The following is a 72,089-nucleotide window of genomic DNA, read 5'->3' as shown; positions in this document are numbered from 1 at the left end:
CCTTCTTACTGCGAACCCGTGACGTAATCCTAACCCTCGGACATTATTTTCAAAATTAAAAACCATTTGCTAAATTAAAAAATACACTTTTAAGGGTTTAAACTTTGACAATACAAATTTATTGCTTTTATGGGGGCTAAAAAATATTTTATTTTACGGCGACGGTTATGGAGGATATTTTTAGAAGCTATTGGTAAAAGTGAGCGATTGAGTAGATCATTGGAGAGGAAATTTGATTTTTTACAAGTTTGGGTTATGGTTGAAATTTGAAAAGTTTCTTTTTGGAAAAGTTACGGCCTTTTGGAGACATTTTATTTTTTTGGACTTCTGAGGGCTGTAGCTGGTAAACTATCGACTTTAGGAGGTTTTTTAAAGAATACAAAAAGATAGGAAATTTAATTTCCTACAAGTTTTGTCCTTGTAAAAAATACCGTAGGATCAATTGTTGAAAAGTTACAGCAGTTTTAAGAATTAGAAAATTTTTTTCACAAAAATGGATAGTTTCAGACTTTGATAGCCGTTATCTTGGAAACTATTGATTCTATGAAATTTTTTAAAGAATACAAAATTATAGAAAATTTAATTTCCTACAACTTTGATATCTGTAAAAATTACCATAATATCAACCGTTTCAAAGTTACAGAGCTTTAAAGACTTGAAAATTTTTTGTGATTAAAATAAATTCCATTTTTTAAATTTTTGACCAAAAAAAAATTTTCTTTATTTCCCAATATTTTAGTTTTCCAAATAGGCCGTAAAATCAAACAAACCAAACATACAATCAATAAAAAAAAGTATATAATAACAGTAATATAAAAGTGGTTTCAGATAAATCTAAAAAAAAAATAAAAAAAACCGTATCTCAGAAAATGCAAATGCTCGGGGCATCTGGCAACAATGGCCGTAGTGGTCTTGCCCCTATTTTAAGGGTCTAGTTGGTTCTCGGTCGGTTTTCGGGGGTGGTCGGTGGCGGACGATCCTCACCCTTGCCCTCAGCCACTAGACCGGAGACGTAGCACAGAAAACGAGTAGAGTAGACGATAGACGATGTAGCGGCTAAGGCGATGCGAGGGGCATAGAGAGCCACCAGTGTAGTGCCGGCAGAGTGACGTGGTTTGCATGGAAAGGTCGCGGGCAGGGGGTGAGCGGGACGGGAGTCGAGTTTGGCCGGCCATGCAAAGTAGGGAGCGAAAACCCAGCCGGGGGATTCAAACCCCTGATAAGGGTGGACAGCCACGATCGATTAGAGGGCTACTACCTACTTCTATCCTTCGCCCCTTCCCTTCCCCCTCCCCCTCCTCCTTCCGTCTTATTCCACCTACCACTACCTTACCCCCACCCTCCTCTTTATTGTCCCCCTTTCTCATCCCACCCTAATTTCAACCCCCTTTTATATATTTTATCTCACTCCGTCTCTTAAACCGCCTGCCCAAACCCAAAACTATAGGCCATCTTTCATTCGGCCGCATGCCTTAAGATCCTATCCATATTTCTGGCTATTTTAGTGTCGGCCTCTTGGCCTCGCGCTCTGCATCCCATTACCCACAGGCTCATAAACATTTTACGTCTTTTATCATTCATATGATATATACTCCCAGACCACAAGAGATTTTATTTCATTAAATTTATCACCAATTTTATTTTTTTAAAATCATTTCTTCACTAATTGCAAACATTTCTGTCAAAATTATAACCCTTTTTTGGAGTCGAGATATCTTTGTAATTACTTGAGGCGGATGGACGTTTAGGGTGGTCATTGAAAAGGAAATTTAATTTCCTACAACCTTGGTGTCTTTAGAAAAGTCGCTGGAATCGATATTTTAGAAGATATGGCCATTGGAAGGCTTAGAAAGAAAAAATGGTATTTTTCAAATTTAAGAAATTTCCAAATTTTTCAAATGGCCGTAATTTCTGAACGATTGACTTTACGGTATTTTTCAAAGAGACTTAAATTTTAGGAAATTGAATTTACTACAACTTTTGTTTCTTTAAAAAAATCTCTAGGATCGATATTTTAAAAGTTACAGCCAAGTTGGTCAGTATCTTTGATTTTGATCGCATGAAAATTTGAATTTGAATTTGAAAATTTAAATTTCTATTCCCGGGTAAAAATAAATAAAAAGTAGTCGTGATAAAACATAAAAATAAAAATATAAATGAGAGTATTTCAGAGTCTAGTGGTAAATTAGTCGATCTTTTTATCTGGGCAAACACTTACCGGCTCCATCTGTATTTGAACTTAGCCTACGATGTTTATATACGAAACGCGCGAAATCTATATTTACGCAAGCAACCACAGATACAGAATCTTCTCAGACACAGATATACTAGAGGAGCCTCCACTCTCTGAGTAGAGGAGCAAAGAGACTATTTTATCTTGTAGAGTATGCCCTTTAGGCGGTTATTCGATCTAAGAACTTTTGCACACACCCACCCACACACCCACACTCACATACACACACACGCACAATATCTAATCTATTTACTCACATGTGTACAGAGGGAATTCAATAGTCGATAAGAGTGTAAAAAATAAACCCGATTAATTTGTAAACTTTTTTTATCGATTCCGCGGAATCCGCGAATTGAGAAGCGCGCTGACGAATTTCTCGCTCGGTGGCACGTCGATTACGTGTTATTTACTAAATGTGTGTGCTTGTAATGCTGTACTTGTGTGTATTACGTTTATGTATTTCCGTCCGGTGGATCGGAGTAACCGAGCGATCGTAATGGCACTTTTTCCACGGCCATAAGGGAGTGATAGATTTCGCGTGCCGGGGAATGCTTAATGGAAAAATCCGGGGTTGTCACGTACAGCTTCGTCGACGATACGTCACTACTTTTTTATATTTTATTTTCATTCCTACCTTTTTTATACGTTTGGAAATTCGGTAAAATTCAACTTCATGGGGTAAAATTGACAGGTCGCGTCAATAGAACTCAGGCTAGTCAAGAAAAAAATTTGTTTTTCATGTTAAAATTCATAACTCGAGATTTAGTGGGCCAAAAAACAATTACTTATGTGCATCTTAAAGATCAGACTTTTGTCGATTCAAAACACACCCACATGATTAAATTTTGATAATTAGCCGCTGAAATAAAAATTTTTAAATCTAGTATTCTCAATTCGCGAAAATCAAAAATTTAAAAAAATGATGCCGCGATCAAAAATTCATATATATTTCAAATCCCACTTGAATTTTATATTTTCAGTACCACAAACTCAAACAAGTCCACTAACGCCATCTAGCCGCCGCCGTCTACTAAACTCCTGAAAATTTTCCCACATCGGTAACGTAGGTCCCACTTTTTATTTAATTTAAAATCCAGCCAGGGGTTTTCATTCCTTCCAAATTCACATTTCGTACCCTCGTACCCCAACTTTCAACCCTCGAGCCTTCCCCTTTTGTCCCTTCCCACAAAAGGCCGTGCCCTCGTACAGTCCCACCAAAAATATTTCACGGCTCTGAAAATATTTCTCACTTCTTTCCCACCAAAGAAATAAGTAAATTAATAAAATAAAATAATAATTATTAAAATGAAATTAAAAGTTCGCAGAACCGCAGACTAAATTCTGGATCGAAAACTCCTTGGGCGGTTCTCGACACGCTGGGACTGATTAATTTAGCAAATTAACTGTTCTTATAGTTTCCGTGTTCGACATATAAAGATGTCGAGTTGCTATATATGTGTGTATGCATATATGTATATATATGTTAGTTGTTCGTTAGTTAAGTTGGATGTCCCGCAAGTTGGTCGCGGAGCTTACGGTTCGCGAGCTGCTGAGACGAAATGATGAGGCGGAGCAGAACAGAGCTGATGCTCTAGAGATGGTTCTATTCGTTGGTTCGTATTCTGGGAATCGAATTATAGGAGTCAGGATATTGCGTAGCAGCCTGCGAGCCTCAATTGTTTTAAGTCGACATCTCCGGGACGAGATGTGCAAGTCCGGACATTGAATTTGAACTAAACTATCGGGTTGGGTATCGAGTTATCGGCAATAACTTTATGTCTATAACTCTCCTGTACTCTATATATATGTATATATGTGTGCATATAGTTTTAGAGGGTTGAGGGTTGAGGATTGAGGGTGAGGTAAGAAACATCATGTGTATTTACACCTTACGGTTGTAAATTGGGACGTCCGATTGGGGCGTTTCTCATTTCGTATCTAGGAAATTATTCTACGCAAATTTAATTATTTATTTATAAATTTTTAAGAAATTTTCCCATTGGAAAATTAATTGAGAAATTATTTTTTAGGAAAATTGATTTCGTGGCTTTTAAAAAAAAAAATTGCAAAAATTTTTTCAATACATATTTATTCAGTACATAGAAAAAAATTATTATTTGGGACAAGAAATTTTTTATCACCTCAAAATTTTGTTTCTTGGCTCAAGAAAATTTACGTTTTAAATTCATAACACAAAAAATTTTTTAGCGCAAGTAAAAATTTTCTTAGGGCGAGTAAAAATTTTTTCCGCCAAGAAATTTTTTTTTTCTGTGTATAAAAAATAAAAATTTTTTTTTTTATCACTCTTTAACTAAAAAAAAAAAATTGGGATTAATTTTTTAAAAACTCGATGGAAATCGATGTCGAAGCTTTTAAAAAAAATTTTTTTAATTTTTTCAACAAATATTTAATTCAGTACACAGAAAAAAAGTATTTTTTGGCGCAAGAAATTTTTTATCGCCTCAAAATTTTGTTTCTTGGCTCTAGAAAATTTTTTTTTCGTTCCAAAAAAATTTACGTTTTTAATTCATGATACAAAAATTTTCTTGGGGGAGTAAAAATTTTTTCCGCCGAGAAATTCTTTTTTTCTGTGTATAAAAAATTAAAAAATTTTTTTTTTATTACTCTTTAACTAAAAAAAAAAAAAATTGGGATTAATTTTTTAAAAACTCGATGGAAATCGATTTCGAGGCTTTTAAAAAAAATTTTTTTAATTTTTTCAACAAATATTTAATTCTGTACACAGAAAAAAATTATTTTTTGGGACAAGAAATTTTTTATCACCTCAAAATTTTGTTTTTGGGCTCAAGAAAATTTTTTTTCGTTCCAAAAAAATTTACGTTTCCAATTCATAATCCAAAAAATTTCTTAGCGCAGGTAAAAATTTTTTCTGCCAAGAAATACTTTTTTTCTGTGTATAAAAAAATAAAAATTTTTTTTTTTTACCTCATTAATTAAAAAAAAAATTGGAATTAATTTTTAAAAATTCTATAGAAATCAATTTCGAGGATTTTTTCAAAAAAATTCCACTTAAACTGTCTAATTCTCAAAACTGTTGCAAAAAGAATTTATTTAAAAAAAAAATAGTAATTAACGTGAATAGTAGAGGCAGAAGTAAAGCCGAAGGTAGACAGTAGCGACCCTCAGCAAAATTAAATCGTGAGTGTCAAAGGGTCGGCTTAATATTATCCACTAACGAGGAAACTTTTTCGTATCCGTTAGCTGGGTGTCCGAAAGATCTTAAACACAGGCAGGACACACTGGGTATCGTAAATTCAAAATGGCGGGGATTGGGGGCGAAAACAAAAGCCTCGTCGGGGTCGGCTGTCGGGAGACTTACACGTCTCTGGTCTCTGTGCCAGCCGAAGGTATGACAGCCCCATCCAAGATAAAGGGAAAAGAGAGAGAGGGAGAGAGACAAAGAGAACGAACATAAAAGCTGCAGAGTTGAAGAGGACAGCGTGGCAACCCTTTAGTAGCGGGCGATATCAAGGGGTAGATGGCGGTCGGCTTTCCGCCGAAAATGGCGGACCCAATTAAGCCAGTCTATACCTCGCTGGCCATCAACTCACGAGCCACTTGAATAAAATAAACTTAAAAAATATAATTAAAAAAAACATTTATTAAAAATACTACGCGGAGTATTCACTAGAGCGTAACCAGTACCGAGCAGAGAGCAGAGAGTAGAGAGCAAAGAGCCGAGTACTTGACTATTCTGACGACAAAACTCCTCGAGTGCCAGAGTCCGCAGAAATATTCGAAATTAAAATGCATCTAAAAAACTTTACTGTTTTGTATTTTATTGCGCCCACTTGTCTGCCATGACATCGTTACTGCTGATACTTAAAAAAATATATATGTTATATATGTATAAGTGGATTAATTTATTATATATGAATGTTTGCTTTCAGGTGGTTCTGAGGTCATCTTGTCTCCTGGTATGGAAACTGGAAATGTCAGATGCGTGACCTAGTCCAGCGCATCAAGTGGTCAGAGGGATGCTGGTACATGGACCTATGAACTGGGAGATTAAAAAACATGTGTGACGGGTTTATGATTTATTTTGTGTCCCCCCATAAAAAAAATTAAAAAAAAAATATATGTTAAATATTGAAAAAATATATTTTTCATATAAAAAAAATATATTAAAAATACATAAAAAATATATAAATATATATGATACTGAAGTTAGCCGACGTCTAATAATTTTTTGATTTTTTTTAAACAGTAAATTTATAAAAAAAAAATATTTGAAAAAATTGCCCTTGTAGTTTTTTAAATTTTCTGCATGTGCATTTTTTTATTTTTCGTTTTTTTGTAATTGATTTGTTGAAAAAAAAATCCAAAAATTGCTAATTGTCTGTTAACTTCAGGATCATAAATATATATATAATATGTATAAAAAATATATTTTAAATAGCTAACTTTTGGCCGATTTTCGTATATATTTTATATATTTTAAATATATCTTAGAATATATAAAAAATACATGTATTAAACTATAAAAAAAATATACTTTTTTTATATTTAAAAATTATATAAAAAATATATTTTTTATATAAACTTTTTATATTTTCATAATTATATTTTTTATAGATTTAAAATTTATTACTAATATATTTTTTTTATATTTTTAAATATAAGAAAAATATATTTTTAATATATTTAAAATATATAAAATATATACGAAAATCGGCCAAAAGTTAACTATTTAAAATATATTTTTTATACATATTTTATATATATTTATATATTTTTTATGTATTTTTAATATATTTTTTTTATATTTTAACTTATATTTTTTTTATAAATTTTTTTAATGGGGGGTTGCAATTCAAAGTTGCTAAATAATTAAAGGGGACTGGGGTAAAATGAGATTTTTTTTTTAAACGTGGATCGACTAGAAGCAAGACTAGGCGGGGTAAATTGGTCAGTGTCATAGAGTAGCCGGTCGACTATTTTTCAATTTAATTTTGAGGGTCTGGTTCATTTTACCCCTTTTCGCAAAATTCGGATATTAATTTTATTCAAGTGACAGTAAAAAAAAAAATTTGATTTTTCTGAGGCACGATATGAATTAAAAAAAATTTAATTCGAAAAAAGTTGACTGATTTTCGTATAGAAAATCAAATTACGCGTAAATTTAAATACAAGTAATTTTTTACTGAAATAAAAAAAAATTAATTTTCCTCAAGCCTTTTGTCAACTCGAAAAAAAAAAAACCAGGATTTAATATTTCTTCGATCGTCGATCCGTGACGACTTATTGTCTCTGTCGTCTCGTCCTCGTGGCCGCGGTCTCGCGCACTGAAGATAAACAAAAGACGCATGTTACGCACCACTCCCGCGGATTGTATCGCGCGTCAAAAAATTCAATTTCACTTTTTTCACCACCTCACCCCTACCCCGCTACCCAGACACCGACTCCCTTAATTTAAAAAATACCAACAAATATTGGACCCGCGACCGGTCAGTCCCCTCGCGCCCTGTCAGAAATAAAAAAAAAAATTGGAAGCTAATAAATTTTTTTTTCGTAATTATTTTAAATGTACATGTAATTTTATGTCTGTACGGGTGATAACGTAGTAAAGAAGACCGAGAGAGGGAATTTTCGAGGGAAAGTGCGAGGGTATAAACATAGTGGAGGACAGGGTTCGAACGGGAGTAGAATATTGCAGCAGCGAGACAGCGATGGAGAGAAATAAGAGAGATAAAATAGCAGAGAGAAGTGTGTTGGCGAGTAATACAGCAGAGTACAGAGTACAGAGATGAGAGAGAAGGAGTTAGGGGTAGTAGTAGCTTGGCGACACTCAACGTCTCCTCGAGCTCTTCTACAAGGGTCCATCTCGTAGCAACGCCCACGGGAACTCGAATCGATAGCGACGCACCGCTCTGGAAACTATGAATTTTAAACCATTTTTTATATTTACATCAATCATACATTATTTTTATTTAAATACCTCCAAGTGCTGCCATTTGGTGGTCGGTTTTTTTTATAAGAAAATAGTGGGAGTAGGGGGTGGTTGGGACTTGGAACCAGGGATGGATTAAAATAAAATTTTGTTGATTGTTGAGTTGTTTAGGCTCTTTTTGGGTAATAACTTTTGTTTTAGTGGTAAATCCGTGCGGTAATAAATTCTCGGCAACTACCCGCAAGTGACGGGTAGAGTCTACCCACCCCACGGTATATATAACTTGACTCAGTTCCCAAAAGACTGTCTTATCTTTTTTATACGTGTTTCACGGTTTAATTTACAGCTGGGATTTAAATTATCAGAGCACATTTTTTTAGTTTTATAAAAAGTTACTTTTCCGTTCAAGGTCTCGGGTTTTTTTAACTTTTAAATTTATTTTTTCGCTGTGACTAATTTTCTTAATCAATTCAATAAATTAATTTTTATTCATAAAGGGGTAGGGGGGGCTGGAAAAAAAGAGTTGAAATTTCTCTGAAATTTTTCGGATGAGTATAAAAAAATTTATTTAAAAGGAATTTTTGACTCGCCAGAAATTTTACATGCGCCTGTAATTTAATCCTGAGGTAAAAATAATTCAAATTTTGAAATTCGATAGCGATATTGCCGCGCAAAAAATAAATTCGTGGCAGCGATGAAAGAGACTGATTGCTGGTGTTGTAAAAATTTGTCTACACGGGGATTGTGGTCACTCAGCAGTCACATACATCAAGCAAATCCAATAACTCGTTTGCACCCGTCGATCCTGTTTCTCCTGCACAACAAAATAAACTGTAACACGCGCTACAATATAATTCAGCATAACATGATATAATATAACACACGACCCATCCGGTTTACTTCAATTTTTTATCCCCGCGTTTCCCAGTTTAGTTTTTAAAGCTGAACTTTGCCCCAGAAACAGCCCCGCGCCTGTCAACACACAAGGCGCGCGCTCGCTGCTCCACATGATTAATGCCTCGTGTCCACAATATTTTTTTCTTTACATCAACAAAATTATATTCACATCACGATAACCATCTACAATTTATTATTTTGTGTCTATAATAATTATAATGACGTAATAAATCTAAATTATTAATAACTGCTATATATTTGTTTCAGATTCAGCCAGAAAAAAAATTTATTCCATAATTTAATCAATTAATCAATTAAATTAATTAATTAGATTGAATTGTAAGGGCAGTCGAGGTATCAGAATTTGTAGATAAATTTTTTCCCATCTAAATAAAATTTGCAGTCGTAATTCAATAATTTTAAAAATTTGGAAATTTGCGGGAAATTCAAAATTCGTTTTATTATTTTTTTTTTGAAATTTTTGAATTTTGATTTTTCTAGTGGATTTTTGATTTCACGGCATAAATTTTGAATTTTGCAATCAATTTTAAAAAATTTGAAATTCGCGGGAAATTTGAAATTTATTTTATTTTGTTGTTATCAAAGTTATTTAATTTCGATTCTTCTAGAGAATTTTTAATTTGAGGACATAAATTTTGAATTTTACAATCAATTTAAAAAAATTTGAAATTCGCGGGAAATTTGAAATTTATTTTATTTTGTTGTTATCAAAATTATTTAAATTCGATTTTTCTAGAGAATTTTTAATTTAAGGACATAAATTTTAAATTTTACAATCACTTCAAAAAAATTTAAAATTCGCGGGAAATTTGAAATTCTTTTTATTTACTTTTTATCAAATTATTTAAATTCGATTCTTTTAGTGAATTTTTAATTTAAGGACATAAATTTTGAATTTTGCAACCAATTTAAAAAAATTTGAAATTCGCGGGAAATTTGAAATTAATTTTATTTTGTTATTATCAAAATTATTTAATTACGATTTTTCTAGTGAATTTTTAATTTGAGGACATAAATTTTAAATTTTACAATCATTTTAAAAAATTTTGAAATACGCGGGAAATTCGAAATTTTTTTTCGTCGCGCTTTTAGTGATTTTTGAATCTTATCAAAAATATGAAGAAAAAAAATGATTCTCGACCACCTCACGAAAATATAACTTATCTAATATCTACTGACATAAATTTATCTAAAAAAAAATTTTAATTCCTTTTGTTTCAGATCCCGTTGCAAATTTTTCCAGAGCAAATTAATTCTTAAATTAATAAATATATAAATATACAATTTAACAAAACAAACCCTTATTCTTCCTCTTAATCCTCTCTCACAAATTCAAATAAAATAAACAAATATATGAAAACGAAAATAAATATAAAATATATCTACATCTATATATTCATATTATTAATTTTAATAACAAATACTAAAATACAAAGACGTGTGTTCCTTTGTTCTTGATTATACTAGATATTCATATTCATTCTACATATATATTCAACTAATATATATATATAAGTATAAAGAGAAAGGAGAGAAAGCGTTTGAAGGTGGACTCTCAAGTTTATACCAGGGAATTCCAGGCCTCGGATTACAATTTGGGTCCAAAAGCATTTGCTAAGGGTTGAGAGAGAGTTAAAATGGCCGCCGGCAAAGGGTAGTTTTGCTGAGTATGCTTTAGTAGTTGCAGTAGTCTCAGTATTTGTTATAAGTACTCGTAGTGGTAGTCACTGCAGCAGTAGTAGTAGTAGTCCTGGTAGTTGTGTATGAGTGTAGAGGGTGGGTTGAAAGTGAAGGGGTTACCAGCGAACTGAGCTATTCCATTCGGACGAGAGAGAAAGAGAGAAAGAGAGAGAGCTCGGTTGGTCGGTCGGTCGGAAGTAAGGGTCGCCGGAAGGGGTTGAAGGCGGTAGACGCTAGCCACAACCCCTTAAGGGTCTCGTAGCCAACCTATTCGCCTTATTCATCCTCTTCTTCCTCACAAACCTATATACATATATATATATATATACCACCTATATATATTTACATTTCAAGTCCAAGACTTGACGACTGCCATCTCACTCGCGCTTTTATCCTCTGGCATAATTTCCACCCTCTTTACTTCCGCTCTCTCTCTGCTCTCGTTTGCTTGCTAGAGCTTTGAAAATTTGTTATTATTTTTATTCTGCTAATTAATTCGGGCTTGATTATATTTCTCTTGAGTTTAAAAAATTTTTTTCGCTGTAGAAATTTTGAATTGTACAATCAATTTTGAATGTTACAATCAATTTTAAAAAATTTGAAATTCGCGGGAAATTTGAAATTTTCTTTATTTTGTTTTTATCAAAATTATTTAAATTCGATTCTTCTAGTGAATTTTTAATTTCACGACATAAATTTTAAATTTTACAATCATTTTAAAAAATTTTGAAATACGCGGGAATTTTGAAATTTATTTTATTTTGTTTTTATCAAAATTATTTAAATTCGATTCTTCTAGTGAATTTTTAATTTCACGACATAAATTTTAAATTTTACAATCATTTTAAAAAATTTTGAAATACGCGGGAAATTTGAAATTCATTTTATTTTGTTTTTATCAAAATTATTTAAATTCGATTCTTCTAGTGAATTTTTAATTTCACGACATAAATTTTGAATTTTGCAATCAATTTAAAAAAATTTGAAATACGCGGGAATGCGTATTTCTTGACGACTGCCATCTCACTCGCGCTTTTATCCTCTGGCATAATTTTCACCCTCTTTACTTCCGCTCTCTCTCTTCTCTCGTTTGCTTGCTAGAGCTTTGAAAATTTGTTATTATTTTTATTCTGCTAATTAATTCAGGCTCGATTATATTTCTCTTGAGTTTAAAAAATTTTTTTCGCTGTAGAAATTTTGAATTTGAGGCGACTGGAGGTCCGCGGGTGCGGGCCGCGGGTCGCGGGTTGGGTCGCGAGTAAGGAGAGTTTTGTTTTAAGAATGTGGAGATAGGGATAGGGGTGGGATGAGAAGGTTGTTTACTCTTATTCTCGACACCGCAAACACGGCGTTGGACTGCGTGGAATTTTTACACCCTGGGGCGCATGAGAATTTCGCTGTTAGTGAGAGCTATTTCTATGGGTGCTGAATAAATAAGAGTGTGGTGTGTGCAAAGGGTAAAGTGCGGGTGAATTTCTCCTAGCTGTGAATTATTTTATTTTATTCTTAAATGTGTATGTCTCGGGTTTATGTTTGCCAAGATTTCGGGTTAAGAATTTCTTAGTTAAGATTTTAGTTTTAAAAAATGATTAAATTTTTTTTATTTATGAATTAAAAATAAATTATTTACTTTATTAATTTAAATAAAATTTAATTATTAATTATAATTAAATAAAAAAATAACTGATTACTTAAAAAAAAATAATTAAATTTTAATTCAAATACTTGACAATTAAAAAATCGATAGTAAATATTTAAGTACTCATTCTTAAATAATTAAATAAAATTGTCTAACAGTTTTATAAATTTAATTTTATTTAAAAATTATTTAAAGTACTTAGGAAAGTTCCTCTTTCAAGGTCTCCATCCAGCCGTCGCTTTAAAGCAGCAAAAAGTTGGCTGTTGCTAAAAAATTCAACTTTTATAAATTTATATCAGAAAAATAAAAATACCCCGATATCCAATCGCTCATCTAAAAATCCGCGTGAACAAATAATTAATTAATTAATTAATTAATTAATTAATTAGAATAATTAATAATTAAAAATACAATTTGAATATTAAGTAGCAGTTTAAATAGCGAGTGTCCGTTGGTAGTTTATATCTCAACACTCGTCGACGGTCGTCTCGGTCAATACCCACCGGACAAGATGGCCGACGCATATAACCCAACACCAACTCAAAGTTACATACATTTATGTACTCAAATGTATAACCCGTACCGCGTTCCCATGCTACATCTCTTACCTACGACTCCATCACTTCCTCTCTACCTCAACTCACCCTCTCACTCCCACCCTCACCCCCGAGCTTCATCTTCGCCGCTCGAAAGCATCCGCAAGCTCTTGCGTCTCTGACTCTCTTCTACCCTCGGCATCCTCAGCCTTCGCTCCCTCACTGAGTTGCCTTTACGTTTGGTATCCTCTGACGTCTCTCCTCTCTTGTACAAAACCCTCACGGTCTTCTTCACTACTCACCCTTAGGACTTTACGGACACCGAACTTGCCCGTTATTATCTACCACTGCTGTGAGTAAAATGCCAAGCTACTACTCTGCTCTACCCTCCGCGTCTCTCCTCTCTTCTTCGAGCCAACACTCGACTTGACTCGACTCGACTCAACTCTGTTGTATATATATGTGTACACAAATGTATGTAAATATGTATTATATGTTAGCATTCTGTATATAGATATATGTATGTATGTATGTATGTATGTATGTATATAGATGGGAGAAGCTAGACGGACGTTACTTTACGCACCTCGTTGTGTAAAGAGATCATTTTGTCAAAGATACAGTATGTAACTGAAAAGATGTATAAAGAGGTTTTAAATTCTTTTTAAAGCTGGCAAGATGTGATCTTATTCATGCTTTTATTTAATCATTTCATTACTTTTTTTTTTTAAGGGTGAGCTGTAATGCAAAAATATGAATTTTTTTCTGTAATTTTTATGGATTTTTCTTTCTTGTTTTGCACGGAAGTTAATTTTCGAAATTAGGCTGGAGTTAAAAATTAGTAATTTTTTTTATTTTACTAGAAAATTCGTTTTTCGAAATTAGGCTGGAGTTAAAAATTAGTAATTTTTTATATTTTGTTAGAAAGTTCATTTTTCGAAATTAGGCTGGAGTTAAAAATTAGTAATTTTTTTTATTTTACTAGAAAATTCGTTTTTCGAAATTAGGCTGGAGTCAAAAATTAGTAATTTTTTTTATTTTGTTAGAAAATTCGTTTTTCAAAATTAGGCTGAAATCAAAAATTAGTAATTTTTTTTATTTTACTAGAAAATTCGTTTTTCGAAATTAGGCTAGAGTCAAAAATTAATAATTTTTTTTATTTTACTAGAAAATTTGTTTTTTGAAATTCGGCTGGAGTCAAAAATTAGTAATTTTTTTTATTTTACTAGAAAATTCATTTTTCGAAATTAGGCTGGAGTAAAAAATTAGTAATTTTTTCTATTTTACTAGAAAGTTCATTTTTCGATATTAGGCTGCGATAAAAAATTAGGACTTTTTTTTGTTTGCTTGAAATTTTTATATTTTGAATAGATTGAGGTAACATGGACAGTAGAAGACTAATTTGAGATTTATTTATGGCTAATTTTGTAAAATACCATTTTTGGGACAAGATGGACAGCATTAAAAATAATGAAATTTTGGACTGAGGTAAAATAGGTTCTATAGAATTAATGAAAAATAATTTTCAACTTCCATTTTACATCTTACTGTCCACTTTACCCCAAACTCCTGTTTTTTATTTTTTTTCGTAATTAATCAACGAAAAATCTCGATGTCTGCAAACAAAAAAAAATTCTAATTTTATAAATTTATCAAAACATGATTACGTCCAAATATTGATTTTAATTTTCTTTCATAATAACGACAGCAACCCTTCTAATTAGTACGTAGCAAGCATAGTATACGTCCGCATAAAGGTTAGTAGTAATGATAAGGTCAGAGTAGAGAGCGTGGATTGGTCAGCAAGTCGGGGTGGACATTCCAGAGCTTCCATTGGTCCGAATCCACCCTTCGTGTGACGAATACTGACCCTTTGGGGGTGGATATACGCTCCCGCAGACTTACATCTTGGTCATCCCTTTCCTACTCCTGTTTAAATCAACACCACACACACACACACATACACACACTCATTCACATCCATGTCACGTTGTACTTAAATTAATTAGCAACATCTGGCTTTAATCAACTTAATTAATACTTGATATTTTTTTTTACCCACCAACTAAAGTAAATACAATATTATTAAAATATTCTTATATATGTATATATATTTTATTTTATTATTTCATTGATATAATATTTGAAAACAAGCCAATTGTTTTCATTAATGTCTTATGGTTATCTGGCTTAACAGTCGACTAATTTCTTGTTCTAACAAACTTGGCACGTTTACAACCATACAGTTAGCACACTTTCTTATCCTTTATATCTTCCATAATCCAATAAAAGTTATCATTCATTTTTTTATTCATCACTTCTGTTATTAGTACAGCTAACAAACTCATTACTTATTTCATTTATGCCTCAATATTAAAACAACAAATTTTGATAACCAAATTTCGACTATTGTTTATTTATGAGCAAAATCTCATAAACTAAATATGATAAACATATATTTAACTAGACATTTTTGTAGGAAATTTAATTATCTACAACTTTGACATCTATAAAAAATTTTGTGGAGTCCATTTTTCAAAAGTTACAGCGCGTTAAAGAATTTGGAAATTTTTGGAAAATTAATATATAATTATTACTTGTCTAACTTTTAAAATAACTATATCTTCTAAAATATCGATCCTAGGATGTTTTATGAAGGAAACAAAGTTGTAGAAAATTAAATTTCCTACAAGTTTGGTCCTTATAAAAAATCCTGTCAGATCATTCCTTTGTAAGTTACAGCGCGTAAAAGAATTTGAAAATTTATAACTAAATAAAAAACTTTTCTTATCGACTTAAAATATCTATATAATTATATATCTTGTAAAATATCAAAGCTGGCATATTTTTTATCAGGACCAAAGTTGCAGGCAATTAAATTTCCGTTCCAACGACCCCCCTAACTGTCCAATTATTCCATATAATCACTACAATATCCCCTAACAAAAAAAATTCCTGCCCAGGTCCTAATTTCGAAATTACTAAAAATCGATTTAAAACAAAAAATAACGACAATAAATCACGTGACATCATCAAGTTTGAGTACATAATAATAATAAAGGTCTATAGGTATATATTTGACATATTTAGTCATATAGAACCGACAGATCAGGGCCAGCAAGTACCACATTGTCTCCTAACTCCATATATGTTCCTGTTTCTGACGTCTAGATTAGTGTTCGCCATTGTTATTACGTCACTAAAGCTAACAACCATTCAGAGTAAGAGGGCACTGTACAACTGGTGCCCAATACGACAAATAATTATTCCAAAAAAAAAAAGTCCAATTTAGTTTTCATTTCTCTTCGCGATTTCGCGCCTCTAAATTTTCCGACGCGCAGGAAATAAAAAATTCTTCCTCCCGACGTAAAATATATAGAGAGGGTAATTGTTTAAATATGTTTAGTCAATAAATAATCCACAATGCAGCGAGATCTATCATATCTGTAGTAGAAGTATGTCGGAAACTGGTTGACGGATGAATCTAGTCTGAACAATGGGGCTGCCCAAAAATAAACGGCATTGTCCTAACTTTGACTTGCAGGTTCTCGAGAGTCAACCACTGTATAGATTAATTATTGCATGTCCCTCTTCTTGGTTTATGCTCTGTGCTCTGGTATTAAATGCTCTCTCTCTTATTGTTTTATACCCCCCCTTTCCCCTCCCCTTTACTCCTTTCTTCTAGCATCCCCTGATAAACCTTTACAACTGTTTATGTCGTTCAATTAGTTCTACTGAGCATTTAGTTGTTAATAGCCGATAATTAATCTACGTAATTACTAATAAAATTTATTGTTAATTATCAGGTGTGTAAATTAATTATAATTAATGTGTAATTATTCAATAAAGTTATTTTAGAAAATTATAAAAATTTTTTTTTTATTCCCTAATGTCACTTCATATTTTCTGGTGATTTTACATCCCCGTAATTTGAAGAAAAATTTTCGAAATTTTTTATTGGCGGTTTTATTCAAAAATTTGAATCAATAAAATTTGTCTTGATCTAAATATTTGTCAAAAATATGAAAAATAAAATTTTACGGCTATTTTATATCGGCCACCGGTCATTTGATTTTCAAAAAAATATTTTTCAAAATTTTGTAACCATCACTTTTATTTAAATTTTCGATAAAATTATTACCAGAAATTTTCTCGTATTTAAAAATTTTTAAAAAATTTGAAAGCTACTTCATTTTTCCCGCCCTCTCCTAATTTTTAAAAAATATTTAATAGTCATAATTAATTTTTAATAATAATTAAAAAAATATTTAATTGCTGGTATAAAATATATTTATTAGTAAAAAAATTAATCAATGAAAAAATAATTAAAAATTAAATTAATGAGCAAACTACACTATATATATAAATATAATAAATATAACAAGTAAATTTAAAATGGCGTAATTAAAAAAAATTTCAATAAAGACTGAGCCCGCGAGTAAAACAAGTCTACAATTAACACGTAAAATAATAAAGATTCGAGTTACTTTCAATACTAATAACAATTACCAAGTGCGTCTGGATTTTTAATTAACGATCCGCTAAATAATTTAAATATTATTATGTCATTAATTTTTATTATTATTGTGGATTTTTTGAGCTCGTCGTTGCGAGGCAAGACAAGATTTTATATTAATGAGCGGTGTAAGCGCAGATAATTAAAAAATCCAATTACCGCCGGCGGATTTCTTTACAAGGCTCAATCCGATTGTATTTTTTTATTTATTTTCGCGACTAGCGTTACCTCGCGTCCGGTCTCTTGAGACACCGCGACACTACACGGGGCTCAGCTCGCTAGATATATTGTTATATATTATACATATAATATATATGTATGTATATACTGGGTACTGTAGATCGTATTATATTGTAGAGTCGATACGAGTCTAGGGATGTTACTAGACACTGAGGGGAGAAAGACAGGGGTGCTCATTATTAAATAGGGGAATGCGGGACGCGGAATCCAGACCGTGCCCCTTCTTAGGGTTCCCTTTGATCGACGGGGGCACCGGTACCACAAGCTTGGATAGTTTTCCGTAAGAGGGACTAGTGCTCGGTGTAAGTGGGTTTTAAATTTAAATTTAAATTCATCAGAAATCAATTTCAATTAAAAAATTTTTTTTTTTAATTAATAAAAATAATTAATATTTCAAATTTTGATTAATTTCTCGTACTTCGAATAATTATCAGTAATAAAATCTGTAAATTTTTTTATCAGGAGGTAAAGAAAAAATGTCAAAATTTTGATAAAAGGAAATTTTTTTTTTTTACTAGAAAATAAATTTTCGTTTTTTTACTCTTAGCACTGGATAAAGTTGACGTATCATCGGAACGAAATTATGACTTTTTCGAAATTAGGTCTAAAATATTAATAGTTAATTTAAAAATTTACTTACCGTTTTTTAAATTTTCTTTAATTTTGAATCAGCATTTCTATCGATGTAACATCAAATTAAGGGTGGGGAGGGGGCAAAACGGGTACGTAAGAGAGTACTAATTTGTCTGTTGTTGAAAAAAAAAGAATTGAATTTTTTGCGGGCAAAATGGGGGAGCTCTAGTGGAGGTAAAAAAAAATTTGGAAATTAAATATTCTTATAAGTAATTTACCCACCCGACCCCGTTTTGCCTCCCCACCTCTGAATACTTATCGTATATTTAAAAAATAAAATTCGACTTATAAACTAGAATGATGAAGTGACAGGAAACAGAAGGAATGAATGAGTAATAAATTTTTTAAAAACAATTTTGTTTATTTTCGCACAAGACATACACCGTATCTATATCATAGTAAGTCGAGCGTTCATAGTAAGTCCAAACACTATATTTTATATTTTATATTTATATAATATAATATAATATAATATTTATAATAACCAAGTCGGTGATTTGTTAATTCTCTTACTAAAGTTACGTTCGGACTGGACTCTGTCTTGGAACTCGTGCTGTTGAGTGATCGCCAACTGATAGATTTTACTTTTATTTTATTTATTTTTTTTATATTTTCTTATTGACCAAATATTTAAGTCTATCGAAACCCTACTGAGCTCTGGATTAAATACTCACTTTTTTTCTCTCTTGTCATTCGCCACCAATTTATTGATTTTTTTTTTTTTAATCGAATTAATTCTTAAACTTTTATTTTCAAAATCTCATTCATCCCATGGCTCATTATTTATTTTTTCTATAAATCTACTCAATTTTATTTTTAAATTTATTATTATTTTAAGTTTGGAATAATTACTGTTTATTCTGTTACCCTGTATGTAAATATACGTATTCAATGATCGAATAAGAATTTTTTCATTTTTTTTCATGTTTATTTTTTTTATCAAAATTTTGTTTTTTTTTTTTTTCAACAAAAAAAGTTCATTTTTATTTTTGTTTTCAATTAAAATTAATTTTTATCATCTTACAAAAATTTTTAATTCAAAATTTCAACAAAAAAAAATTTTCAAAATTTTCAAAACTTTTTTTTTATTTCAACAAAAAAAAAAACATTTTTGTTTTTTTTTTTAATTAAAATTCATTTTTATCATCTTACAAAAATTTTTAATTCAAAATTTTAACCAAAAAAATTTTCAAAATTTTCAAAACTTTTTCTTTTTATTTCAATTAAAAAAAAACATTTTTGTTTTTTTTTTTAATTAAAATTCATTTTTTTCATCTTACAAAAATTTTTAATTCAAAATTTTAACAAAAAAAAAATTTTCAAAATTTTCAAAACTTTTTTTTTTTATTTCAACAAAAAAATACATTTTTATTTTTATTTTTAATTAAAATTCATTTTTATCATCTTTTAAAATTTTTAATTCAAAATTTTGACCAAAAAAAATTTTCAAAATTTTCAAAACTTTTTTTTTTTATTTCAACAAAAAAAAAACATTTTTATTTTTATTTTTATTTTTAATTAAAATTCAGTTGTGTCATTTTACAAAATTTTTAATTCAAAATTTTTCTCAAAAAAAATTTTCAAAATTTTTTTTTCTTATTCTCTCATTAATAAATACGTCATAAATATATGTAGTACAATTGAAGGTACAGTTAAAATGTGAAAAAGGACATGGGTAAGGATGAAATTTAAAAAATTTTTTTACAAAAAAAAAAAAAGAAAAAAAAATTTATAGTACGTATATTTTTTTATTTTACACTACTGGCAAATTAAAAAATGAGTGAGTCTTATGATTTAAAATCGTGTAATTAATTATTTAATTATTTTTAAGCTCAAATATGTAAACGACTAATAAATGCTCGCACTCGCATTACGTCTGTCTAGGGGCAGTGCTATCATATATTTACATTAATGGATATTTTATTTATGTTATTCAATAAATAATTATTAACTTTTTTTATTTTATTTAATTATAAACAGGGACAGAAGAAATTGTCTAACAAATCAGCCTCTCAACTAGATAACGACCAGGTCGTTTTATTTATATTTATATTTATATATATATAATATATATTAAATGTACTCCAAGTCGTATGTATTTATAGTTATGTTTAGTTACTTTAACTCTACATACACAACTAACATGGAAACTATTTGATATGAGTGTATTTTTTTTTTATTTTAAATTTATTTTAAATTTGTTACATTTTTCGCGCCTTTTTTCATTTACGTCAAAACATTCATACGAGGAATTATCTTATTGCCTACTTTTTTAGGAACAATTTTTCGTTCAAAAATCTTTTGATCCCCCGTCGTTTGAAAAAAAAAAAAAAAATAACTTTTGATGGCCAGGAAAAAAAAATTTAGATCTAGTGAGATCTGTTTTGATAGAGAGGGATTTGAATTTCTGTGAATTTTAGAATTTTGTAAGGAAATTTATGTGGAATTTGTTTTAAAATTTTGAAAATTTTAGTTTTCGAAATTAGGTCTAAATTTTAGAAGATCTAAATTGGAAAGATTTAAGATCAGATACGCGATTTACGTCTGATCTAAATTATTTTTTTCTGGATAATTTTTGAACTCGAGGTAAAAAAAAATGAGAATTTTTTTTTGGTTTAAAAATATTGTCTTATTTAATTTTCATGGTTTTTTTTTTTTCCCAAAATTTAATTTACGATTTTTTGTTATCAACTTTTCAATTTTTCTAATTTTGGATGAACTGTTACAAAATTCTCAATTTCTATACTGAATTTTCCAGATCATAAAAATTAAATAAAAAAAAAAAATGTCAAACCAAAAAAAATTTCATCTGTCCATTTTACCCCTCATTCAAAAAATCACAATTTTATTTATCATTTTCAGTCTCGCAACATAAAACTGCCTCTAAAAAAATTTAAAATAACGACGGGGAATTTTCGTGACAAAATTTCGAAATTAGTACCACGAAAATCGAAATTTAAACGAATGCTTTCAGCATAAACAATCAACCGTAATAAATAATGATCATAATAATAATAGCCAATAATAGAATACTAATAAATATAATAATAATAATAATAATAATAATAATAATAGTAATAATAATAATAATAATAATAATAATAATAATAAAGAACAATCACGTGAAAAATCCCAAATGATTTTTAAAAAACATGATTATTGCTTAAAAATTCATGGGCGAGTGATTCCTTTACTCACTTACATTTTCACTAATAATAATAATAATAATATTTAATAATAATAATAATAATAATAATAATAATAATAATAATAATAATAATAAAAGAAGTGATCTAAAAACAACTTTGGCATCTTCCTAACATTCAAAACAAAAAACCTCAAATGCTTATCCTAAAATTAAATAATAATAATATCGATTAAATAAAAAATAAAACGTTAATATATAACCCCATACAAAATGTATGAAACGTAACCATAATTAAAAATAAATCGGTCCGTCCTTCCCACCGACCGATAATAATTTTTTTCCATACAATTTACAAAATAAAATAATAATAATAATCAAGACGCTTCCACACTCGCATCTACAATATACATTTATTTATATCCATATATATATATATATTCATATTTATATTTATATCCATATATTATAATTATTACTGTTAAATAAATAATCTTCAATGCGATAATAAAGTTTTGCTATTCCGTGTTATTTTTCGTATATTTATATTTATACCTCCGTATTTATATATTTATATTTTCATATATTTACTCTTAACCATAAAACTTATTTTTAATATTCACAAAACTTTTTATTTATAATTATTTATATTAGATTTTTTTCTGCTGGATTTACTCCAGTGGTAACCATTTATTTCTTAGTATCGTTGCAGTAATGGTTTTTTTTTTCAGTGCCTCCTGTCTCCCCTCCCCTCCCCTGGCTCCTGCCTCCGAATTCGCACTAGAAAATGCTTAAAATAAAGTAAAATCAGTTGAAATGACTGTAACTGGACAAAGTCCTTTGCTATCAGGTGTCACCCTGTCTTCAAAGTCATCAATAATTCGAGGCTTTGCTCCTTTTCCTTCTCCTCACAAAACCGGTAGGGAGTCTTTCAACCAGGCGTTAAATTAATAAACCGTGTAGGGCGGCTGATGCGGCCAGAGCGGCGGAATTGGCGGCGGAAGACTGCCGCTCCAGGATCAAGTGTCCTTAGTACTGAGCGATGAGTCCTCGTCCTGGCTCCCGGGGTAGGGAAGCCCCAATTTGGGGCCCTGCTGTACCACGACCACGCACTTGCGCATGTGCTTCTCTAAAGTGCTGGGCACGGAGAAGGGCATCTCGCAAAACCTGCATTTGTAAGTGTCCTTGCCATGTCTGCCGTGAGTTTTCATGTGTCGTGTGAGTTTCGAACTCTGGGCGCAGGCGTACGAGCACAGTTCGCATTTGTAAGGTTTCTCTCCGGTGTGGGAGCGTCTGTGCACGGTCAGGTTTGAGCAGTTTTTGAAGACCTTGCCGCAGTACTCGCAAGTATCGTTGCGTCCGTGTCGTTCCTTTTTTAGGAGTGGGCTGGGGAGTCCTTGCAGGGCGAGGCTGGAAGTCGTGGCCTTGGTCACTTTACGGAACTCGCTGTTCTCTAGGTAGTGGGCACTGGGCAGCCAGAGGCCACCGAAGTCGGGCCCAGTTCGAGGGAATGTGCCGGAAAAAATGTTGGCCGTCGCGGAAGTGTTGAAATTTGTTGGGGACAACGCGCTGTCCTTTTCCTTGTTATTGTTGAGGGTGTTCACCAAATTTGAGGGTGACTCTGTTTTGAGGAATCCTCCGCGATGGTTTTCTTGAAGCGCTTGTCGATAGGCTTCGGAATACTGGGCGATATTGTTGAGTCCAAATTTTTCCATGAGATCTCCAACCAGACTGGGCTTCTGGTCGACCCTTCCGGGAACGCTTTCTTCGCTGCTCTGACCCTGGGTCGTGCTGAGATCTTCGGGAGTGTTTTCCTCAGCGTCGGTCCGGGTCTTCTGGTCCCCCTCGTCCCCGTCGTCGAGGTCCATGTTCTCGTCGCAGCTGGACCCATCGTCGGGAACGGTTTCGACGCTTCCTTGGGGACTCGCCGGATTCATGGAGTCCGAGTGCTCTTTGCGCATGTGCTTGCGTAGGTCTGAATAGTTCGCTAACTCGACGTCGCAGACCTCGCAACGGGCGATGGCACCGCCATCTTGGTTGTTCTCCTGGAATTGTCTTTCCTTTTCCTGATGGCAGCGTCGATGGACAATCAGGTTAGACTGGAACCGGAACTTCTTATCGCAGACCTCGCAGGTGTAAACGATTTCGGCGGAGTCGGTTATTATGGGAGTGGACGCAACTGGAGGACTTGTTTTGTCACTGTCCGTCGAGTTATTGTTGTTGTGACCCACGGGGCTCTGGTTGTAACAAGGCGGTGAGTTTTCCTTCTGCGTCAACGCATGAACTGTTAAATTAGCGGGATTAGAACCCACTGGGCTCGTTGATAAGTCAGCAGTATTATGATTCTGAGACTGGGTCTGATGGTTTTGACCCTGGGTCTGCTGGGGTTGTGATTGGGCGACATTCGAAACGATCGAGGGATTTGTCGGTGGATTCGTTGGAGCCGCGCCTAAGGGCGGATTAGCGAGGCTCCTTAGGCGCGCCGAATAAAAATCCAGATTCGCTTCAAGTTGTGGTGGGTGACCCTGAGTACCGAGACCCCGTGCATGCGAGAGTTCCGTCAGGTTCGCCAAATTACGTGCGTTATTAAGAGTATCAAGAGAACTCCTAACCAACGAATCCCCTAAATTGAGGCCGTCCATCGCGCGAAGCGGATCCCCCAAGTTCTGAAGGTTTCTCGTCGCGGTCTGCAGGTCCTGGAGCCCACGGTACCCCGCAAGGGGGTTAAGGGCCAGGAACTCGGGCCTGAACATTGGAGGGAAGCTGCGTTCCAGGTGCTGGGGCAGCCTCAGGAAACTGTGAAGTGGATCCGCTACCAGAGAAGAACTTTGCAGCTGCTGCCGGCTACTGCCCGAGCTAGATGTCGTACCCGCGGAAGAGTTCGCGGCCGATGAACCCGTCGATTTTCCACTGAGGTTCAGGTGGTTGGGCGGACTCAGGTGATGGGAGTGACTAGGATTGGGCGTCGGTGGGCTCGGCGCCGGTGTGTTTGATGACGAATTTGCTGAAGAGTTCGGGACACCGTACAATCGCGCTCCGTGGACACTTTGCACGTGTTGGATCAAGTCCCAGGCGGAATTAAGACGACGCGAACACTGCGAACACTGCAGGCATCTTGGCTCTGAAACAAAAAATCCATTTATTTATTAAAACTATTGCTGTAATTTTATTTGAATGTAAAAAGTACACGGAAAGAAAATTATGGCAGCTGTTCCCATAATTTTGTGAAATTTTTTCCTATACCAACATAGGAATTACGACCATAAATTATGGGAGCGGTTCCTATAATTATAGGAATGTTTCCCATAATTATAGGAATAGTTCCTATAATTATGGGAATGATACCCATAACACTATAGGAATGGTTCCTATAATTATAGGAATGGTTCCTATAATTATAGGAATGGTTCCTATAATTTATAAGAATACTTTCTATAATATTATGGGAATCATTCCTATAATTTATGAATTATAGGAACCATTTCCATAATATTATAGGAATGGTTCCTATAATAGTATGGGAACTATTCCCATAATATTATGGGAATGATTCCCATAATGAAATTGGAATGGTTCCTATACCATTATGGGAATCATTCCCGTAATATTATGGGAATAGTTCCCATACTATTATAGGAACCATTCCTATAATATTATGGGAATGGTTCCCATATTATCATGAAAAAATAAATTTAAAGAAGTGTGGTAATCACTTCTACAATACACAGAAATATTATTAAACATAAAAACAAAAATTCAAAAATTGAAAAAAAAAATCGTATTTGGCAAAAAAACATTAAAATTTTTAACAAGAATTTTTTGTCAGCACAAAACATTCAAGAAAATTCAAATTTTGGAAAATTTCTACACTATTGTGCAAAAAAAGAATTTTATGATATTATAGGGATGGTTCCCATACCATTATGGGAATGGTTCCTATATTGGTATAGGAACTATTCCTATAATATTATGGGAACCATTCCCATAATGGTATGGGAACCATTCCCATAATGGTATGGAAACCATTCCCATAATGGTATGGGAACCATTCCCATAATGGTATGGGAACTATTCTCATACTATTATGGGGATGGTTCCCATAATATATGGGAACCATTCCTATAGTAGTATAGGTACTATTCCCATACCATTATGGGAACCATTCCCATAATGCATAGGAAAACTTCCCATAATTTTCTTTCCGTGTAAAGTAATAAAGGAAACAATAAATCATTTTCTCCGACAGTTTTCATCTTGATCCTTATTATCAGTTACCCCGAAAATAAGGATACGTCGATTGAATCCCAAAGTAAGACGCGGCTGTATCAAATTGCGGTTTCACACATGCCTGGCATAGTCACAAGAAATCTGTAGCAGGGGTCCAGGGATGGGGGAGTAAGCTTACGAAGGGCTGAAGGTAAAATGGACCGTGAGGCGATTTAAAAAAATAATATAACTGAAAATTTTCTGGAAGACATAACTGGGGGTTATGAAACTGACCCTTAACGACATTTCGTTACGCTCAGCGGTTGTGATCCCCAACACGGGTTTTGAATTTCAATCTTTTTAATCCCAGAATATACCACTTTTGCATTTTTCACGGCCACATATTCGACTTGGTGTCATCGCTACCCTCCTCAGCATATGTGTCCCGGAAAATCGATAAGCGAATTCGCAAAACTAAAACTCGAAGCAGCCCTTTCTTAAATATTTTCCATAAACATGAATATGGATATCGGAAATATATTTTTTGCTCATTATTTGTTTGTGTTTTCGAAACTCCTTGAGCTTCTTGTTATCCATTAATCGGGAGTTTCGAATTAATTCGAGTGATAGTTGCTACAAACTAAAAAGTAAATAAGTAAATACGAGAAAAGATTAAAAGAGATGATAAATCTCAGCTATGAATTGAACTTGTTGGCGAACTTTTAAAATGTCTTCGTTATTGTTCGCGTAGTCGGCGAAGATGGAGCAGGACGACCAGAGACCGAGTCCGTGCTGCCGACTGAGACGGAGATCATCGAGAAAAAGGTAAAATGAACGGAGAAGAAGGAGGGGAAGGAGAAGGGGAAGGGGGAGGGGGGAGAAAGAAGGGTGACGAGATAAAGAGATCCTAATTGGAACGTTCTCTTTAGGATTTCTTGAGACGTATCGGGTAATCTTTGTAGCTGGGAGAGTCTCTTGAAACGAGCGAGCCATCTTACAATATATATATATATATATATATTGATGGATATATATATATATAGGGCGATTGATTGTAATTTCTAGAGTGGCTTGGAATCAAGTAAAAGGCTGTTGATATAAATCGAATTGATTAACTATCTGAGTTTTATAGCCGCTGTCCGCTGACTTTTTATTTCTGGCCTCGAATTTCGGATAAATAGCCCACTAGGTTGATAGAACAGGGATAGGGGAGGGGGGGGGGGTGATGAAAAGAATTGTGTGAAAAAAAATGGTAATGGAGAGCCGAGAGATAAGCAAGTGTCGGAGTATATTATGAAGGTGTATCGATTCGAAAGCTTTCATATGCAAACCTCGTGGGCCGCCATCCCTCAGGATTATTTTTCTCTTTATTCTGACCCGGCTTTTCTTCCGCCCTTGTACATTTCCCACTTTATAACTGCTTTATTCGCAACAAAGCTCGTGAGTGTTAAACTTTTACTCTGTTTTTAGATTCAGTTTTATAATCACGCGGTTCCGGTCAGCGGTTTTTTGTACAGAAAAAACCTTGTGGTTCATAATTTTTAAAAGATTTTTTTTTTATGTCAGCTAAGGACCTTGAAATTGGAGGAAAAAGTCACTAGGATTTTTAAAAACCGGAATTTAATTTCTATTTTTGATTTTTCGGTCGCGGCTCCGAATTTCGGTCAGAAAAACCGTTGATTTGAGAATTTTTTCAACTTTTTTTTTTTAAACCTCATCTACACACCTTCAGGTTGACGGAAACAGTCAACAGAACCAGCCAACTTGCCATAGAAGTTCACAAAAAAATAAATTAATCAATTAAAAATTCTTAATATTTTTCCCGGGCATTTTTTCGATTTCAAAATTTACTTATGGGAAAAAAAATTTCTACAGACATCAATTAATTTTTTTCACCAAATTAGAAGAGTGTAGAAGGGGTTAAAAAATAAAAAGGCTGAGAAAATATTAAAAATAATAATTTTCCAGCTGAAAAACCCCGGAACCGTAGCTGAGATTTTATAAAATTTCTTGTAAGTAAAGAAAAAAATTTTTTTTGTAGCAGTAGCATGAGAAATGTTTTGAGCTTCCAAGGGTAGTAGTGACCGAGTGATTTTCCCTCTAAATACTAATATTCGTATTTTGAAAATTCGTTTTTGATTTTTCGGCCGCGGCTCCGAATTTCGGTCAGAAAAACCGTTGATTTGAGAATTTTTTCAACTTTTTTTTTTAAACCTCATCTACACACCTTCAGGTTGACGGAAACAGCCAACAGAACCAGCCAACTTGCCATAGAAGTTCACAAAAAAATAAATTAATCAATTAAAAATTCTTAATATTTTTCCCGGGCATTTTTTCGATTTCAAAATTTACTTATAGGAAAAAAAATTGCTACAGACATCAATTAATTTTTTTCACCAACTTAGAAGAGTGTAGAAGGGGTAAAAAAATAAAAGTCTGAGAAAATATTAAAAATAATAATTTTCCAGCTGAAAAACCCCGGAACCGTAGCTGAGATTTTATAAAATTTCTTGTAAGTAAAGAAAAAATTTTTTTTTGTAGCAGTAGCATGAGAAATGTATTGAGCTTCCAAGGGTAGTAGTGACCGAGTGATTTTCCCTCTAAATTACCCGGCAAATTGGCCTGGGAGAGGCATTTTAACGGGTTAATCGTTTGGAATCCCATTGTTTAACTGCCAACGGTTCTTTTGGTCATCTCGCGGACTTCCTTTCTCATGCATAAAAAAAATACAATAGAGCCTTTTACAATGACATATATAACGTTATATATTTACTGGTTTTATATATCGAGCTTAAAAAAAATATATTTGATATACCGAGTCTGCAATTACCGGGAAACATTTCGATGTAAAATATGCGAGCTGCAATGTAATGAAATAGTCCAGGGCTCTTTAGCTCTAACGGGTTTTAGCCTTCGGGTTATTATTATTTTTGGTGATAAAAGGCTCTTTAATCTCCCGAGCTACAATATTAAATTATTGATTGGCTAACGTATGCGACGTATGCACTTTGTACCTGCATTGGGGTGCGGTGCATTCTGATATTTCGAAATCCCTTTTTTTATTAAAAATATAATCATAATTTTTTTTTTTTGCTGAGGAAAAATGTGTCCTCTATACTGTACATGGACATGAAATAATTATTGTTATTTTTTTTTTTTAATAAATTATTTTGTTGCGTAAAAAATGTTTTGTGGAAAATATCTAGTGACCACTAGTGTTGTGTCGTCACTCCCGTCGCCACATAAAAGGCGATGGTAAAAATTTCTAACCGCAGCATCCATGAGAAATAAAATAAATTGTTATACGACTTGCACAATTTAAGTCTTTTAAATATATATATAAATATTCGAGGGAATGAAGAATTTTATAATTTTTATAGAAAAAAAAATAATTAGGAAACTTGGGAACTGAACTTTTGACTTCAAAAGGAATTCCGAGGGCTGAAAAATTAATTTTACTGAAAATTTAGATTCCAGATTTAAGATCTATTGAGATCGATGTTGATCTAAAATTAAAAAAAAATTGAGGTTGATTTATAGATATATCAGATCTCATTTATACACAGAAAAAAAGCATGACGCGAAAAATTTTTTCTCGCTCCAAGAAAATTTTTACTTGACCTAAGAAATTTTTCATGATCCTGAAGTCAGCAGATATTTAAAAATTTTTGAATTTTCGTTTTTCAATAAATCAACTGCAAAAAAATAATATAAAAATATGCACATGTAGAAAATTTTAAAAACTACAGGTGCAATTTTTTCAAATATTTTTTTTTTATTTTTTATCGTCTAAAAAAAAATCCAAAAATTATTAAACGTCTGCTAACTTCAGTATCATAATTTTTCACATTATGAATTGAAAACGAAATTTTCTTGGGGTGACAAAAAATTTTTTGAGGTAAGAAAAAATTTTCTTGAGCCAAGAAATTATTTCTAGTCCTAAGAAAAATTTTGTTTTCATTTTTTAATGCAAAATTTTTCTTGCGCCAAGAAATATTTTTTTTCTGTGTATGCGCTAGAGTTCTTCCAAAAAATTTGTCGATACCCTTGAGGTCTCCATCTATCGGAAGTTCGAATTTTGGTCAGAATCGTATAAGAAATTCGATAGAAAATCGCGACTCAGAGCTCAGTGCTAAGAAAAAAAATTTCCCTCTAATCGATTTTTCTTTTAAGATCATAAAAAAAAATTAAAAAATCTCTAGATCTGACAAAATCTAGAGTAAAAATTTTTTATTTCAAAAACTAAATATTTTTATTTAAAAAAACTAAAGATCCAATTCTTCAATTTAACAGACCTCCGTTATCACGTCAAAAATAAGACATTAACTTTTAATTGACCATTCAATTAATTTATAATTATCACTCCCCAGACAAATATACTGATAAATTACTAATAGATAAAATTTTTCAATACCTCACTCAATATCGCTGCTAGTAAACTCAATAATAACAACAATTTCAATAAAAAAAAAAAAAATAAAATAAGACTCAAGTCTATCTGCTGTCACTAGACATCGCAGTAAAAATTTCAAGTGAGTTTATTTTTTAACCTAATAATTAATTTTTTTTTTTTTTAATTTTATTTTTTTTCAATAGAATGGCAGTGAAATTGATAAATAAAATATTGATATTTATAATTATCAAATTAATATCAACACGAGCAAATTTTCTCATAGAAACTCCAGATTCTTGGGAAATAAATTTCGACACGACTTTATTTAGTAAAATAATTTGTGACGCGGTTCTTATTAAGCCCCAGTTATTTTTAGCCGAAGCCGAATGCGTGCAAAAGTTTGTAATTTTTTATTTCATTCAAAAAATCAATTAATTAATTAATTAATTAATTAATTAATAAAAAATTTTTTGTTAGAGGGCTTAATTTTAGTGACAAAAATATTTTCGTAAATTACCATCATGTAAAAAGCGTGTACGTGAACGTCACCGAGGTGAACAAAACAAAGATATTTTTCAATGAAAATTTGACCGGAAGTTATGACAGATCAAAGAGAAATGTCGCGGTATTAATTACCGAGCAGCCGGTCGTTTCTCTTAATTACGCAAAGTTGTCGACGACTGCGGTGGTTCTGTCGATTGACTACCGATGCCTGTACACTGAAAGCCATTTGATAAAATTACTGGCTTCGAAAAAAGATAAAATTGATCTGGAAAATTGTTTCGTTCCTGTATTCAATGGCGATAAGATTGACGTCAGTCCATGTAGATTTTCGAGTGATAAATTATTTTGTTCTTACAATCATACTGCAGTAAGTTTACTTTTTTTTTTTTTTTTTTTTTATTTGATAGTAATAAAAATATCGATTGCAGTTTAGAGAAAAAAAATTGGAAAATATTAAAAAATTTGTGTTCTGTTCAAATGAAGAAGAAAAAGTCACTGATTTAGTTGTTGGAATTTTATCAGAAAAAATTATTGATAATTTGAAGACAATTAATGACTCAGAGATACCTTCGGAAATTTCAATGGAAAATGTAAGTGATTTATTTGATATTATTAATAAAGAATATAAAAAGTATGTGACATAGTCGATTTATATAAAAATTTAATTAATAAGTGTACAAAATTTTTTTGAAAATAAAAATTTATAAATTGAATGACAAAATTTTTTATTGTCTCTAAAATACCCGAGGAAAATAATTGAGGTCTAATCAAATTTTTTGAAAATTCAGATCTACAATTTTTGAAATTTTTTTATTTTATAAAGTCTTCAAATTTTTGAAAAACTCGAATTTTTTGTTTTTTGATCTCAAAAATGGAAAAACCAAATCGAGATTTGAAAATTAAATTTAAAAAATTTATTTAACAGGGGGGGGGGGGGGGGAAGTAATTAGAAGAATTCTACATTTTTTTTTTAATTTTGTGGTGATAGAAAATTTACTTGTCTAAAAAAAAAAAAATTTACGCGAAATAACAAATATAAAGTTTGGATATGTATCATTTTTATTTTGTCTAGGTTTGTTGTGTACAAGGTTAGTAAGTTTGAGCCAAACGTATATAAATATAAGTAAGCGAAGGATGGAAAAAAAAATAAAGTAAAAGTAGTGAGACAATTCCGGAGATACAGACAATCCGCGAGCAATTCTCGTAGCGCCTGGAGCGACCCGGGAGTCCGGACATCTTGGCCGAGGGTTTGAGTTTTAGGATTTCTAGTTCGAGTGACGATAAAGAGGCGGAAAAGCACACATGGGGAGCCAAACCGCTTGCCTCCTTCTTTTATTATATATACATATATAATATATATTTATATATATATCTATAGCTTACAGATCCCGTCATATTGCAACCGAATTAATATTCGAGACAATCTTGACACGTATCAAACCTTTGTCCATATCCATATCCATCTCGAGTTGAGGATTTCAACATCTCGATATTTATATAAATATTTAATATCGGCTCTAAATAAATTTTTATAAATAAAAAAATAAAGCAAATGCGACACGTGTTCACTTCTGTCATCAATAGACGAGTCGGGGTGGCCATCAGGGCCGACCAGTCCAGTGGGACAAATGAAACTGAATAAAAAGTATAAAAAGTCTTGTATTAAATAGAACAACATCCCTCGTGAACCGGTGGAGCAGCGTATGATCGCTCATTCGATAGGTCCAGGAGACCGATGCCCTCGGACAATAGTACCGCAGATTACATTTTTTAAATTTTAAATCCATGTCAGCCCGGGGGGTCACATACTGCCCACTGACAATTGCGTATTGTTTGACGCACATCACAAGTGGGAGTTCTTGCCATTAAATAAACTACTATTATTTTATTTTATTTTTTTTTTTAAATAAAAATATCGAAATTTTGTTATTTTTAGTTGGGGTTGTTTGGACTTCGAGCTCTGATTGCGGCTAAACTAGTCGAGATATGAGAAAAGTGTATAGAGACAATTTTATAGGAAATTCAATTCTCTACAAAAAAGATTTCTGTATGTTTTTCTGTAACTTTGATATTTTAGCGGTAATTTCAAATTGGAGCAAATACAGAATTTTTATGGTTGTTAGTAGAAAAGTTTTGTTTATTTGAACTTTGAATTAACATTGTGGCTGAACTATTAAAGATACGGCAAAAATTAATCAATACAATTTTGTAGGAAATTAAATTCCCTAGAAAAAAGATCATGGTGTGTTTTTCTGCAACTTTGATATTTTAGCGGTAATTTCAAATTGGAGCAAATACAGAATTTTTATGGTTGTTAGTAGAAAAGTTTTGTTTATTTGAACTTTGAATTAACATTGTGGCTGAACTATCAAAGATACGGCAAAAATTAATCAGTACAATTTTGTAGGAAATTGAATTCTCTACAAAAAAGATTTCTGCAAAATTTTCATCAAACTCAATATTTTGGCAGCAATTTTAATTTTACACTAAAAACTTTTATTTATCATCAACAATACGATTAAAAAAAAACATATATATATTTTTTTAGCCGCAGTAGAGATAATTTTATTATTCGCGTGTGCATGTGTTCCGCGCACGAGACAGTAGACAAGAGCCGGGTTGCAGAACAGGATTTAAACCCCCTAAAGGTGAGACAGTAAGCAAAGCATCTGATTGAACTCGTCCACGCGTTCAACTGACACCCCTTTTATAAATTTAAGCTCAACACTTTTTGTCATCTTTTTTTGTTGGGCAAAAACTGCTAGCCGACTAGACCCACGAGCCCAATTAGAGTCGTCCCATTGTCGAGCCACGTGGTGAACACGAGCCACATTCCCGTTGTCTCTTTTTATTTCCTCTCCTTTTAATTTTATCTCCAATAAAAATCCCACCCCCCAACCCCCCAACCCTCGCTCCAAATAAAATAAAAAACTTACCGGAATTAATAGTATTGGTATCGGCATCAACTGACTCAGTCTTAGCCTTCTTGGTAAGTTCCTCCTTGTCCTCATCGCTCTCGGTGCGTCTTTTGGGAGTCGAGCTCGCGCTGGCTCTGAGCTCAATGGGGCTGCCGCTGTCGGTGGCGCTAACCTGCGGCGTCGGCGGGCTCTCGACTCGTCCGACCCTCTTGTTAATGGGCGCGGAGATGCTCGGGACCGAGTTGAGCTTCTCTGGGTCCGAGGTCTTGAGTGCCAGAGCGTCCTCGGGGTCTGAGTCCTCGTGGGCCGTCGTCGGCGGTGGACTGTGACATCCCTGGAGGCTGTTTCGACAGTGATTTACTTTGTGCTCTATGAAACGAACTATTTCACTCAGGGGGTATGATATCCGACAACCACCACAGTGGACCGTATCCGGTGGTATTGTCCCTTGTGACGGTTCCGCTGTAACAAAAATTTAAATAAATTATTTTTTATTTTTTTTATGATCAAATTTCGCGATGTAAAGGCAGCAAACTAACGAACAAAAATTTCGGGATTTCCTATAATTGGGATCAAAATTTTGAAAAAAATTTTTTTTATTACTACACAGAAAAAAACAAATAAGACAAGAAAAAATTTCTCGGTTTAAAAAATTTTTTCTTGCTCTAAAAAAATTTATTCTCGTTTCAAGAAATTTTGAGTTTTCAATTTATAATTCAAAAAATTTCTTGAGGCAAGTAAAAATTTTTTTGGGACAAATAAAAATTTCTTGCACTAAGAAATCCTTTTTTTCTGTGTATTGGAGTCGTAAAAAAAAAAAAAAAATTAGCTGTCATCTGCTTTCGCTCATAAGATTTAAATATAAATAAAAGTTTATACTGAAACAATATAATTATCAGACTAAATTTGAGAATAATGATAATAATAAATAATAGAATTATCATAAAAGTGTAATGTACGATCTCAATAAAAATGTGATAGACTAAATGGGATAATAAAAATACTGGGGCCAAGTGTAATCGCGATTTCTTGACTCAACGAGTAATATTATATACATATATACATTTTTTTGTAGGTATATAATTCACCATGACTTAAGTTCGGTCGCAGAAAGAGGTCCCGAGGTCACCCGCAGACGTAACAATTCACTTTTAGGGGCCCTCTATACTCCAACTCTCATACGCGATGTACTTCTTCACTTGCTACGTCTGTTATTTCGACTACGAAGATGAAAAAGAATTACAAGACTAGAGGGATAGGAAGAAATTAACATAGAGATTGCCAATAGTTTCTCTATCGATTTTTCACTCGACTTATTACCGCCCCCATAAAATAGATTATTTTTTATTTTAATAATCATTCAATTAATTCGGCTGTTCGAAATTACGCAGGGGTGCTCAGCTCATTTTTTTTTATTTCATATTTTCGATTCAAATAAAATCCAAACCTCAAGTCAAACCCAATAAATTTTTCATTTTAAATATAATTTAGATCTTTGCTGATCTACAGTAGATCTACACGATCTGATTTTTCAAAAATTAAATCTACGTTACTTCTAACAGATCTACAGTAAAAAAAAAAATAGATCTCAGTTTCCGGGTCTTTTTGTAAAAAAATATACGGAAATTTACGAAAATTGTCGGAGATCTGCGACTTCTACGGCTCTAATATAAAAATTTATCCTCATAATTTATTGATTTGAGATCTTAATAGATCTTTATTAATATTATTGTGAAATTTTTAAAGATTTGCTGAGATCCTTGAAGATTTTCTAAGATCGCCGCCGATTTAAAATCATGGGATCTTTAAAGATCATCGATCTGAAATCATTGAAGATTTTCTTGATCATCAGAGATCTTCTAAGATCTACCAAAAATTTTAGATCAACATACAGATTCAAATTATTTTTTCCCGCGACTCCACTCATACATTTAAAATTCATAACAATGAAATATAAAAAAAAATAAACATGCAGGTAATTTATTAAATAATTAAAGAGATTTGGATTAAAATTGAAACCGTAAAAATAAAAAAATAAATTATAATTTATTAATAAAAATTATAATAGCAAAGGTAAATTTTTCTAGTGACAATGACTTAAAAAAATTATAATAATAATAAATAATAAAAGTATGTAAATAAAAGGTATTTTAAATTCTTTTATCTCCACATTCTGCATATTTTAAAATAAATATATACAACATACATATACATATATATATATTTTTAAAAAGTTGATATCTCATAATACTCTGAGATAAGTGATAATAGATTTTCTGGGGCGGAGTCACACATACTCATGACTTTAAAGTCCATTGCGCAAGCGGTCCAAGTCCGAAAGCCACTCCTCGTGTCCTCGAGGTCCATCTACACCAGTATCCTCTTTATTAATATTTTTCACACATCTAACCCGTTAAATGTCCACCCACATGCACAGAATCCCTTCTCCGGAGACAAAAAAATTTAAATAAATGAAACGCATCCGATTTGGAGGATAAAAAATTAATGAAAAAAATTTTTATGTGTGTGTGGATGTGTGAGTGAGTGTACGGGATAATTTGAATGGTGGACCACAGCACGAAGAGTCCGTTATTCGCCTACGATTCAAAAGCGCTCGGTTAGAAATGAGAGACGCGCGACCGGTCGTTAACGACAATGGGCTTTTGTTTTTTCGGGGGCAGATGTGAGCCTCAACATATATTAAAACATATGTATGTGTGTATGTGTCTACTAATACGTTTATATATTTATATATATATATGTATGCAGGGACGATGTAAATGACGTACACGCGATACGTAACCATGTTTTTAACCCCTTTCTTAACCCTATTTACAATCAAGAGACACATCCTATCCTTTTACTTTTTTTTTTACTCTTTAATCTTTGAAATTTATTTTTATTTTTTATTTGAAAAAAACAAAAAAAAAAGATTTAGTTTGAATAAATTTGGATTTTTGAACTTTAAATTTAAATTCCGGGCTAAATATCAAAAATATGAGAAATAGTAATCAGTACAAATTTTTAGAAAATTTAATTTCCTATCAATTAGGTCTCTTATATTTTTTTGATAAATTCAATATTTTGGCCGGAATTTTGATTTCAAAACATAAAAACAATAAAATAAAAAATTCTGGTATCAAGAATTTTTATTACAAATTAAAAATAATGATTCTGGCTGATCTATCAAAAATTCGAAAAAAAGTAAAGAATACAAATTTATAGGAAATTTAATTCTCTATCAACTAGGTCTCGTTCATTTTTTTGATAAATTCAATATTTTCGCCGGAATTTTGATTTCAAAACATAAAAACAATAAAATAAAAAATTCTGGTATCAAGAATTTTTATTACAAATTAAAAATAATGATTCTGGCTGATCTATCAAAAATTCGAAAAAAAGTAAAGAATATAAATTTATAGGAAATTTAATTTTCTATCAACTAGGTCTCTTTCATTTTTTTGATAAATTCAATATTTTGGCCGGAATTTTGATTTCAAAACATAAAAATAATAAAATAAAAAATTCTGGTATCAAGAATTTTTATTACAAATTAAAAATAATGATTCTGGCTGATCTATCAAAAATTCGAAAAAAAGTAAAGAATACAAATTTATAGGAAATTTAATTCCCTATCAATTAGATTTCTTTCATTTTTTTGATAAATTCAATATTTTGGCCAGAATTTTCATTTTAAAAAATAAAAACAATAAAATAAAAAATTCTGGTATTAAGAATTTTTTAAAAAAATTAAAAATAATGATTCTGGCTGATCTATCAAAAATTCGAAAAAAAGTAATGAATACAAATTTGTAGGGAATCAAATTTTCTTCAAAAAAGGTCTGATTGCACTTTTGAGTATTTTGAATATTTAAGCTGATATTTAAATTTTTTATCCAACTGGTTTGTTTATAAAAATTTTCTTCGTTATTTATTTATTTTCTTTTTTTTCCTTTAAAAATATAATGGGAAAAATATGAGATGTATAATGGATTACCGTGGTGTATATTGTGTATAAAAAATAAAAATAGTGGAAATGTAGATAAAAATCATCAGAAAAGTAAAGAGATTGTTGAGCGACGGGAAAATAAAAGAACCGGGTAAACAGTTATGGACAACGGAATTTTATTGTTGTTGAAAGAGAGTGTGGTAAAAAAGATGAAGATGAAGATGAGGATGAGGTGGTGTAGCTCTAGAGGAAGTAGAGACCAAGAGGAGCTGAAAAGCAAGTAAGTAAATATAGGAAACTAAATAAAAGGGATCCCGAGTAGAAATATTACGAGTGTGCCGGCAAGTTTTGCGGGAAAATAGGGAATATAATGCACAATATTGCTTGACTATAACTTGGATTGCTTATAAATTGCTCCATACATTTATAATACTGATGGCCGTGTTCTGTTGTTTCAATACTACCAGAATTTTTTTTCTAATACGAGGATTTTTAGACAAGGAGCTCGAAATAGTAACGGATTCGCTCGATGATAAAATTTGCGGAGGAAATTCGATGTCTGTAAATGTCCCGAGGCTGGGCGCTTGTTAGAACGTTCGTCCTGTCAAAACGTCCAGAGGACACATTGATGCAATCGAATTACGATCATCCCCGGGGCCGTCCCGCTCCAAACCAATAATTCTATTATCCATTAGTATTGGGTCGCGCCAATTTCCTCCAGGTTCTCTTCCCCTTTGTGCTGATTTATATATATATATATGTACATATATATATCTATTTCTATTTCTATTTCTATCCTTATCCGTCAATCTCTATATAGATCTACAGCACACACATGTAAGTCAACTGAGTTCATGTCATGTGTTCACGTACTTCAGTACCCCCATTGTTGCTGAAAAAAATACCGAGACGAACAAAAGAAAAAACCGATAGATTAATTCAAATTCAATTATTGTGAACAAGTATACGTATATATCGTGAGATTACTATTTATAGATTTTTTTTTATTAGAAAAGTACAGAGGTTTTTTTGCGCGAAAACTCGATATTTAATTATTTGAATTTAATCGCAGAGTCCGCGGTTCGAATCCCGATCGCGGTAAAAAAATTGTTGACGGTAGCAAACTGAACCTCGGTAACGGACGTGGAGGTAAATTTTAAGGAAATCGAAATTTTGATAGTGGGTCGTAAAAGTCGAGGTTCAAATCCTGGCACAGAGTTTTTATTAAAAAAAAAAAAAAAAAAATTGATAACTGAAAAATGTAGTAACGGTTTTTAATTTGGGATTTTTTTTTTGATCGAAAGTCGAGGGTTCGAATCCTGGGAATGGTATTTTCATTTTTTGTAAAAAAAAAAAAAGTCGGCTAATTATAGACCTCAAAAATAAAACTAACGGACGTGGATTCCAATAAAATAAATTTTGAATTCACAAGAACTTGAAATTTTTGAAAAATCGACCGTTAGTCTGAAGCCAAGGCCTCAAGTTCTGATCAAAGAATTTTTAAAAAATTTTTTTCGGAATTTTGAGTATCTAATTAACGAAAATTTGAATTGATGATTTTGAATCCGCGGTAAATTGATAAAAAAATTAGAATACTAACCAAAGAGTCTGTTGGTTTTGTACGCCATAACAGCAGTACGCCATAAAAACACCACATTCACAAATTTCCAATCAACTGGTCGAATTAATTAACAAAAATAATGAAAGTACTTGAACTAATTATCACATTTTCAGGATTTAAAGTCGAATTTTCTAGGAAAATAAATAAAACTCCGCAGTCTGTAACTGAAATGACGTAGCGGCGTAACCGAAATTTGATAATTATAAAACACACATGGGTGTAGATCGGTCCATGCTCGGATGCTGACTGGCGAGGCGGCGAGGAAGGGGGCCGGGCCCCAGTTATATCAAAAGAATTTAAAATAAGGACCCTAGCGCGCGCACGTTGTCCTCGGAGCCGGCAGAATGATTTCTTCCAGCGGTGGGTAGTGGGGGCCTCATATTTATAAATCTCTGCACATATATATTTATATATGTGTACTGGAATCGAGTTGAGACGGAGAAAGAACGGGCTTTCTATTATTTTTTGTCCTCAACCCTCTCGGACGGGCCTTTCACCCGACGCTGCTTTTTCTTCCCCTTTTTCTACGAATTCGTTTTTTACTGGAAGCTGTCGCGTACCCTCGTGCTGGGGCATGACGCGCGATATCCGCGCCCCAACAAAAGAAACGCGTCGGCAGCCGTTTTTCCTTTCCCATAAGCTACCAGGGATATTCGCCCCACTCCGTCAAAAAGACGTAAAAAACCTAGTACGTTGCGAGGATCGAATGCGAATCTTTTTTATAAATTTATATTTACTTATACCTGTACCCTGGGAGTTTTTTAATCCCCACCTTTTTTTTTTGTAACCTTGCCCTCTATTTTTTTTCATACTTTTTATTATTAATAATAATAATTTTTATTTTTATTTGTAATCGATATTTTTATAAGACGCAATTTAAAAATTTTTTTGGGAAATTCAGTTTTTGATGACTTGTGAAGTTTCCGTTCAAAAAATTCAATACACGTTTTTTTTTTTTACTCAATTATTAATTTTTTTACCAGCAGAAATTTAAATTCGATAAATTTTGAATTTAAACTAAAAAAAAAAATCAAGAAAAATTAAAAAAAAAATTTCTGATATTCGATTCCCATTTTTCATAAATTTAAAAAAAATTTTTTACTTGACCCCGCTCTCAAAAATTACAATCCCCAATAATAACCCTATTATAAAAAAATAACCAGGTCACAATTCGTAAAATCATTTTTCCCACAAGCAAAAATTTTCCAAAGCTCTACAGGAACCCAATTCCAGTCCATCGAAAAATAATTACAGCGTTAAATTTTTCTACAATAAAATCGCAATAAAATAAAACCCAAGTCACTAAACCCAACAATAACAAAATAACATACGTCAAAAATCGGTTTTAAATATTTCAAGAGTAAAATTCTGACACTCATCTTATATTTTTTCACACTCCGTTATACATTTATATATTTATACATATCCATATATGAAGAAAAAAGTTTGAATTCGGTTCTCACGAAGCGTGAATGGAGAGTTTTGGCCGAACATGTCGTGTATCGTGGGAGGATCGGGATTCTGAGTCGGTCTTTTGTGACACTGAGTAGTGTGCAGGACATTGTCCATTTACTATACACTAGACTACCGAGTGCACTACACACTACACACTACACAGTACAGAGCACACACTGGGCCCATAACAGGTCCCGAGACCGAGGCCCAATTCGAAAACTGACCTGTCCCCTCGGGACCTTTTCAAGACGTCACTACTCTCTATACACACCACACATATCTATATATCTATATATCTATATATCTATACCATACTATAATAAATACATATTTCCTTTCATCTAAAAAAAACCCTTTGGTGATTTTTGATAAAAAAAAGAAATAAAATAAAATAAATCATGTGGGTACAGTTATGATCTTCCCAGGTGCTCCAGGTGCTTTCACTTTTATAGTACAATCCTTCTAAAAATCCGTTCTCACGCGTTTTACTTTTATTTCCGCTTTGATCAATCTGAGGGGCAAGACGAGCCGGTGGAAATTTTTTTTTTAGAAAAATCAGATCACATGAATTTTCGAGGCCGGGTTTAGAGTTCGAGATTTTTCCCATATGAAAAAATATATATCCGGGCAAATCTGCATATATGAGACATATATTTATATATATGTTGCATATATGCGACATATTCCAGATTTGCCTGGATATATATTTTTTTCGTGGGTTCTTTTGTAAATTGATTATGATGAGGGAAAATGGGCGGAAAATTTGGTTTTTTCTGATGGGAAAATGGAAACTAGGTCACTAAACTTTTTTTTTAAACTGTAAAATTTTATTTTAACATTTTTTTAGGAAATGAAAAGGAGAAAATTTGGAAATTGTCGATTTTCAAAAAAATTATTTGAATTTTTGATGAAAAATTAAATGGGCGAGAAAATTGATCCTCAGAAAATTTATGAGAATTAAAATTTCCTTTATTTGAACTCTTTTTACATAAAATTGATTTTCAAAAATATTTCCAAATGTCTAAGAGGTAAAATGAGCTGGAAATTTTGTTTTTCCTGATGGCAAAATGAAAACTAGGTCACTAGATTTTTTTTTTAAACTGTAAAATTTTATTTCAACTTTTTTTTAGGAAATGAAAAGGAGAAAATTTGAAAGTTTTCGATTTTCAAAAAAATTATTTGAATTTTTGATGAAAAATAAAATGGGCGAGAAAATTGATCCTCAGAAAATTTATAAGAATTAAAATCTCCTTTATTTGAATTCTTTTTACATAAAATTAATTTTCAAAAATATTTCCAAATATCTAAGAGGTAAAATGGGCTGGAAATTTGGTTTTTTCTGATGGCAAAATGGAAACTAGGTCACTAGATTTTTTTTTTAAACTGTAAAATTTTATTTCGATATTTTCTTTAGTAAATGAAAAGGAGAGAATTTAAAAATTGTCGATTTTCAAAAAAATTAATTGAATTTTTGATGAAAAGTAAAATGGGCGAGAAAATTGATCCTCAGAAAATTTGTAAGAATTAAAATTTCCTTTATTTGAACTCTTTTCACATAAAATTGATTTTCAAAAATATTTCCAAATATCTAAGAGGTAAAATGGCCTGGAAATTCGGTTTTTCCTGATGGCAAAATGAAAACTAGGTCACTAGATTTTTTTTTTAAACTGTGAAATTTTATTTCAACTTTTTTTTAGGAAATGAAAAGGAGAAAATTTGGAAATTGTCAATTTTCAGAAAATTAATTGAATTTTTGATGAAAAATAAAATGGGCGACAAAATTGATCCTCAGAAAATTTATGAGAATTAAAATTTCCTTTATTTGAACTCTTTTTACATAAAATTGATTTTCAAAAATATTTCCAAAAATCTAAGAAGTAAAATGGGCCATAAAAAAAATTTATTATTAAAAAAAAAAATTATCCATAAGTAAAATGGGCGAAAAAATCCAAAGTAAACAAAACCATAATTTTTCAAGGGTAAAATGGACCATAACAAAAATAAATTAACAATAAAAATTCAGAAATATGTCAGCATATATTTTGTTTCCAAAAATATAATCCAAATTTACTATCAAACTGAATTGTCTCTCCCACAATACAGAGGAATAAAACAGGTTACAGACTACGCGTATTATCACTGCCGCCATCACTACTCTTATCATTATTACTATCATTATTATTATTATCATTATTATTAATATTGTATTGCCACGAATTATGAGAATCTAGCGAATCGCAAAACTCTTGACATTGTGTTGTCCAGTTGTTAAAACGACGAAACTACCTGGGCTTAATTATAAACTCAAACAGAGCCGCGCTCGTTACATTATTGTTGTTAAAATCCCATTGTTTAATTTTACCGCGGCCTCCACACCCGCAAAACATCAGCGCTAACTTTTAACCGTATTTATATCACACCCACATGCACACACATGCACACCCTCATAACAGCAACACCCTTCCACCCTTCCACCCTTCCCCTTCGGTACTCGCGCTCGCGATGTAACAAATCGAACAAAACCGACAGGTGTAGTCACCATTAATCCAAAGTACCGAACCGCGTAATAAATTGTGTAATTAATTTGTAAATATTGAAGTTCATTCAATTACCGTCAGCGCCACTATTATTATGTCGAAAGTGTGACGACAATATTTACCAATAGTTTGTGACGCCACAGTGCGGCCATTGTTTGAATCAAAATTTAAAAAATCCAAATAGAAAATTTGTGTTTATTTGCCTGAGAGCAATTCAACCAACATGATACAGATATTTAAATATTTATATTTATGAACATATATATTTAATGTTTACCCTCGGGATCTCTCTTCAGGACCGAAACCCAGCGCACACTTAATACTTGATCGTATTCGAAACTAAAGTTCTCTGGTCTGTGCTGTAGGTCTGTATAATGTAGTCTTATATTCTATTATATATATGACATATGTATGTATGTATATAACTTTGGTCTGTGTCTATGGTCTGTCTCTATGTGGATCCGAGTTTAAAGTTCTGAGTCAAAACTCTTGTGTTGTCTTGTGATGTCTTGTGTGTCGGGTATCTAAATTATTTATTCTTTAAAAAACCACATAATATCTTGCGTCTTTTATGTCAAGTGGAACTAAAGATGTTTTATATTTTTTTGCTTTCGTATATTTGTCAAAAGAAAAATGGGAGGAAATTTTTTATGAATAAAAAATTCAAAATTTTTATTTTTTTACGAAGCTTCAAATAATTTTTTTTGGAGATTTCATCATTAAAATTTGTCCGTAAAGTATCAAAATTGATCATAAAAATTTTTTTGTACAAATCTGGGGGTAAAATGGCCAATGGAAAATTTTATTTACAAGAAATCATAAAATCTCATTTTTTTAAATTGAATTTAAAATTAGGGGAGTGGGCAAAATGGGCCCTAAAGAAATTAGGGCTTGTATGTAATATAAATGTCAGCCCATTTTACCCCCAGTAGCCCATTTTGCCCCTCTCTTTCCTACTAATTCACTGTAAAAAATCACCGGGGTAAGTCCAAGCGGTGTAGGTGTTAAAATTAGCGGTGTTAAATTTACCCCCAAAAGCGGTGTGAAAATAACGCCGCCGCCGGTGTAAATATTCTGTACCGGTGTTAAAAAAAATTATCCGGTGTTAAAATAGCACCGCTGCCGGTGTAAATATTCTAGACTGGTGTTCAAATAACGCCGCTGCCGGTGTAGATATTCTTTACCGGTGTTAAAAAAAATTATCCGGTGTTAAAATAGTGCCGCTGCCGGTGTAAATATTCTAGACTTTTACACCGGTTTTACTTCGCTTTTACACCGATATTACTCCGCTTTTACACCGTTTACCTCGCTTTTACACCGATTACCCAGCTTTTACACCGATTTTACTCCGCTTTTACACCGGTATCTTTAACACCGGTGTATTACTCCTCCTACACCGGTGTAATTTCATTTTTACACCGGGCGGAGTTAAAATGAGTCCATTTTTAACACCGCTCTTTTTACAGTGTTAAATTCTAACTGTGAAAAATTTATTAATAATTTAACTTTGAAAAAAAAAAAAAAATAAATAAACTGAGTTTTAATAAAAAAAAAAAATGCGTAAGAATCATAAGAAAAAATAAAAAATAAAATGGCTCGTAAAAATGAACCCTTAAAAATTTTAAAACCCTTGTCTTGGTATTGGTCCAATTAACTACAATAGTTACATCGAGTTACATTCCAAAAAATAATATCCAGCCGTGTCATTGAATACCTCAAGCCAATCGTACAATTGCAATGGCCGCTGCAACAATTCAACAACTCAATTATCTCTCCCCTCCCTCTCACCCTCCCCTGCCCCTTCCTGGATCTCGAACATTAAACAATTTATTTTCCGAGTTAAAAAAAAAAAGTTTAAAAGTAGCTGAGTAAAAATAGCTTTTATTTGAAGTAACGAGCTTCCGGCGTTCCCATAAGAGATTTTCCACGAGATCTTTACGCGATCAGATCGCGCCATACATTACGGTACAGAGTCACTATATTACAGTGAATAGACAAGACAAGGAAAGACCTGGACTGGAGACTAAAGACTGGAGACAAAAGATAGAGACTGGAACTGGAGACTAAAGACTAAAGCTGGAGACTAGAGACTGGAGTTTCGTGTGAATAGAGAATGTGAAAATTTTAAATAAAATAATAAATACAAATACACGACGAATCTGAAAATCTAAAAACGTCTTTCCTCACCTACTCCGCTACACTAAATAACTAAAACTACTACCGAGTTCCCGTGAACTTGCGCCGCGACCTCAAACTCTATTTATAAATTAATGTCCGAGGGCTCTAAATATACTTAATATTTTTGTTTTTCAGTCTAAAACCTTTATACTGTTAAACCACAACTATTATTCTAGTCTTTGGTTTCCGAAATTTGTAAATAAATTATTTAAAATAAAATTCGCTGGCGCTTAAAAAATTTTTTTTTTATTATTTCTATTCCTGAGAGCCCGAGATTTGAAACGAAATTTCGGTAGGGAAAAGTCGATGTCGAAAAAAATTTACAAATTTTTTAAATTCTTATTTTCAATTTTTTTTCACTTCCGGTGGCCAATTTTACCCTGAGTTTTTTTATTTTACAAAAAATTTTCGTTCAAAATTATTTAATGGCTTAGAATTTTTAAAAAATTTAATGTGAGGTATATTGGGTCGTTTAAAAAAAATAAACAAAATTTAGTAGCCCATTTTACCCCGTGAAATTTTTTCTGTCTCTTTTTAACTTAAAATTTTTTTTACAATTTTAATCCAACTTTCAAATAAATCCGAGCGAAAATGGGTCAGTTTTTAAATTCAAATTCAAAATTTTTGGCGCCAATTTTACTCCACATTTGTCGTAAGCGTTTTTAGAAAATAAAAAAAACTGAGCGACTCATTTTACCCCGTGAATTTTTATAAAAATAATAAACGGCCCATTTTGCCTCATAAAATATGACGGATGAGATAAATTGACTAAAAAACTTAAAAATTAGTTGAAAGGTTTGGAGTAACAGGTACATAAAAAAAGTAAATGGGACAAGGTGAGAAATGGGTACAAAGTAATTGAATATAATCGTATAATATATGAGGGGAAAGACTTTAAATACTTTGAGTGTTGGATTTTAGTATTGCAGGAGGTTTAAAAGTGACCCTTGGTCAGGTAGATGCGCAGGATGCTGGCAGGAAAAAAGGATCCGTCGTATTTACGGACGTGTGTGTGCGTGTGCAGATAAATAGGGAGACAGTGGCCCTTCTTACCAACTTATATGGGTTATATATATTGTATATTGTATATATTATATTATGCAGAGGACAAGTGAGTTTAAGGAGCGACAAAGCGTGCATAATAGCAGCAGATCATTACCCGAAAGGCATTCGCACCTCGGAGAGGAGGGTCGTCTCGGACAATGCCGGACAATGGGCTGGGAAACCGAGACTTCAGACAACATAAATATGTATTCTTTGCTATTAGGGACTATGTAAAGACGCTTTGTGTCAAGAGTTTTATTTTTTTTTTTAATTTACTCAACTGGGATTATGTCCCTCAAGTGGGAGTGGGAGTGGACGAAATTGTTTTCCAAATATTTTTCTTTTTTGGTCAATTGAGGAAATTCAGAGGAGGAAAATTTAGGAGCCAATAACCCATCCCCGGAATTGTACTTTAGGGCCAATTGCCCAGATTGGATAGACGATATACTGGCTGATAAGAGTCGAGTATTTCCGGATATCGGATTGCAAAAAAAATTATTTTTTTTTTATTCAAACCCAAGATTTAATTTTTAGTAGAAATTAAAAATTTTAAAAAATCATTGCGCGGCAAAAATTCAAAATTCAAAAAAAAATTTGATAAAAAATTTTTTTTTTAAATTAAGAAAAAATTATTTTTTTTTTATTCAAACCCGAGATTTAATTTTTAGTGGAAATTAAAAATTTTAAAAAATCATTGCGCGGCAAAAATTCAAAATTCAAAAAAAAATTTGATAAAAAATTTTTTTTTTAAATTAAGAAAAAATTATTTTTTTTTTATTCAAACCCGAGATTTAATTTTTAGTAAAAATTAAAAATTTTTAAAAATCATTGCGCGGCAAAAATTCAAAATTCAAAAAAAAAAATTTGATAAAAAATTTTTTTTTTAAATTAAGAAAAAATTATTTTTTTTTTATTCAAACCCGAGATTTAATTTTTAGTAGAAATTAAAAATTTTAAAAAATCATTGCGCGGCAAAAATTCAAAATTCAAAAAAAATTTTTTTTTTAAATTAAGAAAAAATTATTTTTTTTTTATTCAAACCCGAGATTTAATTTTTAGTAAAAATTAAAAATTTTTAAAAATCATTGCGCGGCAAAAATTCAAAATTCAAAAAAAAATTTGATAAAAAATTTTTTTTTTAAATTAAGAAAAAATTATTTTTTTTTTATTCAAACCCGAGATTTAATTTTTAGTAAAATTTAAAAATTTTAAAAAATCATTGCGCGGCAAAAATTCAAAATTCAAAAAAAATTTTTTTTTTAAATTAAGAAAAAATTATTTGACGTTTAATTAAAAATCAATTATTGGTTAATAATAACAATAATAAATAAGTAGCCGACACCGACGAATTGTCTGACGACGATAAGTGACGCCATCTGTAGCCGCGCGATCGCACTATCCCCCCTCCCCCTCGCTTATCAATAACCTTCGCGTCGAAAAGTTGAAATTGATGGCAAATATGATCTGACCATTAATCCTCACTTAAAATAATTCTTGTCCGTAAAAGTAAAGCAATAAAACTTTTGCACAGACAAGAAGACTAGAGCAAGTTAGTCGTTAGCAAGACGGCTTAAGTTACCTGGGCGCGTGCTGAACCCTCTGTAGAGAGGATGAGACAAAAAAGGGGTAACGCCACGCGCCAGGTTAATCTTTTAAATAAAGTCAAAGTATTTTTTTGCCGTTTTATTTAACGAGCGTCTTTCTGAATGACCTAGAATAATGAATAGGCTCGAAAAAGTACAGAATGGAAGTAGAGACTGAGACTGAGGATGAGGATGAGGTTCAAGTTGGAGAAGTAGGAAAAGGAGGACGAGAAACTCGTGAGTAAAAATAAAAACAAAAATTCAAATTCAAATTTCAGAGCAACAGGCTCAGAGCTCAGAGCTCAGGGATCATTTTACCCATGGGTTAAATCAAAGACATTTAATATAACGGATCTTAGTCATATGTGACGCACGTGCCGACACCGACACTGAATCTACTAGATGTTTGTTAAATAATATCGCTATCTTTTAACTTTATGTCTCTTTACGCTGACTAATTACGCCCTAAGTACTGCCGACTATTTTTTTTCGGACTCGATTCATCTTTTTATTTGTTTACTATTTTTTTTTTTATTGCAATCATAATAATTACGTGTATCAAATTTAATATGACGTGAATATGACAACTCACCTTTTAATTTTGGTTTTGAAAGTTGAGGAAATAAATTTTTAATTGGGGATTAGGGGAAACTGGGCCATCAAAATTTGGAGAAAAAAAATTGGGCAGAACGCGACGGGAAATTTGGAAAAAAAAATTTTGAAAGCTATTTTTTGGGCGGAGGTTAATAGCAATTTTGAGGTAAAAAAATATGGAGTTAAATGGGATGGTTATAAAATTTCAAAATGTATAAATTTATTTTTGAAAAAAAAAAATTACAAGAGTAAATTTGATAGCCTGGTCAACATGCCCCAGTTTCCTCTAATTAATTTATTAATTATTTCGGAAATTTTTGTCGGTAATTTTGAGAGAAAATTTTTACTGAGGGATAAAATTTCTTATGGGAATTTTTGAAATTTCGTGGACGAAGAGGAGGAGAAAAAGGAGGGAAAAAAGGAAGTAATTAAATAAAGTTTTATGTAATGTGTGACGTGTGACGTGACGTGTTTTGAATGGACAGTTTTGCTGAAAGTCGGGTATGGAATAGAAAAAGAGGAAGAAAAATATGAGAAGATAAAAAAAAAATGGATATTTCTTCGAAAAAATTCTTAATTTAAGTATTTATTTACATGGCCAGTGCCAAGAAAATTTTTTCTTAATTGCAATGGAAATCCACTGGCTGTAAAAATTCATGAAATTTATGACCAGATTGAAAATAGTAAATATTAGACTTAATTTTAGTAGAATTTTTTGTTTTGAATACCGAAAATCCAGTAAACAAGTTCTCTAAAATGTCTTTTTTTTTCTCAGTTTTCTAAGGAATTATAGAGTCGAGATTGAAAGTAAAAGCAGACGCGAGTTAAAAAAGTAAGAGAAATTATTAAGTGAGGGTGGGTGGGGGCGTAAAGTTTTTTTAAAAAATAAACTCGCGCATGACATTGCCCTAGACGATTGTCACGACGACTTATTCGGTTACTAATTAAAAATATAAGCGCTGACATCTTAACCAGTTGCGCCCTTTAACTTTTTAATTTTTGTTTTTGTTTGTGTTTTTGTTTTCCTTTTCGTTTTCGTTTAAGATCCCGAGAATTCGGGAATTTTATTGAACTTTCGTGGAGTTGCCGACGGTTCGCCGACACGCTGGACTTTATTTTAAGTTGATTTGTTTTGTTTCCAAACAATTCTGTTATTTTTATATCAAATTCAAGTTAAATATAAATTTTTTATTTCAAAAATTTCCGTAAACAAAATTATCATTTTTTTTTTTAATTAATTTCAAATATTTCCTCACGAAATTCACTGAATAAATTTTACTTTTCTAGAAATCGACTCGACTTCTGATAAAAAATGAATTTTTCATTTTTTCAAAAATGACTAAAATTTTAATTTACTAAAAATTTTAAGATGAACTGGAAATTATTTTTCAAAAAATTTGAACTCAAAATTTTGCCGAATTTTTAAAATGAAATAAAAGTCATTTTGAATGGAAATTTTTTTTCTGCGAAATTCGGTCACTAAATAATTAATTGCCATCGAAAAATGACTAATTAAAAAAACATCGAGTGAAATATAATGAAAAAATTAAAAATTACCTTGAGCGATTCTCACAGCAGGCATTTTGATCCTCATGATGCCTCGGGTATTTAAAATCGGTCAGAACCCAAAACCCGATCGTCCATACAAAAAAAATGAAAACAATCACTAGGTGTCCTCGCACCGCATTTATTTACCAGCTCTTATTTTTATTCAGCACCCACATGCTCCAGCCTCCTCTTCTCTTTCCTCCTCTCTTCACTCCAAAAAAAATTCCACCTCTGTCAAAATCCCTCGGACATTTCCCGACAGTCCCATCTCCCAACCCCACTGACCAAAAAAAAAAAAATCACCAGTAGGTAAATAAATAAAAAAATCACCTCGTCCACACACAGATAAATTTTTTCACTGATTAAAAATTCACTTCACTAATTTTTATCTCCAGTCCATAAGTAATCGGACGGCATCAATAAAAATAAAAAATTTTTCTTAAATTTTTCGCACGGTTTGATTAGAGGCAAACGTGGTCCAGATTCGTCGGATGCTGGTGCTCCAGCGTGGACCTGAGATGATGGTCCGGCATGGGTCGTATCTCTGAGTGGACTGTGCCGGACGTGCGCCTAGTAGTGGCTGGTTAGTTGTGTCAGGAGCTGCTGGTGTGTGTCTTTCTCGGGCACTGTGCTCGGGTTCGGACAAGTTCGGCTCACCTCGTGGCTCACCATCCGCTTGCTCCGACTACTACTACCCGAACCAGCCGGACACCCCACACGTCCTATCCTCGGTTCCTGCTGCTCCGAACGCGTAGCGCTGGTACACTCCATAGGGTAGTTTTCACCCCGAGAAGAGAGTGGGGGATCTTTCGCGCATGGGGATACCGAGTCGAGGATCCACGTCCACATGTGTACTGTATGTGTTATTATTATTATTATTATTATTATTATTGTTATTATTGTCATTATTATTGTTATTATCGGCGTGTGGGTACGAGAGAGTCGGCGAGACCGCGGGCGCGAGTGTGGGAAAGGGATACTGGCGAAAGGCGGGCTGAGGACTCGCGGTCGAAGGAAAGAGAGAGAGGGAAGAGTGAAAACTCGGAGGGATTGAGGAGCGATGTCGAGGGTGGAGGAAAGCTGGTGGGAGATACTTGTACTAGGTACATACTCTGCTGTGTACTGTACTAGTACCGGACCATGAGTTTTGTGTCTGGTGGGGGTATTGATACACGCGATTTTGCTTCTTTGCTCCCGCCAATATTATTTCGGTAAAAGTGATAATTGGGTGGGTTTCAGTTTTTGGCAGTAGGGTGAGGTGGGATTTTTGGTTTGGAAATTTATTTTTTAGATTTTTGGAAGTGTGATTTTAGGGAGGGTAAAATGGAGTCGAGGAATTTTGAAGTTGAAGAGAAAGTCAATTATTTTTAAATGAAGGGGAAAATGGGCCAGCTAAAAATTTTGGAATTTTAATTTTTGAAAGTGGAAGGTAACGTCAATTATTTTTAAATGGAGGTAATATGAGTTAGTTTAAATTAGAGGGGAAAAATGGAGTCAAAAATTTTGAAATTTAAATTTTTGAAAATTAAAGTAACGTCAATTATTTTTGAATGGGGATAAAATGAATTATTTTTAAATGAAGGGAAAAATGAGGCAGTTTAAAATTTTGAAATTTAAATTTTTGAAAATGAAAGTAACGTCGATTATTTTTGAGTGGGGGTAAAATGAGTTATTTTTAAATAAAGGGTAAAATGGGGCAGTTTAAAATTTTGAAATTTAAATTTTCGAAAATGAAAGTAACGTCAATTATTTTTGAATGGGGGTAAAATGAGTTATTTTTAACTGAAGGGTAAAATAGGGCAGTTTAAAATTTTGAAATTAAAATTTTTGAAAATAAAAGTAACGTCAATTATTTTTGAATGGGGGTAATATGAGTGATTTTTAAATGAAGGGTAAAATGGGGCAGTTTAAAATTTTGAAATTTAAATTTTTGAAAATGAAAGTAACGTCGATTATTTTTGAATGGGGGTAAAATGAGTTATTTTTAAATAAAGGGTAAAATGGGGCAGTTTAAAATTTTGAAATTTAAATTTTTGAAAATGAAAGTAACGTCAATTATTTTTGAATAGGGGTAAAAGAGTGATTTTAAATTAGAGGGGTAAAATGGGGCAGTTTAAAATTTTGAAATTTAAATTTTTGAAAATGAAGGTAACGTCAATTATTTTTGAATAGGGGTAAAAGAGTGATTTTAAATTAGAGGGGTAAAATGGGCTGTCAAAAATTTTTAGTAGATAAAAATTTGATTGTCGATGGGTAAAAATGGGCCGTCTTAATTTTTTTAATTATTTTGAATTTTAGATTAAATGGAAAAAATTTGAAGTCGAATAGTGGTGGGGATTTTATAAAAATTATAGTATATATATAAATAATCAGTCGAATTTTGAAAAAAAATAACCAGACAAAACGTGTTGTTAATAAAATAAATGTAAATATTATCATATCTTATTAATAATCGGTCGTTTTAAAATAGATTATAATTTATAATATCACGCGTATCCTGTTATTTATATATTTCCTTCTATTTACTCAAGTACGTTTGTATCAGTAATCAAAGAGACTTAAAACATTTTTGTGTATTCCCTCCCTCATATTTATATCCGTATCTGTAACCATAAATCCACCGCCCTTTAATTTGTTCTTGGGCACTTTAGTAGCACTTTAAGTCGTCTAAGGGCGCCAAAAATATTTCCCAGTCACTTGGATCTTTCCGTAAAAATCTAAACTTGAACTCACTTACTTACTCCCTTTTTTTTTACTTCCGCTTATAAATGTCATCAATTAAGAAACAAAAAAAATCTCTCTCATATTTTTTGTCAATTAAAAAATCGTTTCCGAAATTTCCTATTTACGAAAAAATCATAAAATCATTTCCAAAATTTTCTTCTGAAAGAAAAACCTTAAAAATAATTTCCAAAATTTTTTCAATGATCGTAAAATTTAAATCCCTACAAATTTAAAAAAATCGAACTGTGGCAAAAAAAATCTAGTAAATAATAAATAAATTATTTGTCATCAGTCGCACTTCCCAACAAAAAAGAAGTATATACATAATATATATATCTGTCGTGAATGGTCAGAGGTTAATCTGTATTCTGAACGGTCGACGCTCGCGCTAAAACTTTTAAATTTCCGCAAGTACGAAAACTATTATACAACACCAGCAAACGCGAGTTTGTATCAGCAGCATTACATTACATTGTGTGTACTATAAAATTTATCTCCCCCCTCTCCTCCCCCACTACTTCGGCACTTCTTTAGTCCGTCACCCGCAGCTTGATCGCGGCCGCTCTCGCTCATTTTTTCTCTCTTTTTATTTTTATTTAATATTATTGCAGTGTACGTGTTCTGTAGTTGTCCTACGTAACGTGGAAAAGAATAGAGTAGGAGAGAGAAAGGTAGTGATAGAGGTAGAAGTAGAGATAGAGGATGAGACCGGCCTTTACTCTGTTACTAAAAAGCAAAATCTCATCAGACGCGGTCAGTTCGTGGCTTTCTGGGGAATTAGATTTTTACAGTTCTCAGGAATTCCACGGAGACACGCTTTTCGTTATATATATCCTTGTTTCTTTCTTTAGACTTGAGACACTCTAGGCTATTGACATTATCCTCATTATTATTTAATCTCACCGACAAATTATTTTATTCTCAGATTCAAACTTTTTAACTTTTACTCGTGACAAACTTTTAAACTTAACTTTTATTTTATACAGTAAATTTCATTGTCCATCAATTTCTTACCCTACTTGTTCCAAATTAATTATTCAATTTTTTTCATTAAAAAAAAAATCAAAATTTTGAAAATTTATTTCTCGAGATTTTGTGGTCGAAAATTAAGTTCATGGGTGTGTTTTGGATCGGAAAAAATCTGATCTTTCTAAAGAAATTAAAAAAAAAATTTTAGCTCCTCAATTTTAATCACAAAAAAAAATATTTAAAAATCTTATCAAAAACAAAAGTTCCAAAAACGGAAAAAAAAATATGACTATAAATAAATAAAGAGCACTAAGTAAACTGTGTAAAAAAGCGGAAACACGTGACACGTAATAAAGCCAGATTTAAAATAAAAGTCCCAGCTCCTAGCGGACGCGGGCGGGGACGAGGGTAAGAGAGAGGGAGCGTTAATTCTGGACAGCGGTCCAAAGGGTGAAAAAAGCAGCAATGTAAGTAAAGACGGGCATGTTAGCCCATTAAATATATAAATAAATATAAATATAAGTTAGGTGACTATCGTAGGTCCCTCGGTCTTTTTAAATTCCGGCTGCGCTCCGACTCCAGCAAACGACGACCAAGACGACGCATCCTGTTCGGGGTTTTAAAGATTATTTTTACTTCTGAACCATCACATCGGGGCAAAAAACGATCTGTCTGGCGACTATATAATATACCCAACCCGGCTTCCACACATATATCTATATCTATATATATTATGGTGAGTAGAGAGGAGAGCACATGTGCGACGTATCGTTTTTAACAAAATGCTTACTCTTGAGCTCGAGTAGTCCAGCGAACTACGACAGTCACAGTATGAAGGTCTTGGTCTTGGTCTTGCTCTTGCTCTTATATTCTACTTCTTATTCTTATTTCAAATTTTTTTATTATTTTTATCTAAAGACCAAACGAACGCCGGATCGTTCGTGTGGCCAAAGTTTCGTTTCATTTGGTCCTCTGTCGTCTTCGTGGGAGTTTCCACTACACTCCATCTCACCCGGCACATATTTATATATATATATATATATATATATATATGTATTTTAGTTTTAAAGAACTCGTATGTATTGGGTAGAGTAAGAAAAGTACGATAGCGAACGGCGAGTGAACCAAAACAACTGGCTCCTGTCATTGACCCTCGGTACGTTTTTTAAAAATACGTTGGCTGCAATGCCGACACTATCGGACGCACTTTGTTTGTCGTCTTATAAACACTATTTATGGAGGCATATATGAATATGGGACTTGATATATAGACAAAGACAAAGAAGAAGAAGTTATTTAATTACATTTGTTCGGGGAATGGAGGGTAATTAGTCATCGACGCATTTATTTTTTCTGCCTGTTCGCGTTGTATGAGTGATGGTTGATTTATGGGGTTTTGACGCGATTCGATCCTTTGATCAGGCGGAAATATTTCTTTGAGGAAAAAAAATGCTCTAGTTTTTTTTATACAGATTAGACTTTTGAGTAAAAACTCGAAATTTGGCCCAGTGGTGGGACGAAAATTGGATTTTTTTAAAACCGGTCATTAAGAGGGATAGCCACTGTGAAATTTCAAAAAAAATTTTTTTTTTTTCTATTAAATCAAAGTGTATATGTTCAAAAATATGTATCTAAAGTTTTATATGAAAATTCGGAATTTTTTTAAAGTTATAGTCATTTTTGTGACAGCGCGTCAACTGACCGCGGCATCGACTAAAAACTTTAAACGCATTTTTCTCGAAATTACTTTTTTTGAACTGGTGGCATCTGTAATTTGCATAAATATCAACCGATTCGCAACTTTTTTTTTTGCCGTATTCGTCTATTCAGTAGCTAAAGTTGCACGTAGGGGATTTTGAAAATTTTGATTTTTAAGATTTTTTAGGGCAGTTTGAATCCAAAAAAATGAGAAAAAATAACGAAAAAATTTTTAATATGTCGCCATTTTTTTTCAAATCCAAATTTTCAAAATCCCCTATGTGCAACGATAACCACATGCATACAGATTACAACGCCGTTTGGTTTTTTTGTTTCTGATAATCCGTTTTTGAGTTAGAGATGGCACCGTGGTGGGGGAAATTTTTTTGTTGCTCCACAAAAATGCTTATAACTTTGTAACAACATGATATTTTTTAATGAAAATTTAGGAGAATTATCTTCAATGTATACTTTAGAAAACAAAAAAAACCCGACCCCCAAATTCCTTTATTATTCCAGTCAAAAAAATTCCCGAAAATCACCTATTTTTTCGATCCTCACAGTGGCTATCCCCCTTAATTCAGTCGTGATTTTTTTTATCAAGAAAATTTTCATTGAAGTCTTCACACATGCGCAGCACATTTAAAAATATATGAAATAACTTGATTTTTAATATTTCACAAGCCAGTAAATTTTCCTCTTGACACTAAAGAAAACTCTGGTAACTTTTTTTATTACATTGTAGGTTTCTTAAGACTGCAATAAAACCAAATAAGTGACCACTAATTTTTTTCTCATGCCCTAGTGTAATTCGATTCTTTCTGTCACATGTTTAAGATATTTTTAAAAAAAATCACGGGTCACTTTCGTCGACCCGACTTTTGTCGAACCTCGAAAATTATTTTCTATACCCGTGACAAATTCAAGTCACCGTTTCTTCAAACAGTTTAACCCTTTTCAAAAATTCCTTCAAACCAAAAACAAAATTTCAAAATTTGTCTAAAAAAATTTTTAAAAAATTTTTCAAAGCCTTGAGATATAAAATAATTTTTAAAATTTTTCTGTGACATTTAAATTTGAACGTGACTCCGAGCACATGTGAACCAAAAATAATCTCCCAAGTCCAAGGGAATCTTCTCCACACTGTCCTCATCCTCGAAGTGGTCCATCAGAGCCGTCAATTACGTTCTTAAATAATTCCACACCCAGAGTTGTACAGTACACCCGAAAATACATTAATCCTCTGTCTCTCTTCCTCTGACTTCCATCCATCGCGTCGCGTCCCCAACACATGGTCCGAGCCCTTTTTCCGCTCAGCTTCTTCTTCCAGATGCCCATGCACGAGTTTATAAATAAACAATGACAGCCGCGAGAACTCGGATATCTCACAATCCAACAAAACCCACACCGTCACCCCCAGTGATCACTTCCCATGCCCAACAAAATTTTTACTTTACAAATTTACGTCGATTCCTTTCGATAAAAAATTTTTAAGTCTCTTCTGATCACCCCCTCTCCCCTTTCTCGTGTAGGGGAGCCTAAAAAACTCATGGAATTTCTCATCGAATACTTTCGCACGACCAAAGACACCTTGGCGCCTCGATGGACCCCTAGAATTACTGGGGGGTCCGAAGTCGCCGCTAAAAAACTCTCGTGGGACCCAACAAAAAAAATAAAAAGCCATTCTGCAACAATTCCGACACATAAATCTGGACGGAATCATACCACAGTTTTTTTTTATAATTTTTTTTTTACCTATCGTAAGTATTTTTTAAGTGCCGGTATTTTGCTGTACCGTTTTTTATCCCGCTAGGGGGAGATCAGAATAGGGGAGGAAATTTTTCCGAGCCGGAAGAGAGGAAACACCTTGTGGGGACAGTAATAATAATAATTGAGAATATTTTAAGTAAAGAAGTAAAAAAATATTACGGTACTGGAACAGATTCTCCGGCCGGAAGGTGGATAAAAAATATTGGGATGAAAAAAATTTAGTACTGCTATACTGGGTTGTTAACTTGTAGGGGTACGTCCATTTTAAGTTTTTTATTTGTTTGGAGATATCTTGAGGCTGGTGAATTTACCCCTCTTTTACCCCCATTTTTTTTTATCAGATCGTGAGAGTTTTGCGTTTTGGGGAAACGCTGGAACGGGATTGCACTTTTGAGGGAATTTTTTATTGAAATTGTTTTTTGGTAAATTTTTTTTGTGGGAATGAAATGCTGAGAAAATTTTTATTACAAAATTTTGAGAGAATTTTCGGCAAAATTATTGAATTTATTTATTTAACTAATTAATTATTTATTTTTGGTAGGGTGGGGAGGGGGTGAATTGGAAGTAGTAGATTTTATTAATATTGTCATGACTTATGGAACTGATGAAATTTCGAGGATTAAATTGTAGAATTTGTGATGCATAAGTAATGATACAGAGTAATTGTTAATTATAAATGGAATTCATTATTTGAGATGGAGAATTATTTTGTGAAATTAAATAACTGAGTATGGAGATGGAAATAGAGATGATGAATAATTGGTCGAGTTAATGGACAAGAGAGGTAACGTGACTTGAGGTAAGGTGGGTCGAAATTAGTGAATTTTTGAAAAAACATGTAATACTTTTTTCTAAGAACTTTCATAGCTGTAACTTTTTAAGTATTAGTGCTAGGGTAATTTTTATAAGGACTAAAGTTGTGAGAAATTAAATTTTCAACAATTTTTGTCTCTGTAAAAAATCACGTAAAGTCAAAATTTCAGAAGTTGTGAGATTTTAAATGATTTAGACATTTTTGGAAAATTTATGCTGTGTCTGAGATTGAAAATAGCTGCAACTTTTAGAGGATTGGAGCTAGGATAATTTTTGTAAGGACCAAAGTTGTAAGAAATTAAATTTTCAAGAATTTTTGTCTCTTTAAAAAATCCCGTAAAGTCAAAATTTCAGAAGTTATGAGATTGTGAATGATTTGCATGTTTTTGGAAAAATTGATGCTGTGTCTGAGATTTTAAACAGCTGTAACTTTTAGAGGATTGGAGCTAGGACAATTTTTATAAGCACCAAAGTTGTAAGAAATTGAATTTCCAACAATTTTTGTCTCTTTAAAAATTCACGTAAAGTCAAAATTTCAGAAGTTATGAGACTTTGAATGATTTGGATGTTTTTGGAAAAATATATCCCTGATTCTAAGACTTTAAATCGCTTTATTTTTAAAAATATTTATTTTAGAGAAATTTTTCTAAGGACTCAAGTCACAGAAAATTGAATTCCCATTCCAACGACCTCCTCAAAGATCTACTTACCCCAACAAATTCCCATGATGACAAAAATTTCCTAAAACTAAAAATTTCCAAAAACCAACTGAGCTAAATAAATTAAAAAAAAAAAACAACACACATTGTCATAAATAAAAATGAAATAACAGTAATTAGAAAAAAACTAAAAATAACGGAACTTGAAAGCTAAAGAAAAAAACGGGTCCCATTTCTGCCGATTTTCCCTCTCCTCACACATGCTCCTGCGTCTTACAGTTCCCTTGCAGGGCAGATGGCCAGCCAAGGGGTAAGAAAAAACCGGGTATAAAAAACGGGGTTTTTTTTTATTTCTATAAAAAGCGATTGAAAAACGGACGCGGGGCCTCCGAGTGCCGCTCCGATGGACCACGTGTGTTCCAGCATTCTCTCTCTCTCTCTCTCTCTCTCTCTTTCACTCACTATTTAGTGCCAACACAGGCATTAAACAACTACATAGCATACACCGAGCACCGAGCACCGAGCACCAGCAAAGAATCACAAAGAATAGATGAGTATCGCGTTCTTTTGATCGCCTCAAGGATCCATCCTCTATCGTATTACGGCATTGAAATTTATAAAAATTTACCGTTTTCGACATGAACCTTATACGCCTCGCACATAAACACTCGCTTTACTTTGCTCTACTCTATACTTAAAAAAAAACCCATACCCATCCCTCCATCTCTTCAACTCCAGCCGCCATATTTTTAAAAATTAAAAAAATAATTTTCAAAATTTCGATCAACACTCGGACTAAAAATTAACTCGACTTTTTTTTACCGGACTGTTAAGTATCTCATTGACCCCAGAGTAAATCCAATGTCCAGAGGGTCCAGAGTCTAGGGTCCGGGGTCCCGAGCCTGGATCTAGATCCCAGTAAAGGAAGAAAAAATTGACGTAAAAAAATTAGATGGTGGACTATAAGTATTAAGTTTTAGTGGCAGTTCTAGACGCAGACCAGCTGACCAGGCGTGGGAAGCATTCACTGTGTGTGTAACTGTCTTTTTTTATTTAATGTATCCTTTGGACTTTGTAGCAGCTTGTGGGGACGGATCCGCTAAATAAAGAAGAATAGAAAAGAACAGGTACAAAGTATGAGAGAAAAATAATTAAGTGTGGGGTAGGGAAAAAACTGCTGTGGCAACTGGACTCGAGACTAGCTGGAGAGCGAGTATCCAAGACTAAGGGGATTGAGCCAAAGCCGAGGAAAAGGCAGATCCGGAATCCATTTCCGGATACCGTGAAATTAGTACCATTGTCTCGCGGCTCCCTGTTGTGGGCATTCCCACATTAATATGCGGAACGATTAAGTCGTTTCCGTAGTTGCTGTTGGATAGTTATAGTTATAGTTTGCAGAGAATCGCGGGATAAGTCAAGTCTAAGGAGAAAATTAAATGGGCAATGGGTAATGTGTGACGCGGATTGTTCAGAGTTTTCCTTGAGATCTTTTTTTTTTAGTTTAAAAAAAAATTTTCAAGTAAAAAAAAAATTTCAGAGTTCGACATTGACTTGGAAATTTTTAGAAATAATTTTAAAAAATTACTAGGGTCAGTACACTGTAAAAAATCCGGAGTGAATTCGGAGTGAAATTAAATCCGAATTCACTCCGCATTCACTCCGCCACGCGGAGTTCCGGAGTTTTGAAAAAAATCACTCCGCATGCGGAGTGAATTGGGAGTTTTTTTTTAGCGGAGTGATCTCGGAGTGACACGGATTTTATTTCACTCCCAATTCACTCCGGTCCGGAGTTTTAATACTTAAATAAATTTATATTAAACTGCTAAACAATGTGTGCGTGTGTGTGCAAATTTGTGCGTGTGTGCAAATGTGTGCGTGAGTGTGTGTGCGAGTGCGTGTGTGTGCCTAAATATGTATGTGCGTATGTGTGTGCATATCAGCTGATCAATAATGTAATACGCGAATTTTTACTTCGATTTTATTGAGTGGAGTTATATTTTATTAATAATATTTACAAAACTCCGCTCCGGAGTGAATTTCACTCCGGAGGGATTAAATTAATAAAAAGTTATCTACTCCGCGAAAACTCCCCTGCGGAGTGAATTTCACTCTGAGGGGAGTGAATAATTAAAAATTCATTCACCCCGCATTCACTCCGGATTTAATCCGCATTCACTCCGCGAATTTTTTACAGTGTAAGAAATTTTTTGAGGTAAAAAAAAAATTTCAGTCGGATATTGATTTAGAAATTTTAAGAAAAAAAAAAAAAAAACTTGATAAGGTTGAAAAATTTTTTTTTTCCATCTGGATCATGACTAAAAGCTCAGTCCTTTGTCTTAGGGCATAAAACCGCGATGAATGAGATTTTTTTATCGTAATTTAAAAATAGTCTACCACGAACTGGCCAGAGGTCAGTAACTCCATTCAAACGGAGTGAAGCTTCCAAAAATACTCCCGCCATCCGCGGAACTGGTAAAAAAATATTTTCAACCGCGACATCTATACATTTTTCTTTTTTTTTTTTTTGAATTCTTTCCGTCGCCTTAGATCTCTCAGCCAACCGTAAAAATAATAATAATGAGTAGTAAGTAAAACGTGTGGTGAAGTGCATTTGAGCCACGCGCGTGCAAGTAGTGCGCGCGACCTTCTCTCCCACTCAGTGCACTGATGTTACCCATTTTTAAAACCGGCGATATAATAACAAGACCAAAGAAACAGAAAACAAGTAAAGAGCCAGCCCGCTTATTCACTTTGCTTGGGAATGCATGCAACGACCCGTGCACATGTACATGCACATGCACATGCACACATTGCAATTCACACAAATAAATACACACATACTCAACTCCTTGTATTTTATCATCCGCGTACTCTGAGCCCGAGTGGGGGAGTAGAGAATCACTCGCGACTCGCAACTCGGGATCCGCGATCTGGGATCCGCGATCCGCGATGCTCTATAGTATGTTAATCTATTCCATGTAGTTTTGCGCTGTACTGACATGATTCTTTCTCTTTCTCTTTCTCCTGTATTCTATTCTTCACTCAGCTCGGCGTCATATCATTTCATGTACACTAGTACAGCTGAAGCTGAATCTTTTTCTCTACTGGTGTAGCGATGTGTGTACACAAGGATGCCACATCACGACTCATTCTCAAGCACGTTCACGCCGAGCAGTGAAAGTCTTCGGGTCGGCTAATACTAAACCAATCCGGCTAAACACGCCGAATGCCGACCAAGTACAATCCTAACTGAGTATAAGTACAAGCTTTGAAATGAGAGAAGAAATCGCGACTAGAAGCGAGTATGTCAGCGAGCAGATTTTCCACGCTCTTGATATATGTATTTTTTTTTTTTATCAAATTTGCTTTGTACTTATTAATGTAAAATAATGCTGGGGAAAATGAGTCGCCATTTTTGTGAAAAGAAAATTTTTTTGAGGAAAATTACAAACTGGCTGCTGTTGACTACGAATTTGAGGTTTCACAAAATGTTATTTTGATTATTTCGATGATCGTTTGGGTAAATTTGATGTTTAGTGACATCAGTGGAAAGGAAATTTGATTTCCTGCAATTTTGAAATCAATAAAAATTTTTGTGGAGCTGTAAGTTTACAAGATATAGCCGATTTAAGTCCTGGAATAAAGTTATATAATTTTCCAAAAATTTCCAAAATCTTAAGAGGGGCCTAGTCTCGCCCGAATGATACTAGGAGATTTTTTGTTGAAACAAAAGTTGTAGGAAATTCAATTTCCTACAATTTTGGTCCTCATAAAAAATACTGTAGGATCAATATTTTAGAAGATATGACCATTTGAACTCTTAGAAAGAATAATTATATATACTTTCAAAAGTTCCCAAATTATTAAATTGACTTTATATATTTTTTTTCAAATAAAAAAAAGTTATAAAAAACAAAATTTCCTTTCCAATGACCACCCCAACTGTCAATTCATCCCATTTATCCAAAACATTACCAGCCAAACTATAATTTTTTATCTCAAATTCAAAATTTTATTAAAAAAAACTACGACTTTTTATTAAATCATGACGTTTAATATTCTCAGCCCACGAAAAAAGTGATCAGTCATTGTCCAGCGAACGTTTAAAATTTTAAATGATCGAGTCACCTTTTTTATGGCGTTTTCGTTACAATTTTAGTTCAGTAAATCGGGTGTCCGAATCCGCCGAGTCAGCGGAGATTATTTACGCTGCCTTGGATCTATTCTCCAGCAGGGGAGTGTGTCATATTTGCCTATGATTGACGATTTGCCGAAAGAGAATAATATAATATAATATAACATAATATAATATATAATACGCAACCGATCTGATGCAGCTCCATGTCCAGGATAATTCCATTACGAGCGTACCAACCAAACAGACAAACAGACATACAGAATGACGAACGTCTTTCATTCATTTCCTCTTTTTCATTCACATCCACTCTGATTCCCAATCTATCTTTGTCCTTGTCACTCCCTCGCACCACATTTTTGCAATCCTCTTTTATTATATATACATATATATATACCTTTCTCCGTCATTGTCATTATTATTCACATTTCTTCGGTTTTTTTTTATTTTCTTATTGTACCTGATTATTATCGGTTGGTTAGATGCGACAGATTATTTCACGTCACCTCAAAATATAATCAGCTGGACCCTTGGACTTTTACTATAATAGCTATTCAAAAGAAAAGTCCATTTCTCTACTTTCTAGTAAAAGTTATTTTTAAAAAAAATACTCGTATGTTTTTTAGACTCAATTATTTTGAGGAAAAAATAGATTTTGAGAGACCGGTATATTTCCAAATTTTTTTAAGGGCTGTAACTTTTCAACTATTGGTCCTACGAGATTTTTACATGGAACAAAAATTGTTGAAAATTCGATTATCTACAACTTTGGTATCTGTAAAAAATTTTCTAGAATTGATATTTTAGAAGATATGGCGGCTTAAAGTTTTTGGAATCATAATTATATATGATTTCAAAAATTTTCAAATTCAAAAAAGTGGAATAACTCTTAAACAATCGATCTCAAGTGAATTTTTAATGATACAAGAATTGTTGGAAATCAAATTCTATACAACTTTGGTATCTGTAAAAAATTTTCTAGAATTGATATTTTAGAAGATATGGCGGTTTAAAGTTTTTGGAATAATAATTATATATGATTTCAAAAATTTTCAAATTTAAAAAAGTGGAATAACTCTTAAACAATCGATCTCAGGTGAATTTTTAATGATACAAGAATTGTTGGAAATCAAATTCTATACAACTTTGGTATCTGTAAAAAATTTTCTAGAATTGATATTTTAGAAGATATGGCGGTTTAAAGTTTTTGGAATAATAATTATATATGATTTCAAAAATTTTCAAATTTAAAAAAGTGGAATAACTCTTAAACAATCGATCTCAGGTGAATTTTTAGTGATACAAGAATTGTTGGAAATTAAATTTTCTACAATTTTGATTTCTACGAAAAATCTTCTAGAACGAATATTTCAAAAGATATATATATATACTTTAAGTAGTAATAAATTTTTCCCACATTTATTCACCAAAAAAAATTTTTTATCAAAATAAGCTAGTGATAAATTAATATTTGGATCAAAAAAATGATTTCCGATACCCAAAAAAAAGTTATTGCTCCCAATAGATCAGATTTACGTCGAAATTAAACAGTGACATTGTCAGCGGATTAAAAAATCTTAAAGTGCGCAAAGTAGTGTGACATAAAACGTCAAAGAAGTAAAAAAAAATTTTAAAAGGTGTGAGGAGATATGACAATATCCTGCATACTGTCCGGCGCTCCGGGCGTTCCTCATATCCCAAAGTATTGAGGCCGACAAATCGAGATAAATTTATCTATATAAAGTTTCCTGGGGGCGTCAGCCGGCCGGTGAAAAAATAAAATAAAGGTACCAGTGATCGTAGGAACTAGGGAACGGGATCGGGGATAAGGACGGGTATTAAAAAACATCATGGGCATGATATATTTGTATAAATGGATAACACAAAGCTGAAAACGTCTAATCGTTTTAAGCTTGCCCTGGACGGCTCGTCGATCTAAGGAAAGTACGTCAAGCTTGCGAAATTATAGTTTACACAGCCGCACCGTTGGCTCTGGTTGGTTCTCTTCAGTTGTTGCCCGTATCAAAAGTTTAATTGAATTTTCGACCGAAGCCTACCACACTGGAGATTAGGATCTCCATTCTTGGCTACTCTCCCGTGTGCTTCTTATGCTTCCTGACCGTCTATGTACTTTATTATTAAGCGTTTTCTGACTTTATTCTTCGCTTTCTTTACACACGTTTACTCAAATTATTATTATATTATTCTTTTTTAAATTTTATTTACCCAAGGTTCTAATAATTATTATTATATAAAAATAAAAAATTATTTAATTCAAGCGATTGAGTTTTCGACATTCAAACTGAAATTCCGAGTGAACTATCAAAGATACGACTAAAATGTATAGAAATAATTTTGTAGGAAATTTAATTCTCTACAAAAATTACTTATGTAATTTTTTACATAAGTTCGATAGTTTGCTCATAATTTTAATTTTAAGTCTGACATTAAAAATTTGTGTTTTTGAAATAAGTTTTCATTTCATTGAGCATTGGATGAGATTTCTGGCTTTCGTATCAAAAATATGACAAAAATATAAGAATACATTTTTGTAGGAAATTAAATTTCCTACAAAAAAGATATCTTACAATTTTGTCCTAAGTCCGATAGTTTAGACACAATTTCCATTTTTCGTCAACTAAAAAAAAATTTTCCCCAAAAAATTTATATTTCACCAGATTTGAATTCAAATTTATCAAAAATCTATCAAATATATGTCAAAAACACATCAATACATTTTTACAGCAAATTTAATTCTCTACAAAACCCCTTCCTTCCATTTCGCTCTTTCTTCACTATGAGCTCAATAAAAAAATAACTTTCCAATTGTCCATGAACTTTTTCCTCTACTAAAAAAAAAAATCCCACATCTTCAACTTTATTTATTTACTTCCATCTACATTAGCATAATTGCAGGTAAATTTAAAAAAAAACATCCACATGCATGCGACGATGAGGGTCAGATCGAATTTATCTTCGGCCCTCACCTGTTAGCTCGCCAATGCGGGCTGGGGCAACTGACCACAGCTCCCCTACTTTCGTATTCAGCCATTTCATAAAACTCTCCTTAGCTCTCTCAACAAAAAAAAACTCGTTCAATTCATCATTCAAAATCTCGTATCCCCACCAAAATTTTTTGCATTAAAAAAAAAAAATTCCTCATTACTACACATAAAAATTCATGTAATTAAAAAAGACATGTATAGTATAGTATTGAATTATTTTTTAGGTAACCAATGAGTTTTTTTTTTTATGACCAACTGTACGACCCGCATGCCAAAGTGACACAGGCGTGTCCGTGGATTATATTTCTGATATGTCTCTAACTATATATATATTTATACACACATAAATATATAGTCATTTTACACACAAACATATACAAGTATATATATATGTATGAATGTTATGTGGACTAGGGATTCCCCGAACAATAGGACACATGTCAAAACAATGAGCACACAGGTGTGGAAAATAGTGACGCAAATTTACTTATTATATTTTAATTACAATATTTCGGGTTGTAGACCTTGAGAAAAAAATAGAGCTTTGAATATTTAAAAAATATATATATATGAAGTGTCTGTTGCCGCTAATTTGTTATGTTATGTCGCGAGTAAATATTTGGAACCGGGTTCGGAAGAGTTGATTGGAATCGGGTATTAAATTTTTTTGGGCAGACCTCTATTGCCCGAGTACATACGACATGTCAGCTGAGCACATATTCACACATCCGACTGAGGAATTTTATATATCAGTCACTTAAGCCATCGTAATCCCGTGACGCAGAGTTATTTCGATGAATCGTTTAATTTTTTACTCATTTTTAAGTCTATTTGCGATGGATTTTTTAGTCAATCCGTTTAGTAAATTTGTAATTTTATCTTTAATAATTTTTTTTAACCTTCCAATCTATCGAATAAAAAAGCTGACAGAATTTAGTTTACCCTTTTACTGAGTAGCCCATGAAAATAAAAATTCTCCGAATTTATTTTCACGAGCGAGAGGATTTTTTGTCCTGCGCCACCTGGCGGTTCAAAACCGAACTTTTCAAAAAATGACCTCCCATAAAAAAGTGGATTTTTTCTGACTTATGAACCCCCTCCCCCAGAAAAAGCCATGGACTGAAAGCAACGGGCAGGAAATTTTGATCGATTATCGAAGTGAGCCGGAGAATATTAAAATAATCGAGATACAATATCGGACAGTTAATAATACGAGATAAAGTGCGTAGGAGTAGTCATCAAAGCTCGACACAACAACAATAACAATGTCTTTGCCTATAAAATAAAATATAGAGACAATGAATTACGGTACCGGGTGAGAGTAAACGGGACAAATTCTTATTTCAAGTACCATTATACTGCCACAATATTCTTCTCCTCTGTTTTACATAAACTTTCTTAGAAGGAGAAGAAGAAGAAGGAGGAGAAGAAGGTGGCGAAGGCGGGTTTGCTTCAAAGTTTTAAGCATCTACATAAAAAAAATAAAATAATGCAGGGGACGAGATGACGAGTGGAGGAAAAAATGACAATCATCGTCATTTTAATAATATGCAAAGGGGCTATATGTATATATATATATATATCTATATGTGTAGACTTATTCCAAGACCGGCAAGTGTGGCCACAATAGCGTTATATAATGACAAAGACACGACCCAGTCGAAGTCGACACAGAACAGAACTCTCAGACTATATAATACAACATATACTTGTATGTCTTGGCACTACCTTTCGCTGGCTCGACAAAAGGCGCGGCGTAGGGTCATCCTACCGGACCGGAACATGTTTTGTCCGGTGTTATGTTATACTATGTGTGTCTACCAGTCGTGACAAGACCCTACACTATGCCAAGCAAAGACTCAAAATATCTATTCTTTGGTCTTTGCGACAAGTCAAAATATCTTGTTGACATTATGCTCAATTATACCCTTTATTTGCTGTTAACTCTTTACGGACAGTAAATTTCGATCCTCGAGTGACAAATTTATTTTTTAGGGAAATGAGTCGGAAAAAATTTCAAGACCTAATTTTTTAAAAAATTTTTAAAGATTCGTTTAAAAAATTTTAAAAATTTCTGCGCACAGAAAAAGGATTTATTTTTTCAAAAGATAATTAACTGATTATTTAAAGGGCCTGTGTGTTGTCGAGCAGTGAATAAAAAATACCAGTCACAACAAACTCTCTTTACCCCAGATAAGACTCACACAAAAGGTTGATTGACTGAATTTAAAGTACCCAAATAAAAAATAAGACACCTCTCGAACAAAATAATAACATTTAATACGTGGGTGCAGCTTATACTTATAGTCATATATATGTATTCATATTATATCTCAAAGACGATGATGTGAGGCTAGAAAGTGTCTCCAAGCCCGAGCCCGCTCCGAACGAGCCGGAGTCAGAACTCGAGTCACTCGTCAGAGAACACTCTATTGAAATGAATAAAAAAAGAGTCCGGGTCAGTTTGAATAATTTTGACCACACCTCTCGTCAAACCAATACAGCCCAGTATGAATACATACATTTAAATGTCGACACCAACGGAAATCTATTGTCCAAAATTTTTCATACGCTTTATTTATACTAACAAACACTAAACCTATACACACATATATATATATAGGGGAAGGGGGGGGGGGGGGGCAAAACGGGATAGGCCGGCAAAATGGGATACCCTCAAAATTTGGTCAAAATTTTATTTTCTCGAAAAACTTTCGAAAATGGTCAAAAATGACATCTAGTATCATTTTACACTATTAAAAGCTAAAAAAAAACATTTTTATATTTTTTGCGAAAAGTATAATATTGGCGCCAATTTCAAATTTTGAAAAGAAATAACAAGGAAAAACTTCTTTAAAAATATGTTGAGAGTAAATTTTATTACTTACATCAATTTAGAAAGATATTATTACATCAATTTTATTCACTTGAAAAAAAAAAAAAAAATTTACTTTTTTTTGGGGTATCCCATTTTGCCCGCAGAAAATAAAAATTTTTTTTCTGATGGCAGTCTAAAATTCGTTATATTTATTTCAAATAGAATCAAAATGAAGCCAATTTACGATATTTATGTCCCTAAAAACTAAATTTTTCGTTAAGTATCCCGTTTTGCCCCCCCCTTCCCCTATATATATAAAGGGAAACCACAGCCCGATGCCCCCTCCCCTCCAAAAAATGATAAAAAAAATTGTATTAAAAAAAATTTCTGTTTCAAAATTTTTGAGGAGGTTCATCTTGCCCCTGGTGGTCTGTCATGTCCAAGTCTCCCCTATACATATTTTAGAACACTCGATTTAATATTTTAAAATAATAATTCATCTGAGAAATTCCTCTCCCTCCCCTCCTCTATTTTTTTATTCTCCGCTACCCCTAAAATATATAAACCATATATATCTTATATTTATATATTTACTGAATGTTTTTTAGCTCGACCGGGACTAATATGCCTGTCCCAAGTAAACGAGCCACGATTTTGATCCTGGTCCTAATTCTGGTCTTGGTCTTGGTCTCGATCCTGCTGCTGATTCGCTCAGGACATTAAGTGACAAAAAAAATTCTCGACGCACCAGCTGCTGATTTCAGTCGATTTAATTTCATTTGTCCAATCACTTATCGATGTCTTGATATAAATATAAATAGATATGAATGTAAAATTATATATGAGGCGTAGGACGGGCAATTTTTTTTTGGGTAAGAAGTTTTAAATGAAAGTTCACGGGTAATTTAGACATGATGTCGAGGTATTGTGTAAGTCGAGTACTTTTATTTTATCGTGAAAGATCATTGCTGGTAGTTGGGACCGGGGGGACGGGAGGGGTAACAAAGATGTCAAGAGACACACGAGTCGGTTTATATTATTTTGTTATTGAGAAAGATAAAGATGGTGGTTAATTGTGTCGATGATAATTATTTTACTGAGTACTGAGTGTACTGTGGGCTCTGTGTTTGTATTGAGGACGGCAAGTGTTTATTTAAATTTATCAAGGATACTTTTAATTATTTACACGTACAGTTATTTTATTTCTTCAATTTTTATTAAATTTTTTATTATTTTTCTCTATAAATTTTTTTTTTTTTGTATAAATAAATTTATTCATGGGCTGAATATTTTTTTTGAAGTCGCCAGAGGTCATTAGAGTCGAAATTAGTGACAACATTTTTTTTTTTTCATTTTAACTCTGAGTATTTTTAAAAAAAATTAATTAATCAATTTAGGGGTGAAAATTTCAGTCGAATTTTTATAAAAATTTTTAAAGTAAAATTTTAAACGCCAATTTGAAAAAATTAGGAGTCGAAGTTTTGACAAAAAGAAATTTGTTTTTAATTTTAACTCTGGGTATTTTTTAAAAAATAAATAAATTAATTTAGGGGTGAAAATTTTAGTCAAATTTTGATAAAAATTTTTATAGTAAAATTTTGAGCGCCAAATTTGAAAAAATTAGGAGTCGAAATTAGTGACAAAAAAATTTTTTCTTTAATTGGAACTCTAGGTATTTTTTTTTAAATTAATTAATTAATTTAGGGGTGAAAATTTCAGTCGAATTTTGATAAAAATTTTTAAAGTAAAATTTTGAGCGCCAAATTTGAAAAAGTTAGGAGTCGAAATTAGTGACAAAAAAATTTTATCTTTAATTTTAACTCAGGGTATTTTTTAAAAAATAAATTAATTCATTTAGGGGTGAAAATTTCAGTCGAATTTTGATAAAAATTTTGAAAGTAAAATTTTGAGCGCCAAATTTGAAAAAATTAGGAATTGAAATTAGTGACAAAAAATTTTTTCTTTAATTTGAACTCTGGGTATTTTTAAAAAAATAAATTAATTAATTTACGGGTGAAAATTTCAGTCGAATTTTTATAAAAATTTTTAAAGTAAATTTCGAGGGCCAAATTTGAAAAAATTAGGAGTTGAAGTTTTGACAAAAAAAAAATTTCTAATTCCTGCATCTGGAATTTTTATAAAAATTAAACTGAAGGATTTGGAGTTAAAAATTTTTTGGGAACGACCGAGTCGACCCGAGAGTAAAAGTATCGGAAGAATACACAATTTATTATTTAAATAATAAAATAAAATGAGTGAAATTGATTGATAAGTCAATAAAATATTTTTTATGGACACTTGAAATATATCTTTTGTCACCACGGTATAGCTTACGGCGTGAATGGACACAAAGGAGACGGAGAAAGTGAATATATAATATACGAGGATGAGGATGGAGATAAAAATGAGAATAATAAAGATGAAAGAGTGCAGCGAAATAGCCACCCACAAAATTAAACCGCACGTATGAATGGGCAGCCTGAACCCGAACCCCGAAGCTGCGGTTTGTATGCGATGGCATGCCCCGAGCTCGTCCTACACAAATGAAATAAACCAAGACTCGGTTTTCTCTCGAACACATAACACATCACACATCACACATAACACACTACCCGGTATGATAGATGGCTGGCGCAAAAACCGCCAATGCTGATTGATTAGTCACGCTGGTCGCAGCTCCAAATAGCCCTCCAGCATCCTCATATACTTCTATATACATATATATAACAGTGGACCGGCTGTTCACCCAAACAAAAAATATGAAAAATCATTTTGTATTTTTTTAACCACAGAATTTTTTCCATAATTTTCAACCCTCAATATTTTTAAAATTTATATAAAATAATTATCGACTGCCGTGTGATATATGAAAATAATTCCACATTCTATTGATCAGTTCCTCTAGCTCTAGATAATTATAAATTAACCCACACTATGAATAATTAATAATTATTTCTCGCGATGTGCTAATTTAGTAATGAGCTATCGGACGTTAAAATTAATAATCCGAAATTTTGTGTATAAATCGAGACCAGTTACTACTTATCTTTAATCCATGCACTCGGATTCGATGAAATATATGTCACGTAATTATTCAATATCTATCCCACACTCGATATTCTATCAATCCACCCATTAATTTATTCATCCCCTGTAGAGAAACTTCAGAAACTCCGATCTGATTTCCCTCTAAAATTTTTGACCCAAGAAAATTTTTGCGAGATCGATTGAAAAAAAAATTTCAAATCAATAAAAAAAAATAACAGTTTCCTTAAAAACAAATCCCATTAATTTTCATTACAAGTCACTGAGTCAGCACTCGAGTCAGTTGCCCGCGGAAGTGTATTCCAATGTATCTAATCTCATAATAACAACAATAACAAAAAAAAAAAAAATATAAATAACAAGAATAGCAAGTAGAAGTATAAGAAGAAGTTTCGCACGATCGTGCACTCGTGCCGAGGTCACCGGGGCTTCGCGAATGTTGGTCACTGCATGCGACGTGTCCTGACTTTAT

General features: G+C 32.6%; 1 protein-coding gene across 1 annotated transcript; it reads right to left on the bottom strand.

Moving 5' to 3' along the window:
• Positions 1-19,856: 19,856 nt before the first annotated feature.
• On the bottom strand, positions 19,857-50,713 carry LOC130669749 (B-cell lymphoma/leukemia 11A-like). The gene is made up of 3 exons (XM_057472795.1): positions 49,991-50,713; positions 33,491-33,934; positions 19,857-24,572 (listed from the first exon to the last, which is right to left on the bottom strand). Exons 1-3 carry the CDS (start codon positions 50,025-50,027, stop codon positions 22,471-22,473), a joined length of 2,583 nt encoding a protein of 860 aa, XP_057328778.1. The 5' UTR covers positions 50,028-50,713; the 3' UTR covers positions 19,857-22,470.
• Between the last annotated feature and the right edge of the window lie 21,376 nt (positions 50,714-72,089).

Source organism: Microplitis mediator, chromosome 6 (assembly GCF_029852145.1).
Source record: "Microplitis mediator isolate UGA2020A chromosome 6, iyMicMedi2.1, whole genome shotgun sequence".
Classification (NCBI taxonomy): Eukaryota; Metazoa; Arthropoda; class Insecta; order Hymenoptera; family Braconidae; genus Microplitis; species Microplitis mediator.
This window is presented reverse-complemented; position numbering and strand designations above follow the sequence as displayed.

Bases quoted from the DNA above. Each gene is read 5' to 3' on its own strand.
- LOC130669749 (XM_057472795.1), bottom strand. From the start codon at position 50,027: ATGAGGATCAAAATGCCTGCTGTGAGAATCGCTCAAG. The intron at 33,935-49,990 runs GTAATTTTTAAT...TTTTTGTTACAG, and splicing joins TGCTGTGAGAATCGCTCAAG to CGGAACCGTCACAAGGGACA. The intron at 24,573-33,490 runs GTAAGTTTTTTA...TTTTTGTTTCAG, and splicing joins TACCAATACTATTAATTCCG to AGCCAAGATGCCTGCAGTGT.